The sequence below is a fragment of the Simochromis diagramma genome, unplaced genomic scaffold, assembly GCF_900408965.1.
Source record: "Simochromis diagramma unplaced genomic scaffold, fSimDia1.1 OVJJ01000026.1, whole genome shotgun sequence".
Classification (NCBI taxonomy): Eukaryota; Metazoa; Chordata; class Actinopteri; order Cichliformes; family Cichlidae; genus Simochromis; species Simochromis diagramma.
In genome coordinates, this window is record NW_024386985.1 from 9,326,132 (window position 1) to 9,397,745 (window position 71,614).

Here is a 71,614-nt window from a genome sequence, read left to right on the forward strand (position 1 = left end):
GCAATAAGTAATGCAATTTCATCCCCTGACTTTGGCGTAAGGTTTTGCCTCTTTCTTCTCTTTTTACCTGGTGATTAAGACACGAGTATGAATGTTTGAAGGTTAAAATAATAACTCTCCGCTGTGTAAGTAGTAGAAAATAGGGATATTTGTTTAATATTTGTTTTGTATGCGGTACTGAATCCGATACATATCTGATGTTTTAGAAAGCGACTGCTGTTTGAACGGTCATGTCGCATTAAATCCGTCTTTTACGACACTGACACAAGACAGACGCCAATTATCAGCGCCCGAGAAGACATCGCGAACGCTTTCTGGCCATCCAGTGTAGATGTTAGTGAACCTGTTGGGAAGACAACGTTGGAGAAACGTAAACATTTTATTTGTACTGTATAATCTGCAGATTCTGACAGAAATTTCCAACTATCATTTGAAGAACCGCTCCTCTCTAAAAACAGAAATAAGGATCATTATTAGGCCATTTGTAAATAACACAATAACGTTACAACTTAAAGCAAAATTGGGAAACGTAAAGTCCGAAACAAGTTTTTATATTAAGGGCCATCAGTCAAACAATACTGTTTGATCTGGGTCTAAACAGAGCGCGTTGTGTGTGACGTCTTCTTTTGTGCATGCGGGCCGCTTTGAGGGTTCACATTAGAGCGCGTTTGCTGTCACATTTTATTTGTAGTGTGAACAAGCAGACAAAAAAAATCGGATTTGATCAAAAAAATCGGAATTGAGCATTAAGACCTGCAGTGTGAACGTAGTAAGTGGAGTTCTTGTGAATGAATCAGGGGCAATTTGTGGTTCAGTATCTAAAGGATAATGAATACATCATGCAAACTAGTGTACCTGGGGATTGAACCATCACACCCCTGATTGGTTTATGACTTGATTTCCCTCCTGAAAGTAACGTCCCCATGTTTGTGCCTCTTTAAACAACAATAATACTTTTTGTTGAATAAAGTTTCTTTATTCATTACAACATGTCCATGTCATGTTACTTTTCGTTTTAAAGTAAAACTCCTTGTCGTTCCGGTATTAATACAATACATTCTGTTTTGCTATAAAAGAAAAATATTCAACACCACAGTGTTTTGCAGGTTTCTTTTTCACATAAACATTTAGAGATTACAATACCAGTTATAACTCGAGAGGTTGGCATACTGTAAAAGGAAGAAAAAGATTTTTAAGTACTTAATCGTAAGAAAAACAAGTTCTTAATGTAATGAACAAATGAATTCCAGCAATGTTCCTCACAGTTCCTTCACATCAGTCGGAGAAAGTTCTCACCTCTAGAGTCTTCTGCCAGAAATCAAACACAGTGTTGGCCTCTTAGCTGTCAAGCCGATTAGTTAAATTTGGAGGTTTGAAAGAACGTTTAGAAAAAGATGGCTTTTGCTCGTAAGGTTTCTGCTCCTCCGACATCTCTGGCAGTTTTCTTTACAGTTCCCATTTATTACCACAAAAAGACCAATACAGTGTCTGAGTATTCATAGCACAAAGGGTATAAATGCTCTTCTATGCCTTGGGTATGACTTGTATTTGCTAATGTAAAGGTCATGACAAAGCTGTCCTGCCAGCGCTTGGTTGAAGAGCACATACAGTACCACAAGCCACCAGGTGAAAGAGAGGCCTCTGAAAACAAAGCTCAACGAGATGTAGATCAGCAGCTCAGCAAAGTAATGGGGACAAGAAACCAGCTCAAACCAACCTCCCTTTGGCACTCTGTGAGTCAGCGTTTCCACTGTTCCTGCATGACACGACAAAAAACAAGAAAAAGTGACATCAGCAACTTTCAACATTTACATAGACTGGTTTACCATTTCCAGTGTGTATCAGGTTAAAGCTGTGCTAATTAACTGATCAAATTACTGTCTGTTGTGAAATATCTCACTCACGGCACCAAACTCACAGAGAATTATCTCCCAGCTCTGCAGTTCCACTCAGCTCTCTGCAGTTTTTTAGCCTCCTTTAGCTAATGTTTTTTGAAATATTCATGCTTAAACATGGCCTCGGTTTTCAAAGAGCAAAAATAAAAAAAAAATCAAATAAAAAATGCTGAAAGTGGGTCAATTGGCCATTTTTCAAAAATATATGTTTTGAAAAGTATTTCATACATAAATCTAAAATTTAACAAAAATCATTACATGTATCCTAACTTTGGACCATACGTTCTTTAGGAAAATATAAGCTGGTTGAGCTAAAGGCAATTTGGAGATGGGATGACCCATGTGCTTTATGGTTAACACATAAACAGAAAACAGACAGTTAACTTCAAGCTGTTAGTTTCTTGATCATTAATATGCAAATTCTCAGTGATAGCAATAATTCTGGAGGCAGCAAAGAAAAAACAAAGAAAGAAACAAAGAAACAAAAAAACAAAACAGAGAGACAGAGAGTTTCCTAGGTTTACCTGACTTTCCAGTGCGAAGTCTGGCCAGCAGGACCATAGACTGATGCTGCAGCCACGAGGCCCAAATGAAGAGTAAAAACCCAGCAACAAGCAGCCAGTCCAGCTGAGAGAGGAGGGAGCTTCTCTCTAAAAGAAACGGTGGAAGCATCAGTACCACAAAGCAGATGAACCAGGGAATTATGCACATAGAAGCACACAGAAAGCACCAACTCAAACCTTTTTCCATACGATCACAGCAGAGGATCGTCAACCCTAACATGATGTAATACCCCAGGCCGAACATATATTGTACCAAGTGCATGGCCCCATCAGAGAAAACGCTGACAAACAGGCACTCCAGCAGCCTCCTGAGGGAGTGGACCCACAGCAGCAGCTGCACCAGGACGGTGGAAAGCTGCGGGACTACAGACAACACTAACATCATACACAAAAATGAATTAAACAGAAAAACAACCATTTTTTTCTTTAGCTTACCTTGACTGTCACTGCTGTGTGCACCAGTCAAAATGTCTAAAAAGTCGCTCAACCACAAAGGGTATGACTGATGCTGAAATATAAAGCTGAGGTACAAGAGCAGAAGAAGACCATTCCAGCCAACAGAGACTGCATAGAAGTGCCAAAACCACCTGGAAGGGGAAAAGCATCCCACGTTTAAATATTTAAAAAGTAAATGATTCAAAACCACCTAAATGTTCGGTTAGATATAGTAGGATATAAAATACATTACAGTAAAGTTCTGTCATTCACTGTCACCTTTTTGGGACGTCAAAAACCCGCAGCCAGTCGTCTCGCTTTAAGCTCTGTTTAGTTTTTCCGTAACGAATAAGGTCCTGAAATAAAACGTAAGCGGGACACGTGTCAAATATTCCCGGCAACAGTCGCGACACTTTGTGAGCACAAAAAGCAACGAGGAAGCACAAAGCCAGAGAAGACCACACAACGTTAATCACACTCAACCCTACTGAGCTCCACATCGTTTTGAAGCTGTGCGGGTCTGCAGTTATTGTTTTGTGCAACACGGAAAAGAAGCCGCCGGTAAAAGCTATCGCTAAGGTTCCGGATGAGATGCAATAACGGGGAATAGCAACCGGTTATTTCTTTATAGCACAGTAAATGTATGTATTGATTTAATTAATCAATTTAATTATTTAAACATCTATATGTTTATTTAATTGCAAAGTATTTTTGCATTTATTTTATTCGGCACGCACGGTTTTGAAGTGAGCATTACGAGCCATTTAACGTTCGAACAGCAGAGGGCAGCATTTGAATCTTTACCCATACACCCCCCGAAAATAGAGGTCTAGCCATGTAAACGGAGTGCAAAAATGTTTGTTTGTGTAAGGGGAAGTTTTATTTTGAACAGGAAATGTTTAGTAATGTGCTAAGCAGGTATTTGGATTGGGGCAAAGATTTCATCATTTTATTTGCCCGTGTTTTTGATTGACTGACTGATAAATAAACATCAACGCTAATACAGAAGTTGTATATATAAAAATAAAGAACAAACTCAATTTGAAAAAAACAAACAAAAAACCAACCCTGTAAAATGTGAATAAAAACAGAAAACAATGATTTTCAAATCTTACAAACCCATATTTTATTTACAATAGAAAACAGAAAAGATCAAATGTTTAAACTGAGAAAATTTAAAATTTTAAGAAAAATGTTGCAAAATGTTTGCAACTGATTTTGGTAACTTGCAATATCTCAGTAACATGACTGAGTATAAAAAGAGCACCTCAGAACAGATGGGCAGTGGTTTGCCTTTCTGCAAAAAGCTGAATATGAAAATTGTGGAATATTTTGAGAATAATCTTTTTCAATATAAAATTGTGAAGACTGTGAATATCTCATCACCTACAGTACATAATATCAAACAATTCCCAGAATTTGAAGAAATGTGTTTGCATAAGAGACAAGGCCAAAAATCAATATTCGATGCCTATGATTTTCAGGCCCACAGAAAAATTGAAATTTTCAATTGTTTTAGCCAAACAAATAACACTACGTCCTCCAGACAAAAGAGGAGATGGACAATCTGGCTTGTTATTAGAGCTCAGTTGAAAAGCCTGCATCTCAGATAATATGGTGGTGCACCAATGCCTGGAACTGGCAGCTTGCACATCCAAAAGGGCATCAAAGCTGAAAGGTATATACAGGTTTTAGAAAAACAAATGCTCCCACCTGAATGTTGTGTTTGTTGCATATTTCAGCAAAACAATACTAAAGAGCTTACTGCATCTATTACAGCAACATAGGTTTGTTGTAAAAAATTCTGGGTGTTGAATTGGCCTGACTGCAATTCTGATTTTTCACCAACCGAGAACATTTGAAATATCATGAAACAAAAAATTCTAGATGTTGAGCAGCTAGAATCCTGTATCAAGGTATATATAGCAACATGCCTCCTCAGTTCCCAGACAGACTGTTGTTAAGAGAACAAGCGTTACACGGCACTAAAAATGATCCTGTCCCAAGTTTTTGAGACATGTTGCTACTCTGAAATTCCAAATGAGCTAAAATTTTCTTAAAATGGTACATTTTCTCCAGTTTAAACACTTGATCTCCTTTTCCGTGTTCTATAGCGAATAATATATGCATTGAAGACGTGTGCATTATGTTCTTTTATTTACATTTTACACAGCACACAACAACTTGGAACTGAGTTTGTATAAAATAGATTAAAGCTACAAATCTGGCCAAAATAAGTATAGATTGGTTTTGCTGTTTATATACTATATTGTACCAGGGAAACAAATACATTGGAATTCTAAAAAAACAACAAAAAAAAAAAAAACAGTTTCAAAGATCTTTATTGCACGATTTATAAACAATCCAAAATTAATTTGACAAAACACATGCACAGCAGCCCCTGCTGATAAATATCAGTATATTTTTTTATCTTATTTGTATATGAATATCAGTTAGGGAGTAGTTTGAATGTCATATTGCCAAACTAAGTTAGTTTTGTAAACCTGTTGCCATTTGAGAAACCATGAAGCACTTTTTAACTAGTTCTGTGAAACATTTAGTGGATAAGAAGTATTGCATAAAATCTAATGTGTATAAAGCAGAGGTTCCCAAAGTGAGGGGGCGCAGAGCCATTGCAGGGGGGTCCTGGTATGAAAAGAAGAAAAAAAAAAAAAGAACGCTTGGACACAGCTAACATAATGAACAGGTTTTTGACGGGGCTCCCACACAAAGGCATAGCAGGAGATGAAGCATCGCCAAATATGTTTCCAAACCAGCTTCCTTCCAAGCCAAAGACAAGAAAATCTGGTGAAGCATATCTTCCCTTTGGCTTCACCTGCACAAGTGCCAATGTAGGTCTCTGCGACAGCATTAGTTTCCCCTGCATTGGGAGCACGCGCTGGGCTTTCCAAATCAGGGACAAACAGTATCCCACATTCTTGATTTTTAGTTCACAAACACTTCTTGTAATGACTAACTACTCCCGACATTTTGGAGATGTTAAGTCTTTATACAGTAAAGTTACAGCAGGATACAAATAATATCAGGCTGATCCTGCCACAATTTGTTCCCCCTCTCCAAATCACGGACTAACAGTATCCCACAGTTGTTTATGTTTTTGAACCCATTTTGCACAGAGAGACATTTTTTGAAAAATGTATTGGTAGTAATGTTGAATATTATTACACAGGAAAAAAACACAACTACACGTAAAATAATCACACCGTGATGCCTCTGCCTTTCTAAATGGAGGGACAGTAACTGCGTGTGTGTATGTAAGCGGGTAAAACCTGAAGATAGTAAGATTAACAGTATTTTGTCTCTATCTGCCATTCTGCAATTCATCTCATGTAAACAATAATGTGGCGCACAGCGTGACGTGAAAAAAGGCACATACCAGAACATTTTTCTTCTAAAACAAAGGGGGGGCCAGCAAAAAAAGTTTGGGAACCACTGGTATAAAGTATTACATTTATGCTTTAGGTGGTAGGAGTTCTCACCCAAAGCAGTTTTTTTCCATAAACTGCACAGTTTCATAGCACATGATTTTAAGGGCATGACTGAAGACATTTAACTGACCTTGCAGCTTCAGTTCTTGATGCAGAGCAGGAAAAGTAAGTGTTTGTATGAAAGACTTGCCGAGGTCTTTGAGGCATTAGGCATTAGATTCCAGGATGCCTCTTAGAGGAGCACAGTCTCTTCCTGCCCGAGGAAGTGTGGACAGTTTCCTGCCTCCCTCCCTTCTCTGTCCTCAGTGTCCTTGTCTTTTTTTTTTTCCTGTGCCAAGAGCTGGATCTCCATTAGGCCCCAAAAGATTGCATAAATATCTCGCCAAGCTGGGGTTGCTTTCATAAATACCCTGTGAGCACATTTTGAAAGCATTAAAGGAGGAAGAAAAACTGAAATTTTCCAGTTCAGAGACAAAAGTCAGAAGTCTTGTAATGACAAAGTTTTTCATGTTGTTCTTATGTGGTTGATCTTCACTAATGATTTAGTAATTTTATTGTCTTGTTACAAATATAAAATGATTAAAATAATAAAAGACTAATTTTCTTTACTGTATCTGGACTGATCAAGTTGTGTCACCCCATTCTGAGCCTGGAAAAAAGCCCTCAAAGAAATCCAAAATATCAGACATTGTACAAATGAGCGTGATACAGAAACACATGTAACTGACTATGCTCTTCTCCTTTCTTTATTCCACTCAAGCATATAAAAGAGTATATCGACGTGTGTATGTTAAGTGGTAGGCTTGTACAGGGAATTCTGTCACAGTCTGGCTGCGAAGCAGACTGTGTGGGGTGAGGAGGTGGAACCAAGAGTTTTGTCATGCGAAGAGACAAAACAAAACTTGAGAGTGACAAAAACCAGATGTTTGTTAAGGCTGGCAAAATAGTACAGAACAAAAGGCAAAGCTGAAACTAAACAATAACCTAAACTGGGTGAACTAAGATTAAAACATGAAAAAACCTGGCACATGGGCATAGCAGACAACCTGACCACGACTGAATGAAAACACACAGACTAAATGCACACAGGAGGTGATCAGGGGAAGTGGAAACACATGGGGAAACAGCTGACACAAATGAACATAATGACGGTACAATGGAAGCGTAAAACTAAACACATTGAACATAGGAACACAAGATCTCTTCAAAATAAAACAGGAAACATAATGAGAGGCAGACATGAAACACGAACTTGACAACATAAGCCACGCAGACATGACAAACAAAGGCAGAGGGAGATTTAAACACAGGGGTAGGAGACACAAGGGGAATCTTAAACCATAAACCATAAACATCAAAATAAGCTAAAACTCAAAATGCTGGGCCAAATGACCCAGGATCGTGACAAAGTACATCCTGGCAACAGTTATGAGAAAACTGATCAAAATTTCATTCATCACTAAGTGTGACCATTTCTATAACAAAAAAAGGTTTTTTGATCTGGAGCATCCAGATGTGTCTTAACACAGTGGCACAATCATTCCAGGAGTGGACGTCTCCACAAATTCACCCCAATTCCAGACCATGTGATTCTCGGAGAAACAAAAAACCAAAGGGCTACATCTCAGACTCTGCGGGCTTCACTTAACATTTTAAAGTCAAAGTTCATGGCAGCATAGTTGGAAAAATGCTGAAAAAGTATGGCTTGCTTGGACAGTTTGCCATTGCAGTTCAGGTTAGTTCAGTTACATCTATATAAACCACAAGACTTCTGGAACAGTGTCTTTTGATGAGATGAGACCAACATGAAGACGGACCTGGGCACCTTGCAGTCATTAGGGCAACTGTGAACTCCTGTGTTTACCAAAATATTCTAGAATCAAAATGAAACACTGAAACATGACCTTAAGAGAGCTGTGCAAAAACGAATGCCCACAAACCTGAACTGAAACAACATGTAACAACTGATTTAATCTTTTTTGTGTGTTTATTTTGGTTTAGTGCATAATGTTTGATATATTAATTTAATTAAAATCAAGTAGAATTTCTCGCTTTTTATAGTGACGTTGGAGAGCAGAGACGGGAGAGTGCGAGACATCTGGGAAGCTGGTGGACATATGTGCCAAACCAGGAGAACAGTATAAGAGTGTGAAATCAATAAAAACCATTAAGCAACACGGGAACAGTGTGTCAGGTCACAGTTCTTTCTACAATTACAATTAGAATGGCCAGGACCAGAGGACAGGAAAGAGAAAGACAAAGGAAAGAGAAGTTGGGAAGAGAGTTAACAGAAGGAGAGGGAAAGGAAAATAGAGGAGAAGATGGTCACCTGCTGAAATAAAAACAAGCAAAGAAAACAACATTGTAGGGAAACCAGAGCAACGACCAACATAAGCACAAGTAACAGTAAATAATAAATACTGAATGTTACTGAGCAGCATTCAGTACTAATAATGCATGATAGGTTTAGAGCCAGAAGCCAACCAAGATAATGTGTGTCTGTGAGTACCTGTTGTACACCGGTTTGAACATTTGTGTGTGTGAGCGCGTTTGTATTCATAAGGTTTTTCTATGTGGGTGTCTAATAGTGGATGTGATTATTTCAAGTTAATCCTATTATTAATAGTTCTATAAACTGGTGAATCATTTGGTGAACTTGTCATATCACAGGACTCTTGTGAAAACTTTCTTTTGTAACGTCACCGATGTGATTCAAGTCAGTAATGCCATATGGGAAAATTAAGAATTAATCATAGTGCTCCTTTAGTAGGACTGAGCAGTGTGATACTGTTACAAAATGTAATCATGTACTTTATTGTTGGTAAGAAAGAATACTTTTACTTATCATGTCAAATTGTCCTTTAATTAACCTAACCTGCTAGATGTTTGTAGTCTCCCCGTGCGTTGACATTCTCCCTCTTCTTTTTGTCTCGTTTTGTCTGTTAACCATTTTCTATCATCTTCTATATTGGATACAAAGATTAAAAGTGCCTGTTCCAACCACATTTACAACACCTGTAAAACTATGACAAAAAGTTTTGTTGACAGATGATGTTTTTCAGATTATAAATCTTTGAAAATTAGCATTTACATCACACTGGAAGACCAAAACTGCCCTAGGGAGAATATCTATGTTTGTAGAGCTGCTGAGATACAGCAGTTTAAACTACTTAGTGAACAAAATAACAGGGTATTGTACATGCAGTATAGAAATAGGAAATAATATACAAAAAAGGCCTCATGCCAACAAAAAGTGACTGGTTTGAAAGCCACTTGTTCACAAGTCAACATTTCCTGAAGGTTGGTGCAGTGTGCACACTGAGCGTTGCCTGCTCTTTTATAGATTTTACACATGACCTGTGTGTAATTCTGTCCCTGATGCCATCAGTGTGCAGATTGTTTTCTGCAGCAAGCAACAATGCATAATGAACACACATACGCGCTCGCTCGTTCTCTCTCTCTCTCTCTGCACGTTTGTGCTGTGGACATTTTGTTCGGTATTGAATTGTGGGACACTGACCTTTAAAATCCCTGCTGTGCCTTGAGACCACAGAGCAAAAACTCAAATGCTGCCTAAACAATTTAGAGCTTTTCACTAAAAAAAATAAAAGAAAACACAAAACAACATACGGGATAGAAACAATTACAGCAGTATGTTTTTTGTTCATAGAAGGTTTAAAAAATTTATTTTATTCATTGTTTATTAATGTTGTATTCTATTTTATGAAATTTTAGTGACAGTTTTAGTTGGGATATATATATAATGTGCTATATAAATACATTTGACCTTGACTTTTTTCTTTTTTTAAAAACTGTTTTTTTCCTTCATGTTTATTTTCTTTGTTTTGATGTTTAATTGTTTGAAAGCTTGCAAATTTTATCCTGTTCATGGCACAGACATTATCCTACATACTATACAGTTGAATACCATACATAGGCTCATTTCAAAAGAAAGTATTAGGGCCATATTTATGTTAAATAGTCCAAAGGCATATTCCAATGTAAATGTTTAATTTACAGTCATTCATTTAAAATTTTTGCAATGGTTATTTCAGTACATGATTGTTGTGGAGGTGTGATATAGTTATATTGTGTGTGAACTTATGGAAGTAAACAAACATGGGGACACGGATGACAGGACAAAGAGATGAAACATACATAGATAGACTGGACACAAAGGGGGAACTAACATCATTAAACAAGAAATCAACTAAAATCAACTCAAAGGCACAAGAAGATAACATACTTAAGAAATAAAACATCATTTATCTTCTACTTTCAAAGAAATCAACAAAAAATCCAGAACAAAACTCAAAATACTGGGTCAATGGCCCAGAACCATGACAGCCATACAGAAGCAGCCATGCACCTGTGATATGAGGTTTTGTAATATTTTGTCCAGGAAAGACAAAAACCTGAACACAGGATACAGGTTCAAAGTATAGATTCATTAAACCTTACTAGGTGGTCCTCCTTTTACCTTCAGCACTCCCTTTTTTTTGGGATAGATTCAACAAAGTGCTAGAAACATTCCTTAGAGATTTGGGTCCATACTGACATGATAGCATCACACAGTTCACTGTGATCATAAGGGAATGGACATTGTTACGGCCCCTGGCCTTGGAAGAAGTGAACCAGCCTTCCTTCAAGCAAATTCAACCGTGACAACACCCACAGAGGATTGGCTGTCTGGGAACCCGTGTCAGCCTTCCTGCATGTAAATTCGAATTTGACAATCCTCTCAGACAATTGCCTGCCTGAGGACCTGTGGTTTGCACCTCCAGGGAGAGAGACCAATCTGCAACCAATTGTGCACACCTGTGCCTTCAAAAGGGCTGAAGAACTTTCATTCAGGGGCTGCTGCTTTAAACTGAATGTGCAGTTTGCCCCACATGCTTCTGTCTGTGAGCCTAGCTTGTGAAACCCTGTTTAAGGTGTGGAATTTGTTTGAATAGCGTTTATTTGTGTTACTGCCCATGAGGCTAGCTTTAATTTCTACTTGTACGTGAGCAAGTTATTTTTGTATTGGTTATTTGCCAAGTAATTTGTAGTAAATGTCGCTATCGGTTTTCAGTTCTGAGTTTCTTTCTGTAAATGAAACTTTGTCTTAACTGATCTCCCTCGTGAGGGTCTCGTTTATGCTATCTTCCCTGTCCCCTAGCAAAACCGGGTCATAACAGACATGTTCAGCAACAATTCTCAGGAAGGTTATGGTGCTTAAATGATGTTCAGTAAGTGCTAAGGAGCTCAGAGTGTTTCATGAAAATATCCCCCATGCCATTACATCACTCCAACCAGCCTGAACCATAAATGCATTTAGATCAAATTCTGACCCTACCGTCAAAATATGGCAGCAGAAATCAACCAGGCAACATTTTTCAAATCTCTTGTTGTCCGATTTTGAGCCCTTGTTAGCCCTTCGGTTTCCCGTTTCCTGTCCTAGCTGACAGGACTGCCACACATTGTGGTCTTCTGCTGTTGTGGTCCATCTGATTCAAAATTCAACATATTGTGCATAAAGATATGCTCTTCTGCATACTGAAATACACAGACCAGCCTCTCTTATTCACAAACAACCAAAGTCACTTAAATCAGCTTTCTGTCACATTCTGATGCTCAGTTTGAACTTCAGTAGGCTGTCTTGAACATGTTTAAATGTCTGAGTATTTGGGCTGCTACCATGTGATTGATTAGATATTCACTTGAATGAATGGTTGGACAGCTGTGCCTAATGAAGTCACAGCTGAAAACAGCTGAAAGTCTTATACCATTAAGCTCACATTTTATCCATATATCTCTTTTGTAGATTTTAGTACAACAGTTTAATGGTGGACAAATTAGCAGTCACTACTACTACTACTACTACTACTACTAATTATTATTATTATTATATTGTAATTTTTCAGGAAAATTGCAAAATACAGTAAAATATTTTCTTCCACACAACCACACACACCTCATTCTTTCCTCTCCTTTGCTGAAATGCTTTAAACTATGAAAACATTTCTCTTTGTCTGTGAGTGGGCCAGAGTTCAAAGCAATCACCTCTCTTTGGATTTAGAAAAATAAACAGAGATAGAAAAATGGAAAAATGTTTCTGATTCCAGCTTTTCCAGAAGGGAATTCAGTGTAGACTGTCCTCCAGGAAATGATGGTTACGAGGCAGCTAGGCAGTTTAGTATTCAGAGAGTCCCAGTAGAAGTGACCAGGCCAGGAAACATGTGGATGCAGTGCATAACACACAGCCCTCAATCATCTCCCTCAACCCTCCTGAATCCATGCCAGCATCAAAACACAGCCTCCTCCCTCCTCATCAAATGAAGCACTACATTCATCACACGTTTGAAGTTCTGGAAAAATACAAAAATGGGACACAATCTGATGTTAATCAGTTCCAGGTATTACCTTTCTCCATTTCCTCTTTTCAAGTCAGCAGTCCTAATGTAAATGTCATTTGGGTTTGGTATAAGCTGCGCCCTGCCTTCCTGACATGTTTTTGGCACTGTCCCAGATTATCTGTTTCTTTTTCCAAACCTTAACAGATATTTTTGGGTAGGTAATGGAACCCGATCCACTGATATATTTGACCCTGTAAAAAGGCCCAGTCTGTGTCACTAGTAAAGCTTAATATTTTGATTATTTTACAGCTGTAATTTATTTCCAAGTATTAAAAAGCTACCCGATCAGCATTGGAGGGACATTAGTCATTAGTTAGGTTTAGTCAGTACTGCATTTCACCATTACTGCTCTATTTTCAGCCTGTTCCAGGAACTGCAAACTTACATAAAAAAGTCTAAATATTTTTTTCCTTTTTTTTGTGAATAATCATGATGACTAAAATGCCCGAATTGTAACACAGTTGTTACATTACTTACTTGTCTGTATTCAGTAATCAAGAGATCCTGTAAATTTGCAGGTTATTAAGGTGACATTAATTACAGAATTACATTAATTAATTAACCGGTTAATTAATTGTTCTATGAATATCTTAATATTGTTTTATTTGATTATAAGATATCAATATTTTTTTAATGCATCTTCAAATTCATGATATCAATGCAGTCTTTTGTTACACAGTTAGACAACACCATACTGTATTTGTAAAGAGGGGGACTTTATATAGAAATTACATTAAAATCATATTTAACCAACATCCTTGATATCCATTGTCTTTGTTTTAAGTTCACAACCTGCAGCACACACAAACGACATGTTTAAATATTTTTTTACTTGTCGAAGAATACATTTTTAACTGTATTAAATGGTAAATGGCCTGTATTTATATAGCGCTTTACTAGTCCCTAAGGACCCCAAAGCGCTTTACATATCCAGTCATCCACCCATTCACACACACATTCACACACTGGTGATGGCAGCTACATTGTAGCCACAGCCACCCCGGGGCGCACTGATACAGGCGAGGCTGCCGGACACTGGCGCCACCGGGCCCTCTGACCACCAACAGTAGGCAACGGGTGAAGTGTCTTGCCCAAGGACACAACGACCGAGACTGTCCAAGCCGGGGCTCGAACCGGCAACCTTCCGATTACAATCGGTAATATAGCAATTTCAGCGCATTTATTAATTAAACTCATTGTGCTTTCCACTATTTCTTGTGTTTACAGTCCTCCCACTGAAAACGCTGTGCCCAGATGAAAAGAATCGACTTTCCGGTTATAGACCAAAACTACATGCAGTAAGTTTCTGTCACGTGTTTGGCTGATTGAAGATTTGCTAAGGAACAATTTAAAAGTTTTCCTTAACAAAGTGGCTGTTAAGCATAAGTAGCCAGTTTGTGTTTTTGATTGAGAATCACGCAAAGCAACTCCAGCAGGATACACGTGTGGAGCACTGTGATTGTATGGAAGTGCGTAGGGTCTCTTCGCTGGGAGGTGTACGCCTCTTTACGGCGCTGGCACGGCTGGCAGCCTTAACCCAATTTCCCTCGGGATGAATAAAGTATGATCAACATGAACTTTCATGTGGCGTTGTAACTGTGTGTTCTAGAAGAAGCGTAAAAAAAATAAAGTTATTCTCATTCAACCATAGTCACCTGTTTTTTTTTAAAGTTGGTTGTAGCAATAGTGAATCTACAAGGAAACAAGGATTTAGTTATTATTAGGCCTCATGACTTTGGTTCTGTGACCTATGGCCTGTTACTGTTTTTTTTTTTCCTCATCGGTTTCTATTTTGACAGCACTTGGCATTTATTTAAAACTCTTGCGAAAAGGATCCAAAAGCACATTTCCTTCAGCAGATGGCAATCAAGGCAAAAATGGATCTTGGTGTTGGTTTCATATTGGTGAGACCTGAATGCTAATGTTGCTTTAGGTCACATGGAGGAGAGAATAAGCAACTCTTGGGCTTCTTTCTACTTTTATGCAGGAGGGAAAACAGGCCCTTAACCCTAACTTATGAACACACGTTTTCTTAATGCTTTTGGTAATGGGATTTTCCTTTTAATAAATGTATAATTTTTATGATTATCACTCTAGGAGTCAAAGTTATGGTGTAAACAGTTTTACGACTCCTCAGCAGGGGGTTATGCATCCTGGCTGTCACTAGTTCTTAAGTCTCCCAAGTTTCTCTCAAAGTTCAGTAAGTCCTCCCATCAACTGGGCAACAAGCCCAGAAGTTTATTGCAGGCTGCATTCGCCTTGGTAATTTTACAGAGAGTCAGAGAGAGAGACTCCTCCCCTGCAGGCAGGCTGCTCAGCCGAGGCGCGTCTCTCCATCCTCAACCGCAACAGCTCCATGGGGACACGCACAGTCACACTTTAGCCACTGCTGATCACCATCCACCGCAGGCTGTTTTTATGACTTTCAAACTTTCTCTGGGGTGGAATATGAAACAGCTTTTTTTTTTTTTTAATGGATTGGCAATGAGGCAGTAGGATTATCATTATTTCTACAGTAACGTTATTAATTGGACTTTGATGAGGACTTTTTCCTTGTCTTTTGTCGGATGATGGCGCAGACACTGTCCGTCATTCCACTACTGGGCATTATTCTGGAAATCACTTGTTTTGCTGGTAAGATAATAATATTATCCCCATTTAATCGTCTACCTTAATAACGAATCAACCTGAGAAACATGAAATATATTAGATTATGATCTCTGTCTGATCTTTTTTTTTTTTGTGTTAAATCTGTCAACTCAAAGTCACCCTCCAGTTCTATAAAACCTTTTGCCACTTTTCTAAGACATTTCAAACACTTTGTCCTCAGTTGTTCTATAGCTTTTGTCTTTGCTGATATCACTTTAGAACTGCAGTCCAGTTTGAGGAAACATTTAAGCAAAAACGTTTGAACTGTGGCCTGATTACTTGTTCTTATGTTGTAAAATGTAAATGACAAAAGTACCCAGTTTCTGCTAATGTGCTACGTTGTTCAACAGTTTAAACTTTTTTTTTTCTTCTGAGATCATTAAGGCCCACTTCATCAGCTCAGCTCAACACTTAGTTTTTTTTTTTCCATACAATGTATTATGTCCTTTAGGGCCTCACAGGGAGGTGGTGGGCAGGCTGTATCCTCAGAAACAGGAACCCCACCTAAGGCACACTGTGCTAGACTATTGAGCCTGACCCGGCCCATCTTCTCCTGCTTCCTGTTTTCACACAGCTCCGCCATTTGCTGCAGCAATGGAAAAAGGGCCCTATGTAGCCAGAGACTCAGATACAAAGCACATCTTATAATGGAGACTGTTTTTTTTCCTGTGCTCTACTTTCAGTTTTTACCTTGTGCCGTTTGATTTAATCTTAATCTTATGTGCATTTGTTTAAAACAGCAGGGCCATGATCTCTGAAACCTTCATTTAATCATTGTTTGTAGAGACTTATGTCATCACCCTGATTGTGTTAAAAGTAAGTCATTGCTGTGACCGATTTGTACTGTTAATCTCTCCAGCAGCGGAACTGCGGTTTATATCTGATCCACCGACACTAAATATCTATGGCATCCATAGGATGAACAAATCTGACAACCTTGAACTAACATGCAGGTATGTAAGGCTATGAATACACCTTACAGACGCTAGTGTTGGGGAAACTGGTTTTACAAACTTTCTACTTCACACCAAAAGATTTGACAAACAGCAAAACTACCCTAGAACTTATTCATGCCCCCATCACATGCAACAAACGTGTGCGTGTCATTGTCTCTGTTCAAAAGGTGCCTGCGCAGTATGTGTTCTCAAGAACTCCTTATATAAACAACATGAACATCTGACTGGCGTAATTGTTTTTTACAGGAAGACCAAGTCAATAAATGAATAACTTTCAAGTAAAAACATGGCCATTTGATAACATTTTGTAAAAGTTAGATGTTTTTGGTGTTGGTAGTTTTTGGCAGCTGTTCACTGGCAGACTTGAAAACGAAGACCTGGTTTTAGGCTTATTATTACAGTTAAGGTAAAGTAAGGATTAGACATATACAGATGTGGCCAGGAGTTTACATTCATCCTGGAGATGAAGGTCATGCTACGTTTTGGCTATTAATGATTACACAGCATTCGTTTTTAATGATTAAAACAAAACAAGGATAAGGTGCACAATTTTTCCACTTTATTTAGTCTTTTCTTTAATCCACAGTCAAAAGTAAGAACATGGATGCTAAAATATATACATTGAGTTAAATCCTTTAATAAGAGGTGCTGAAGGTTCTACAATGTCTTTTAACTTTACATGTCCAAGGCCTATTAACTTGTAATCATGATTGACTACAACTGGTAGTTTCGCTAGGCTCGCATAAAAGAGATTTATTTGACAACACTCATTGGACTGACCAATACTCAGACCAATGGGAAAGCCCAAGGAACTTAGGATTTAAGATGGAGAAGTGTAGATTTACACAAGTTTGGAAGGTATCTTGGAGTCATTTCTAAAAATCTGCAGTTTCCAAGATCATCAGTTCCTAAAACTGTATATAAACACAAGTTATTAGGATGTGTCACCACTTTGAGAGGAAATTGGTTAGGATTTTCAAGAACAACCCAGGGAAACCACTAAGGCTCAAACCTGCCATAAAATGGGAACTGCTGGAACAACAGTGTCATTGTCTCCAATGAAGTGAGCTGTACATCAGCCTGGTGGTCGGGTGCTGATCAAGAAAGAAGCCCCTGCTCTTAAATCAATACCTTCAAGCTTGACTGAAATTTGCAGCTGCCCACATGAACAAGCAAGAAGGCTTTTGGAGAAAACTTTTATGGTCAGACAAGCGAAAGATTGAGTAATTTGGCCACAATGACAAGAAGTATTGTTGGAACAGTAAATATGAGACTTTCAAATCTAAGGGCGCTGTACCATCTGTCAAGCAAGTTGGTGGTAGCATCATGCTCTGAGGGTGTTTTGCTGCCAGTGGTACTCTTACATTGTACAAAGTGGATGGAATATTGATGAAACATTATCTCTAAATTGTTCAGCATCACTAATAGTGGACAATGATTCTTGGAACGGGTAAAGTAGGCTAACATTAATCTTCTAGAATGGCCCTCCCAAAGCCCCGACCTCAGCCCTATTAAAGATTTATGAACTATTCTTAAAAGCCAGATCTGTGCAAGGAAACCAACCAGGTTAAATAAAATTTACCAATTCTGCCAGGAAGAGTGGTCAAATATTAACCCAGAATTATGCCAGAAGCTTGTTGATGGACACCAAAAACATTTGGTCCAGGTGCAACTTGCTAAGGGACATTTCCCCAAATATTAGTGGAAATGTATGAATATATATGAGCCTCTATGTATAACTTAGACCCTGTGTGGATTATAAAAATCCCAAGTAAATTCAAACTTTTGTACCCAATCTTGTTTTTAAAGTCATTAAAGGTATACAGTTTCAAGAGTTCATTAAAACCCCCCAAATACCATGGCATTCTTGCCTATTTTGAGTGTATATAAACCTTTGACCATAGCCTATGTTATATAGTGTGATCTTCCCAGAACTATAACTACACTTTTCGCCAATAGAAACCTCAGCAACTGTCTATATATAGCAAAATGTGGACTAAACACAGTATTGATCGCACAAGGATAGTACCGTCACTAAACAAAGTGTAATAGGTTATTACCGTATAGTTGACTAATTTTGCTAATGCAGTAACTAGCGTTCTTCCAGTGTAAACATTCAGCTTTTGCTATTGTCATAGCTCTGAAAGTAAGTGTATAGTTTCAGAGTTGTTTATGACGTCATCTCTCCTTCCCGTGTTTCAGTAAAAGTAAGTATGACTCAAAATTTATTAGCTTCATGCCTACATGAACAGCTCCGTTTCACTCTTAATTGTAGAGCAAACTTTCTCCGCAATCCTCAATATAGCCCTTTAAGTTCCACTTTACTTTTAATCATAGACTGTGGATATAAAACGGACGCAGTTGTAGATTCTCAAATATGAACGTAATGTGAATGCGCCTTAAACTTGCATTCTCTCTGATGGTCAGCAGGGGGCAGCTACATTAGTTGCAAAAACAACCATGCAGCTATATTTAGGAAAATTACAGTCTGCTCACTTGATCTCTCCCCTTAGTAAAAAAGCATGAAGAAAATAAAATGGAACTTTTTATAGGCAGATATTACAACACTGGAACAATAATAGTAATTAGTAAATACTATAATTTAATATACTGTACTTTCTTTTGCTTAAAATTTAATGTAGTGTTAGTAGTCGACTACTTGAGTCAAAATGTAAATAAAAAATTTGCTAAATGGCAAACTACCTCAAAATGCAGATAAACTACTAGATTAGAGAAATGTTGTTTACCGCTCCCCATCACTGGCTAAATTCACCGACTCGGTCATGTAGCATGTGCAGTATAATTCTCTTGTTTCTTCTCCTGCAGAGGTCGGCAGAATTTGAGGTGGACCACACCTGCTATAAGCACTCGTTACTCTATCAGTGACTGCAGCGGATCAGGACTGTTCTGCAAAAGGCTCACAATCACCAATTCAACTGTCAATGAAACTGGACAGTATCAGTGTTTCTACATAGGCCTGAAAGCTGAAGATGGTAAAACCTCAGCAGCAGTTTATGTGTTTGTTCAAGGTATAACTCTATTTAAGTTTATTCTTGTTTTGTTGTTGTTGTTGTTTTATTTATTTTTTTACGTTTATTGCACTGTGTTTTTCAAGCATCCATTTATATAAAGGAAAATATGGGATTTATCAACTTCACACACTGAAATACATCTACTATTGTGATTTGTTTGTTAATTTTTAGATTATAAGGTGCCATTTGTGCCATCTGAAAAGGAATATGAGGTGGTGTTTATCCGTGAAGGGGAGCGAGTGGTAATACCATGCCGGGGCTCGGTGGAGAATCTCAATGTCACACTAAACATCGTAAGAAGCTGTTTCTGGTCTTTGCTTCTTGTCAGTAAAGCAGTTTTATGAAGATGTAGGTTGGTAAACAGTTGTGTTTACCAGATGTGGTGTGAAATTCTTTAAACATTTCTGTTTGGAATCATGAAATTTGTGTGTTTGTCAGAAGTATCCAGTAAAGGAGTTTCATCCGGATGGGAAGGATTCTGTGTGGGATGCCAGGACGGGCTTCACTGTTCCCACTCATCTGATCAGCTACGCTGGTGTTGTGTCCTGCCAAACTCATATTGGAAACGAGACATTTAAGTCCCCGCTTTACATTGTGGCTGTTGTTGGTAAGATGGAAAAAGATACAAAGAGAAGTTATCAGTTGTCAGTTCTATGGCTGTAAAAACACCTATATGTGACTTTTTCGAGCTGAATAACACCGAAACTTACCGGGAATTCTAATTTTGACTTTGTAAGGTGAAAGACTCTCTGCACCAACACTCTGAGCAACAGAGTGTTGGTGCAGAGAGAGTCTGTAGTCTCAGGAGAACAATAGTGTGTCGATTTACTATCTTCCCTCCTTTTTCCGCAGGATACAAGATTTATGACCTCACCCTGACCCCCAACAATGTAAGGCTGTCTGTGGGGGAGCAGCTCATACTGAGATGCACTGCATTCACAGAGCTGAACGTGGGCATCGAATTCAACTGGACGCACTCTGGTGGGGCTCTGGTCAGTACCCCACACTCTTCTGTTCTCATTATCGTTGTAAACCTGTAATGAACTTATGTAACAGTCTTAAAGAAAAGTTACATTGCTCATGTCAAGAAAGTACTAGCTGTGGATTATTTACAAATACAAACTACAGAAAAATAATTATGAGCACCGGTGAAGCCCCTCAGTTTATCCATTGTCTGAAAAAAGAGACATGTCAGACAACTTTCATAGTTTTGGATCCCCCTGAGAAACAAAAAACTTGAATTTATTTTGGGCCTAAGATGCCAGTATCAAAATTATTAGATGATATCTGCTCTCAGAGGCATCGTAAAGATCTAAAGAGTACAAAAATGGTCTGAAATTGATTATTTATAGCAGTCTTAAGCCTGAACTTTTGTCTCACAAGAATTGTTTTTGTATATACACTGATCTCATTATTTGGAGCTTATTTGGAACATAAAATATGTGCATTCTCCATTGTAACAGTATAAACATGACAGAAAATAAGGAAAAGCGTAACAGTCCACCTTTAGGTTGGCCCCTTTGACTTACTGATGAGAAGAGACTGAGATACCAGAAGTGCTGTATCTCTCTTCCTGCTGTCTTTGCACAAATTCATTACTTCCTGCTTTCAGGAATCCATCAGCCTTCATCTTGTACCACCAAAGTGCAAAGGTGACCAGATGTGTTTTTGATGTTCTGACTGCTTACATTACTGGGAACAATAAGCTGTCTGGACTGAGGCAACACTTGATCTTTAATTTCTGTAAAACTAGAAAAAAAAAAACTTCCACATTCTGTTATCACAGCCATTATGAGTGTCACGTGAGTTTAAAAACTGTGTGTTTATACATTATGTCTTCCCTCTGTCAGACTTCGGTCAATGGTTCAAGGCCGCCCCACACAATTCCCCACAAGAAGAAGCTGTGGAACTCTCTGGAGCTGTCAAACACGCTGATCGTGGAGAATGTGACGGTAGCTCACGGAGGAGAATTCATCTGCTCTGCTTCGAGTGGGCAGATGGAGAAAAGCGCTTCAGCATTTCTTACAGTTTATGGTGGGTGCTCTGAAAACAAAACACCTGTTATGTTGGCTGAAAACTTTCAAAAAGTTCCAAGTCGAGCAATAATTCAACATTCACAAAAAATATGTATGTAGTTGTTAAGCTCGAAGACAGCTGAAGATTGTACTGTGTTAAATATTCAGAGTAGGTTTTAACTGAAACAAATTATTTAGTTTATGTTATTTGATTACTGGCGTTTTATGCATTAGAAAAAAATATCCTACAGTATGCTGTATGCTGACATAACACTTAAGCAATATCAAAGATGCTTCTATATTGTTGCTGCAGAGCCTTCTGGTTGAGCCAAGTTCAGCCTTTACTAGTTTGTGATGTTTCCAGTTAGGATGCTTTCTGTTCCTACTTGGTAAAACATAACATTAAGTTATTCATGGGAATTTAACATCATTGGTTTCCTGAGGAACTACAGATGTTACTGAGATGGTGTTGACTGTAGTACTTTGGATTGGGAACCTAAATTGTTAGCTAAGACGGATGCCACATCTTTAATTTTTGTCTCTGTTAGAGTGGCTTTGCCTGATTTACAGTTCAAAGTATTCCTTATAGACAAGTTGTTTTAGCTCCTCTATCTTTTGACTGCCCTTTGCAAACACAATGTTTGAGCAGCAGGTGGGTTGGGCTTTGTGCTTGGAGAGATGTGTCTGAGATGTCTCTCCTCACTGACATCAAACAGATCCTAATAATTAAAACCCTAATTCAGCCCTCTTTGAAACCCCTGAATTTCTGCTAATATTTTTTTTAACATTAATAATATTTTTCATCTTTATAAACTTGTTTGTGTTATTTTCTCAGATTTTAAAAAAAATACTTTTCCTTTCATTTTCTCATCTTTTTTGCACAAATTTAATCTCTCACAACATGCTGTTTATTATTTGTGCATTTATCTTGATGACAGTGATACAGGACAATTAATTTTAAGTATCACACCGATGCAGTTGAATTGTAATATTATTATTAGTAATAATAATACTTGTTCTTGTTCTTATTCCTATTATTGCAATCAGTTATGCTTTTAAGCCATCTAATAAATTTTAATACCACTTTCAAGGATTTGGAAATTGTCTAAATTGAAAATCTCTAACTTCCCTTTCCTAAAATTACATTTGTTCAGCATCAGGAGAAAATTACACGTGAAGTTTGAGATAGATTTTCCTAGAAACAATTGCAAAATCATAGAATCAATGAATCATTTTGTATGGTTTTGTATGGTCTCAGATAGTTTTGGGGGTTTTGCTTCATTTGAAGCCAAAATAATAATTGTAAGAAAGTCATTGAAAAATTGATCTTTTCTCTATTTTTGTGATTTTTTTGTATTTTCAGAAAAACCTTTTATTGATATGGAAGAGCCCTGGACAAAGGTGTGGGAGGTAAATGTGGGAGAACCATCTACATACATCCCCGTGAAGTACTCAGCTTACCCTGAACCCATCATTAAATGGTGTGTTCACAGCAATATTTGCTTTATGCATAGCAGTTTCCATGCATTAAAGCTACAGTTTCAGAACTGGATGGATTTTGTAACTTTACTCTTACTTTGTGTTCCCAGGTTTAAAAATGACCTCCCATTGAATGACTACAGAATAAAACAGAAGAGTGATGCCCTCGTCATACGTGAAGTTAAAGAAACAGACGCTGGCATTTACACAGTTATCCTGACCAATAAAATTACAAAAGAGGAACAGAGGCGCTCTTTCCAGCTGCTGGTCAATGGTGTGTTTTTTTTCCCTCTTCTTTTCCTTTTACATTCATTTTCGGCTGCCTGTTGTGGATATGACTCTACTTCTTCCTTTGCAGTTCCTCCTTGTATCATAGAGAAGGAGATGGCAGTGGACATTGATGTGTACCTGTACGGCAGCAGCACGACTCTGAGCTGCACCGCTCGTGGATTTCCCGTACCTACACACATCCAGTGGGAGTGGATGTCCAAAGAGGACTGCCCAGAGGCTTTCATGCAAGTCAACTCTTCAGTGTGAGTGTAAAAGAGAAACAAAGAGGCTATTTTCACACATAAATGTTAAAGTTGGGACTTTTTCACAAGTGGCACAGTTAGACAGGTTCAGGGCAGAAAGATACATTCGGTTCGGGGCTTTTTTTTGTGTATGCATGGAGTAGTCACATGACTTTGAGTCACTCATTGTCAACAGGTTGTTGATATAGAAGAGGAATAGCTGCTTTCGTGATGTTGACCAAAACAAGAGGGGAGACAATGAGAGCACACTGTGACCTGATGCAAATCAGCGGATGTGATTCATTCTCTTCACAATGTCCATTTTTAGAACCATGTCAGTTATTCAGACTTAGAATGTGCTCACTAATTTTGGACGACTTGTACTGACCTAGTGTTTGTGCTCACTCGATCAGCTGTTTAAGATAACAGCCCTGCCGATGCAATATTCAGCCGGTTACACAACAACCTCACGAAAGACTCCTGTTGTGATTTCACAGTGTTGATAGAAAGGAGGATGGTGTGTGTGTGTGTGAGGGACCAGACAACACCAGCAGCAGATTCCTTATCATCTTTCTACACATCTGAGCACTTCCTCTGTCCTGCACTACGTTTCCTGTTGTTCCTGTCATGTTCTTTTTCAAAAAAGAGGTTCTTCCTGCTAAAGCTAAACCTCTTCTTATTACTTACTTACTTTCTTTCCCTGTTTACTAAATTTTATGGTGTTTCTCGCTGTATTTGGGTGTATTAGCAGTTAAAAATGAGAATAAAAATTAAACTAGTAGGATTGGTAAATAGAAAAAAAGTGGGAAAACAAGTACTTAGCCGTCATTCTGAAAGACCTGCCAGCTTCTTTTCATCTTCTTTTTGTGTACCATTTGTCAGTGCTAATTTGGTGTATCAGAGTGAAAGAGGAAACCGCTGTGCAGCTGTTTACACAGCTGGTGTTTTTGCATTTAATAAAAATTTAAAAAAAGATCAGAGCTGGATATTTGTGTTTTATGATTCTTCTGTTCACTTTTGTCCATCAGGTCAAGACTTGTTAGGTCTGAATCACAGCTGAAGGAGTGCACAAATTGGAGAGATGTCAGCAACAGAACTGGTCACAACCACGTACAACCAATTAGAACTGACACTGATCAAGCTCAAAAGGTAACAAAAAGTCTGTGATTACACCATATTTTCCCTTTTGCTCCAAGAATTTTACGATATCTGAACGATACGGTATTTGGAGTTTAGCTAAATAATAGTAACTAACAGATGAAATGTATTTCTCTAGAAAATCACGAGCTCTTTAAAGATTCAGAAAGCTGAGGCTCACGCCCTCTACAGATGCACGGCTGCGAACAAAGTAGGCAAGGATTCACGTGTCATCTTTTTCCATGTAACACGTAAGTTCCATCCTTTTTTTCTCCTCTTAAAAAGCATCTTGTTGTAATCGTTTTGTGTCTGATGGTGTGACTTCTGTCATCATTATAAACAGCCTTTTCAGTATTCTTCTTTTTCTTATATCCTTACTCATTCTTTACCCATGTGTTTCCATCCCTAGGTGGCCTCGAGGTGACTATGTCTCCCTCTAACAGGCCTTTGGAGGAGGATCACGTCATTCTGCGGTGTAAGGCAGACTCGCTGATCTACGGCAACCTCACCTGGTTTCGTGTGACCAACGTTTCCAAGTCAGAGCAGGGAACATTGGCGCAGCCTTGTCGCTCACTGACTCTGCAGCCTACTCCACTGTCGCATGCTGTCCTGACCCCCCAGCCTGGCACCAACGTGACTCTGGAGCTGTCACTTCGCAATGCGTCCCATCAGGACGAGGGCCTGTACGCCTGTCAGGTGGTAAACATCATCACTGGGGAGAAAACCTGCCTGCTACACAGTGTTTCTCTCAGAGGTGAGATGTACTCACAGCATTTTCTTTTTGTAAGGAATAGGTCAGGGTTTGTTAAGTGAATCATACATTTGTTTCAAAATAATCTTTATAATTTTGACGTTTAGACCTCGAGGCTCCAAGGATCCTTAATAACTTCACTGACCAAAAGGTTAGAGTAAGTTCGACAGTCACTCTCCGCTGTATGGCTGCTGGGACGCCAAACCCGACTGTTGCCTGGACCAAAAACAACCACACTGTTGTGGAGAGCTCAGGTGAGACATTCGCAGCGTTTCACTGAAAACTGATTTACTTCATGAGTTACAAGAGCTGCAAAACAAAACATTTGGTTGCCTTTCAGGTGTTACTCTGAATCAGCAGAACCGTAGTCTGACAATTCAGCGTGTGACGAAGGAGGACAGTGGTCTGTACACCTGCACTGTATGTAACAGCCTTGGGTGTGACACAGCACAGGCCTCTTTGAGTACTGAAGGTCAGTCACTAAGTAAGATGATGCCTTTTATTGTAACTCATGTCTGCTTCTTGCAGATGCTTTTTAAAGTGTTTTTTTCTCTCATTGGGGTTGTGTTTTGTCTTGTTTTTTGTCCATCTGCAGATGTTTTTTTTTAAATCTTTGTGGTTATTTCTTGCAGTTTCTCTGCATGTTGCATGTCATTGTCATTGACTCAGGGTCTCTCTGACCTTCTGGGCCCTTGGGCCTGTCCCGGGTGTCTTGTGTTGTTTGTAATACATTCTCAGCTTAAAATCAGGAATATCTTATTGTCTGTGTGAAAGGTTTTGGCCTAAACCCTTTGGCAATTCCACCAATACTAAAAAGACTGTATGGTTATATCTGGCTTCAAGGTTTCACAAATTCACATCGCACATAGTTTTACTTTTTATATGTCAAAGATCTAAATAAAAATAGCCTTGCTTCCTCATGACAGGAAGCTACCCCAGTTAACGCACATCCTCCTGGGAGTATCTAAATCTAAAACAATTAAGAGACGGCAGGACAAAGGGAAAGGCCAGCCCTGCCTGAGCTCCAGCCTCTGCTCTCTTGTCCACAGTCTTTTTGTACCAAACACAGGGACACAGTGAAAAACAAACAAATGAACTGACTAGACGCAGAGCCTACGTGACCGTCTCCCCGCCAGCAGAATGTGCACCCAGTTACAGTAGCTCACAATTCTGCTCAGGCGCCAGCTCTGTTAAAAGAGGGGGTAGAGGGACAGACCTTCTCACAACAAAAGCCCTGTGTATGAGGGTGGGGGGAGGCAAGCAATTGCACGTTACTTTAATAAAATTTTTTGATTTTTGCATATTACAAAACAGTAATACTCACACATTTGACCAGCTTTTAACTAAAAAAAGGAATACCTAACCAGTAAAAATGGAGAGCTTCTATTACAAATATAGCGTAATGATGTAAATGGCCAACAAATAATATAGCCAGAGAGTAAGTGAAACTAGCACAGGTGTCTGTGGGGGTCCGTGTTAACGAAAAATTTGTGATCAGAAATCTGACTGTCCATCATGTCTGTCATATTCACAAAGGGATGAGAAAAATCCCTGCAAACAACCCTTCAGTGTAACCTTCCCATTTTCTGACCCCATCTGCCCCCCAAATAATTCAAGCTCAATAGCAGTGGAATGAAAGGGCCCATTACAGCACGCAGCGACACACTACAATGGCTCTGATAGACCTTTTCCAAGTTGTCTTTGGCAGTAGTTATTCATTCTGACTCCTGACCATTTGTTATGACTAGATAAAATATCAGTTTGCTTACAGTCCAGATTCCAACAGTCTCCTTTCTCCAACCTAAACACAGACATACACATGTGAACAGGCCAAAAACAATGATAAACCTGTCTGAACTTTAGGAAATGCTGCCAAGGCACCTCACTGAAATTATAACCAGCATTCCACTGCGACTGTTTTTTCCTCAAACACGGGCCTCAAATTTGTCATGCATGCAGTAAAATCTGTTCTGTGATACCATTACACATTTTATGTCATGTACCTTTAAATTCTTATTTTAAAAGTATTCTTTGTGTATATCTAAGGTGCAGAAGAGAAGACTAATGTGGAGCTGATTGTTCCTATTGGGTCAGTGGTCATCGCTATGTTTTTCTGGTTACTGATCGTCTTCGTCATCCGCGGGAGAAAGAGAGTAAGAACTTCCTCATCCTCTTTTTCCTGTACTTTTCCTTCCTCGGATTTCCCCTCCAGTTACGCACATGGATGATGTCCATTAAAAAAAATTACAAACACGGTAAAACTGACGAGTACAATGACATGCTCTGTAAGGCATTTACGGCTGATTGGAAGTGACTGCTCTGGCCCTCAGTAGCTGCTCTCTTTTGTATCCAGGAACAACAGGGAGTCTCTCTGCTCCCCTAAGTCACGTAGGCCCACCACACTGAGTAGGCCCCTTTTATTGAATGGCCACGGGAGTCACTGGAAAACTGTTGTACACTTTGATTGCGGTGAAAGGGAATAACTGAGAGAAATGGCAGCTCATTAATTTACATGTTACATCTCTGCTTGTCTTTAAAATTTGCCACTGCGTCACTGTTTCAGCCAAATGGAGTGGATCTGAAGACCGGCTACCTCTCCATGATCCTTGACTCAGAGGATATGCCAATGGATGAGCAGTGTGAGAGGCTCACCTACGATGCTAGCAAATGGGAATTCCCCCGGGACAGGCTGAAACTTGGTGAGACATGATTATCATTCAAACAATCTTTGAGAAGACTTGTTAAAACAAACATCTGCGCTGCTACCAACCAGTGCCTACCTTATGAAAGAGTTTATAAAGTTTATAAAACATTACATGAAGTTACAGCCCACATTTGATTTAAACTTTCAGTGTTTTGATCACTGGCCAGCCAGAGGCAAAAATAGGCAATCATGAGATTCTAAATATTGTTTTTAAGCCCATAGACCAAAATGTAGATATGGCCCCAGTGACAATACTCACAGATGACATTCCCTCATAAAATTCTAGGTAAACACTGATGTTAACAAGCCAGTCAATCAAGACTTGCACCATATACATCAAATACAACAGAAAGTTCAAGATCAGTGCTGTGATTTGAAACACTTGTTTTTGATACTTCCTGTCACAATGGCTGATAAGATGCTTGAGATGGTCAAAGCAGACACATTGACACCCCCCCAAACCCCCACAAACAAACAAAAAACAAAACAAAACCTGATGAATTTTTGTCTGTTGCCATTTTGGCATTTTGAAACTGTGCCAATATTTGGATAGGAGAATGATATTAAATGGCTAATGCTAGCACTACCTACTTCTGAGTTCTGAGCTGCTATTTGAACTGGGCTGATAAGTCTAGCTGATGAAAGTGAAGTGGTAATAAGTTCCAAAGAAAAACTGCATCACATCTGAAGGTTCTGGTAGCCATCGTGTTAAGTTTGAAACGAGGAGCAGTCAATAGAGCTGCTGAGTGTAGGGCAACACAGGGAAAGGGTATAAGGATGAAGGAGGTATGATAGATATGGGGTACCATGTAGCTGAAAGCTTTAAAGTGAGAAGAAGAATCTTTAATGGATATGTTAGCAAATGGGGAGCTAATGAAGGTGTGATATTGTCAGTAGACTCTTGCTGTAGAATTCTGTATCATTTGGAGTATCTCAGAGACCTTTACACTTACCTACAAGTGTAGAAAGATCAGGGAACAGCTCAGCTAACATAAATGGCCCTATAGCATAGTGGGTTACACATTTGCCTAACATGTGAAAAGTCCCTTTAGTGTTGTGTCACGAAGGCCATCTGAGCTATCTGCTGTGGTGACCCTTTGTGAATAAGGGAGCAGCTGAAAGAGGCTTCTCCTTCATGTTCAGCATGCTAACAACCATCATACCTGCCAGAAGCTTTTTTTTTACCACCTTAGTTTGGCATTTTAAAATTTCTAGCACTGTCCTCACTAGTTACAATATTTCAATTAAAAACTAGTTGTTTTAAAATCATAAGTACTAAAAGTATTTTTTTTTAGGGATTTTGGTCATGACAAACATTTTACTTTAAAGGTGACCCACTGGGACGAGGGGCATTTGGCCAGGTGGTAGAAGCAGCTGCTTTCGGCATTGAGAAAGCGACCACATGCACCACAGTTGCAGTCAAGATGCTTAAGGGTTTGTATTTTGTCCTCCTTTTATTACACACAGCGAGCAAACACAATAAAAACCTTCAAACACGCAGAACTAATGTTATCTCTATGTGCAGAGGGAGCCACAGCAAGTGAGTACCGCGCCTTGATGTCAGAGCTGAAAATTCTCATCCACATTGGACATTATCTTAATGTGGTCAACCTGCTGGGAGCCTGCACGAAACCTGGGGGTCAGTCAAACCAAGTGCATTATTTACTTTAGCTGACTAAGCATGTCCTGTATATGCAACTTTTCTTCACATGAATTTGAATCTTATAATCTTTATAAATCAACATCAGTGTGCCATCTGTTGTCCTTTAATGTGTTAATGTTCATTCTTCCTCTGATAATTAAACTTCTTTCTCTTCCTTCTGCTTGCAGGACCGCTGATGGTTATTGTTGAATACTGTAAACATGGAAATCTATCCAGCTACCTTAAGAGCAAGCGCGGAGAGTACAGCCCCTACAAGGTAAATTATGTGTAACCCACATGCACCCAGTAAACCACAGTCAGTCCACTGATGTGGTTTACAATCCAGATGGTTGCACACAATCAAATAGACTGACCGATCATTAAGTAGTAGTGCAGTTCTGTACTGTCCACAGATTGTATCTAACATGAACCATATTGCAGGCAATACAAACAATTCCTGCATGAAATGTTGGGATTTTTTCATTAGTTTAACTGTTCTGTGCTGAACAGAGGAAGCGAGTAAATAGCCAGAGGTGGGTGTCTGCAGAGGAGGATGTGACTGAAGGGGATCTGGGTCTGGGGAAGATTGCCCAGCTGGACATCTGCACAGGAACAGCGGTCTGTTCTACCACTTCAGACAGGGCTTCAGGCAGCAACATGGACATTCAGAAAGGTTCTGAAGACAACTTAGAATAACATTACTGTGGTGCCACTCAGGCTTCGTATTTATTCCTGTGAAATCTCGTTATTACAGAGAGTTCAGATGATGACCATCTAACCATGGAAGACCTGATAAGCTACAGTTTCCAGGTGGCCAAAGGAATGGAGTTTCTGTCTTCTCGCAAGGTGAAATCACAAGTGTCTGAATTTTTTGGTGCACAAATCTGCATTGAAATTGGAGATATTACTTAATTCTTCCATGCTTTGAATGTAAATGTCTCTGTTTGGTCGATAGTGCATTCACAGAGATCTGGCGGCCAGAAACATCCTTCTTTCAGAAAACAATGTGGTGAAGATTTGTGACTTTGGTCTCGCTAGAGATGTCTACAAAGACCCGGACTATGTCCGCAAAGGAGACGTGAGTCCTCTTAACCGATACTCCACCAGTGTGTCCCTTCATTAGAAGCACTAATCTAATAGCGCTTGGGCCGCCCTCATGCTGTAAATCAGTTCTGACCCATTGAAGCTGAGACTCAAGTTATCCTGTCACACCATTCACCAACACATTACCTGAAGTTCATTTTAGTCAATGTTAGTGCCAAATAGGATCCTGTCTTGGCTTCTTCAAAAAGCTCATCCTGTTGCTTTCTCCTCCCTAGTTAAATGATCCTTGTGCACCCAGGTGTTCATATGATTGAAAAGACAGTGAAAGTCACCAAAGCTATCTGCCATTCTTCCATAGTCAGCTTCTGATGCTCTTGTGCCCATTGTAGGTAGACCTGGGTCAGCATGGGCGTTCTGACCTGTCTGATATCTTTGTATCATGTTCACCTGCTATCCACTATATCCATGCACATTAACAGATACCACTGTATTAGGATAGTAAACGTTATTCACTTTACTACACACTCATTTACACAAATAAAGCATAAGAAGGAATAATTTGCTGTTTTATTGTTACCACAGGCACGTCTCCCTCTAAAGTGGATGGCTCCTGAGACCATATTTGACCGCGTATACACCACGCAAAGTGATGTTTGGTCCTTTGGCGTCCTTCTCTGGGAGATCTTTTCCTTGGGTAAGGATTAAGTTTAGAAGTAATCACATAACACTGCTTAATGACCACTTTATATCTGCAATGAAACTTCTGTAATGTCTTCTTCAGGGGCTTCTCCTTATCCGGGTGTTTGCATTGATGAATCATTCTGCAGGAGGCTTAAGGAAGGTACCAGGATGAGACCACCCGAATATGCCACCACTGAGATGTAAGTAGACAGTGACGGTTGAGCGATTTACAAAAATGTAACTTGAATCATTTGCTCTTATTGCGATCCTCATTATCCATATTCACAGATACCAGACCATGTTGGACTGCTGGCTGAATCGTCCCACAGACAGGCCAACATTTACCGAACTGGTTGAACACCTGGGAAACCTGCTACAGGCTAGTGCCCAGCAGGTCAGTTCAGGCCTAAACAAAAAGGCAGCAGTGTTCATAAGTAATAGGATATTTAAAATTCATTTGTGCCTCAGCAACACTTTAAAATATTGTCAGCTACAAAGAAGCTTCCTTAGTTTCATCTCTTTCTCTGTGCTATTGTTACATCTGTGCAGCGTACCCTGAATGCCTTTTATGGGAGCTTTGGCAAGTTTTTTAGGTGAAACAAAATCAAAAAGCAAATGACAGCAAATATGAAAATATTTGCTGTCATTTGAAATGGATTTATAATGTGGCTTATGTATTAGATTTTTAAAGTTTATATCTCTAATTGTTTATGTATAATTATTTAATTCAGTGTGTATTTGAGCCAGTAACGTACCCTGTATCTCCAGGATGGGAAGGACTATATACCTTTGACAGTAGGTGAAGCAGAAGAATGCCAAGCAGCCCCTGACCCCAGGAGACCGTATAGCAGGCCCCAAAGTGGCGAAATTCTTGAAGCCCGGCTTAACTATGACAACCCATCATCCCTTGGGTCAGCGTCATGCTCTTACCTCCTTCTGTCCACTGCTTCTCTCATTTTGTTAATGCTAGAGCACTCAGTTGTGGTTTTATTGACACATCCTCTTTGTACAGGTTGTCCCAACAGAATGAGAGGTGCAGTCGTCCCCTCAGTGTGAAGACATTTGAAGACGTCCCTGTGGCGCACAGCAGTGTCATGGTTAGTGTAAAACTACACATTTAACAACCACCTCATTCATAAAACAAGAGCACAGTTTATCTACTTAGTACAAAAAGTCTTCAAAAAGTCTACAAAGAGCAATCAGCACCTTTAGAAGGAACAAGATTTTATGTGTCCTGAGTTGTAGCTCTCCTTTGAAATGTTGAATTGTTGAAACGCTCAGAAGCATTTCCAGTTTTACTGGACTTTACACTTTTGTGTTGTCTTGTGTTTAAAGGTTTTCTTAGAGTTTAGTTAAAACAACAGGATCACTGATATGGGAAATAAAGATTATTTGTTAGCCAGAGAGGACACTTAATGGATGTGACATTTTAGCAAAATCCCTGACTGACATTTTGGAGAATACAAGAATGCAAAAAATCTTTTGAACTAGGACAATAACTTTCAGACGAACAACAAAAAAAAAAAATCTAATTTGTATTAAGCAAAACTTTTTGTGTAATAGAGAAAAAACCCCTCAAATATCTATTAACGAATTTTCTTAATTGCTTAATATTTTTTACAAATACAGCTAATTGATAATTAAATAATCATTCAATTCCCATTTCATAAAAAAACAAAGTGGGCACTAACAAATGTGATTGAAAGTTAATACCTTCCCGCCATGCAGCAACCACTTAAGTTCATTTAAGTGCTGTCCTCTTGGCAGGAGGGTCACACAGACAGTGGCATGGACTTCTCACCAGAGGAGATGAAAGGTCTGAATCAACATCTAACAACCACACCCAACTTAAGGTGGGGACTAAGCCTTTGCATGCTTTCTTTGAGTGGTTTATTTCATATTGTTTTTTTACCCTGTGAATCTGTTTTAAATGTGTCCTCGTCTTGCTTTGACTCTTTAGCCAACTGTTGCGGTGCAAGAGTAAAGAGTCTCTGGGTTCGGAGTCATCCAATCAGACGAGTGGATATCAGTCAGGGTACCACTCTGACGACGCAGACACCCCAATATATGCCAACGAGGAAATCATCATGAAGCACAAAATGCTGAAGAAGCCTCCTCTTCCCAAGACGCCGGACAAATTCAACATGGAGATCCGCTACAGCACGCCACCAGTCTGACCCCATTTTTTCCCCGCAGTCTTTTCACTGTACAGTATTCATTTACTCTCTGCGGGTATTTCACACAAGGAACGATACAAGTAATAGAACTTCACGTGTTCACTGTGGAGCTGAGATATTTTCACAAGCGATAATGTAATTATTCAGCAGAGAAAAATGAAGGTTGTATGATAAGTTTGTAAGTGCAGCTCTCTTTGGACAGCCGGAGAAATGCTATCGTGTTTACTCAGCGAGTAAAAAAAAAAATGTCTAAGGTGCCCAAATGTGAAGGAATGCCTACTTCCTGAGGCACAATCCACCCACTTCCTTTACTACAGGAAATGGCATCTGGAATTTTTAGATAATTGAACCAGCAAATATTTTCTTTCACTCTTTTATCCTTTTTTATTGGTGGCACATTGAATGGCTGATAAGGAGGCAGTTCTCTGATATCGATATTTTTAGAGTATTATTTGTACAGTTTCTTTATTCATATTACTTGCATTATTTTATTGAAAAGACATTAGTAAAATGGCATTAAATGTAAGTAGTTTCATAAAATAAAAATAATCATAGATGAAAGCTCTTCTCATGTGTTGTTATTTGTTTTCTTTAAATCACTTATCACTTATTGTTCATCCCAGTATGATAATTCGTGAGTGTGTTTGTCCGTTTCTTTGTGTCATACATGTCATTTCCTTTCTGCGTCAAAGCAAACAATGTTTTCCCAGCCTTGGTCATTTATTGTTCATGTGTGTGGGTGTCCTATCGGAACAATGCCCTTCTGCCTTGGTTATTTTCTTTGGTGTATTCAGGTCTCGGTGCCCATAATAACAACCAAGGTCACTGTGGCCACAAACACATTTAAAGTGCATATTATTAAAGCAGGTTTGCAGGCTAATGGCAACGGTTGTATTCCACACTTTATTCTGAATGTTATCATCTTCCTGGGTTGTTATATGTATTTTTAAATAGCTAATGTTTTTAAGCCTTGTTGCTGCAGTTACTGAGGTGGGGTTTAAAAAGCTGAGTGGGTGATGAATGAATGGGATGCATGACAACAAAACATATTTTGTCTACAATCAAGGACAACAAGCCCAGCTAATTATAGCATAGACTGGAGGAAACGACACTGTCTCCATGGAGTTGTTTCCAAACTTTAACGCGGTTATATTGTAGTTAAATTTAGAATGTCCTCCCAAGTGCTGCCAGAGGAGGCCAGAGGATAGTCCAATGCAGATTTACTGAAAACGACAAATTAGAATTTTTAAACCTAATTTGTGTAATGCATATTCTAACTGAGATCTGATCAAAGGCACCAATAAAGCAAACCTTATTCATATTAAAGAAAAGTATTGACTGTATAGGAATTAAGCACAAGTTGCATTAACCTCATTCTATTAACTATAAGTGAGCAACAGCGCCCTCTGTTGTGGAAATGATATAGCTACACCCCCCCCTCAAAAAAAATACAGTAGATTAGATACACCACCAATTAATTATATGAAAAAGAACGTTGCTGGAACATTTAAAAGACTGAACAAGATTTATATCTGCAACAAATAAATGACAGCTGTCCACTGCAGGAATTTGGAGCAGTTTCCTCAGGAATGGATAAGCAGGCCAAAGACAGAGCTCTGCACGGGCAGGAAATACCTTGGCATCCACAAACAGACTGCTTGTGAACATCACCTCGTGTTACACCCCCAACAAACCAGACTGCCAGCTCACCAAATGTACCCAGACATAAAAGAAAACACATGCAGACAGACATCCTTCCCCAGCATTAATGCTTGAATTATGCTTCTGATGTAATAAAGTTACAGGAAGAGTGCAGATGTGAAATGGCTAAAGATGGTATTCTGAAACATAGACAGAGTCTGAAAGGTGTAGCCAATGTGGAAGTGCTATAAACCTGCATTCTTTTATGGCCAACAGAAAGATGTGGGAGGAATGATCTCTGACTTCTATAAACATTCTTCTAGGGAGTTTATCATTTTAAACACTAGTTTCAAGAGTTCTTTGCAATATGATATTCATTTGATCAAAACAAAAAAAGAAAAACTTTATAAAAAAAATTTAAAGTAGCTTGTCTGATGGCCCTCCACTCCTCAGTGGTTCTTTGCGCTTCTCTCATCTGTCCTCTTTTTGCTTTCTCTCTCTCAGTATGTTTGTGTGAGTGTGTTTGAGTGTGTGTATCTAACCACACCCTTTTCTTGCAGGGGCAGAATAGCTTTTGGTTTCCTGCCATTTGTTTCTACATACCTGAGGCTAATAAGCTCTCCTGTTTGTCATCAGGTGATTGTCTCACCACTATTTTGATTGAGGAACGCCTTCTGTTGTTGACTGAGTTTTAAGCTATGTTAGTAAAACTGGCTCCTCATGTGGTAAGTGTGATCTGGTTTTGCACCTTGCCTGCAACTTACCAGTTTTCTCCTCTGCATAGAACACCTGGTTTTGCCCTTGTGAGAGAGAATATTCTGGTAAAGTATCTGCGGAGGAGATTTCTGACTTGGACCTGAAGCCAAGTGGAGCCTGGACCTTTACTGTTGGAATCACCTCTCAATGTTGTAAATTAAGTCGCTGAAACTGATCTCTCAGAGTCCTGTGTTTGGGTCCAGTCTGCACATTAGTTATGACAGAGTGTGCTTACCATTGGACTGACAAGTTTCTAGGCATGTATGCAGTGTTGCACATCGTGGACACACAGGCATCTTGTTTTAATAATGATGATTTTAGGTGTGTTACGTGTCTGCAGGCTGCATGTTTTCTTTCCCTCTCCTTTTGTTTGCCGTTCCCTTAAGTCGCAGACTGCAGGCTGATGTCAATCTGGGGACGTCCAACTAATTAGAGGAGGAAGGCCCTGATTGGACAATCCAGGAGTGCACACCTTGATAAGGAGACTCACCTGTGGCTGGGTGTGGCTCTCTTCCCTCCTTTGAATTGTTTGGTACATGTGTGATGTTTCTCTGCTGTCCTTCTTTTGTTTGATGATTGTGGTGGGAGTAAAGTGGACTAGGTAAGTTTGGGGACCCCATACACTTACTCACGTAGAGTCTTTTTGTTAGAAACACTAGGTAAGTAGGTTGGTGCCACCCATGTAATTTTGAGCTTGTTTTGAGTTGAGGTTTAGGGTCTTTCCCTCTTGTTTTTGCTTTTCTAGGATAATAGCTCAGCTAAGTTTTGTTTTTGTTTTTTTGGCACAACCCAACTGTCCCTTTCTCCCCCACATTTGTTGTTTGAATCTGGGTTATTCAATCTGTGAGAGCGCTGCCATTAAACCTTTTTCATAACACCTGTGCCGAGTTTCCGGAGTTGTTGTGTTATCCCCTCCTGCCCTCGAGGAGACGTAACAAGGTGGTTTAAAAATGATCTAAAAAAAAATAAACCTTTTCCAATGGTAGACAGCTTGGAAACTATAAAAGTCCAGATTCTATTTCATTTTAAAAAGGACAAAAAGCATTCGTAGAATTAAATTTGATATACAGTACATGAAATCTGAGCTCTTGTGCTAGTAGCAGAATTCTTCTCATATGTCTGTTGGGGTACATCTATTATACTGTTGTGCTATAAATATAGCAAACAAAAGTTATCACCACTTAAACTATAAAACAAGAATTCTCATTCAAGGACTTTGATCTATCATTTACACCACTGAGGGGCAGTAATGTTCTAACATCCAGTCTAAGATCACAAAGAGCCAAAGGGCTCTTGATAGGTGACTGTGCACCTCAATTTTGGAACCCCAAGGTCCTGATGGTATGCAACATCAAGCACGAGCATGAAAACAAAAGAGGGTAGCAGCACCATTCTGGATCATACAGGCGATCTACCTTGCTCTTTCACTCATCTAATCATATTTGAAAAGATTAGCTGAAACATTTGTGCACACACACAAAGTCTGGAGTTGACAGAATGCCTTGTTAAACTGTCAGACCTGGGTTAGTGCGTCACTCACAGATAACAAACTGTGAGGTCTTATGACCAGGATGTCATTAGTCTGTCAGTGTCTAAATGCCTGCATAGATCGAAAAAAGAGTGAGTCAGAGAACTTTTAACAAAGAGGCTTAGGTGCACGCACCGCCTCACTTGCAACCCCCATCAACCTATCTATCTCTGTCTATATATGTGCATACACACTTATTTACCGTTTCACTCATGCTTGTTTGACTGACACCTTTATCTGAAATTCCTGTCATTTGCCCTAAGCGTTCAGAGGCTGGCTGTCAAGATTGCTTTCCATGATACACAAGTATTTAGAAGCAAATTAACTCCTGTGGCATTTATCAGAAGAGGCAACCTGGAAGCAAAATGTTATGATGAAATTTTCTAAGAAAAAACATGGGAAATGGATGCCAAGGGAATATGATTGAATTACAACATAATTAACAAATTAAATCAGCCACAGCAAAGAAAATATCATTTACTGAGTGTGCAGGGAGACCATGGGATTTAAGCTACACTGTCGACTGTGCCTAGAAGGAGAGCTGGGGTCTGACAGGAGTGGGAGGTGATATGGAGTACTGTTGGAGCCTCTGGGCTTGGATTGGAAGCAATGTTTCTATCAGTCTGTCAGTCTGACCTGCCAGCCTGTGGGATATGCTGCTCAGTCATAAGGAAGATCTCCCTCCAATATGCAATATGTGTGACTGACTGAGACCTGCCAACTAAGCTGCTGATGCAGTGCTGACTTAAGTCATACCTGTGGTTTGCAAACTTTCCAATGTAATCAAATGCATTTCCATTGCAGGGATAATTATTATTAAATGGTGAAAAAACCGCTTTACTTTTATTCATTCATTGTTGATTTAATGTTTATTTATTTAACTGATGTGCCACCCATCCACTAGTCAAACCCAAGATTCCTCTTTAACGAAAAGGCGATGTCAGAATTAAGGACAGGTACTAGCACACACACTGACTATAATTTGCCAACACATGTTTGAGCTCAAGTCACAACATAATCCTCAACTGCCAGAAATCCAGACCCACCAGGTATAAATGTAAATGAGTGGTGTGATTGTAAAGACTGATTTTATTCTCGTAAACACTATGCTAGTGTTTACGAGAATAAACGCTAGTATAGTGTTTACGAGATTAAATATCATGGGTGATATCAGGAACTGTTTACAAAAGCAGAAACATACTTGTATGGCTTTGATGTGTCAATTATTCACGACACGCCACAACGTTGCAGGAAACTGTCGGACATTTGTGAGCAGAGACCTGTATTAAATGGTGCTTGGAATCATACATATTAACAAGCTGGAAATTGAATCAGATTAATATCCCCGACAGCAATATGAAAAACTGTCATAAATTACATTACAGAAGCTTTCAGAAAGAGATAACATCTATAATTTGAATACAATAAGATTAAAGTATTTTTTTAAGCAAGAGGTTCTTTTGTCTGGGAGAAAACATGGATGTAATAAAGTTGTTTTATCACGTCAGATGGCTTGGGATAACGACATTTCAGAGACACATCACATGAATAATGCATGCTGAAGAAACAGGCAAGATGATATTTGAATGTACGTTTATTTAATGACACCAAGCCTCAGATTTCCCATGGTACTTTTTAGTCACATCGCTTTGTTTTCAAAAGGGAGCATGAATAAAATGGCCCAGCTCCAGCCCAACATTGTTAGTGCAATACTGCTATCTGCAGCTGGTATCAGGTTATAAACTGAATGATTCCTTCACAACTGTGCTGTATATTCACAACAATTGATTGCACAATTATCCATTATGTATTGAGCAGAGCAGGATGTGCTGCCACACTGTTATTGTGTGTCTTCCTACAAGGGGGTTGAAATCTGCAAAGCCAGATAAGAGTGCCGGCCGGACTGTCCATTCACAAATTTCTCATGAGGTCACTCAACTGTTGGATATTAAAAGCCAGTGGGGTGGCTGTGGTAGTGCTGGTAGAGGAGGGACAGTAAAACAGTAATAACCCAGAGGATGTTTTTCTCACTGTCATGATAACACTGCTAGTTCCTTCCTTAGAAAAAGGAATGTCCAGGTACTGTAAATACACTTCATATCAAGGAAAAGAAGACTATCGGTGTCACAATTACCTCTTTAGGTTTGTGAGTGTGCGCACGTGTCTTTGGTGAGTAATCGCTGAGAAGTGTTTTTGTGCCGGTCAAACACAGCTGTACAGGAAGGAGACCCTCTTAGGTTATCACTGCTCTCACTGGACGCTCACGTCATTGCCCAGCTCCGCTGCAGATGTGTTTTTCTGTGCCCCAGGAGGGAAAACACAGCAGGAAAACTATAGCGGTGACAGGGACATTGCACAGAACGACAGTTGCACAATTCCTAAACACAAAGTGATAGTCAAAAGATCATAATTCATAACTGTTGCATTCCATTCCTGTTAAACTGTATGTTCATGCATAGCCATCAGAAATATTTGGTCTTTCGCAAGAGATAAGCAGTACTGTCAAAACACTGTTTGATGTGGGGACCACATGCCTGTAGCTGCTGTATTTATGCTAATTCCAAACCAGCAAAGCATGACTTTGTAAAGAAGAATTTTGCAACAAATTTCCTAAATGTGAATGTTCTTGTTTTGCTATTCAAAGTGACTTTTTTATGAAGTGAAACAAGATGAAACTATCAACATCATTATGGTAACAATTGTGTGTTTTTTTTAAAATGCAAGTGTTGTGGGTTACATAGAGGGTGATGATGAGTTTAATAGCCCAATTACTGGAGAAATCCCATAATTGGAGAGCAGATTGTGCTTTTTATGCTGCACTACTTCCCTTCTTCCCTTTCCACATTTTTTTAATCTTCACAAGATTGATTTTGTATCTGGTATTTGCTAATAGTGCGTTTTATCATCTAATCTTGAATTATTTTTAATGCCACACAGATACCTGGCAATGTTAATCTGTTCTTTATTTTGAAATGCACAGCCCCTGCTAACATTTTCTTTCACCAAACGAAAATGAGAAAAATCCTGCACTTGGTTGTTGCAACGACAGATGTTCAAAAGCTAAACAGCAGAGCATGACATTTAACAGGTGATTTGGTGTTTTGCAATATTGTACTGGGGAAAAGGTGTTGACTTACTTTAGCCCCCCCCCCCCACACACACGTCTCACAAGAAAAAGCAACAAACCCTCAAACATCTTAAATTAGCACTATAGTCTGAAAATGCAGAGTGTTGGGTATATTTTTAATTCAAACTGAGTACATTAATGGAGTTAATTTAATCTAAACATAAAATACAGATTTTGTTACCATGCAGGTTATTGGTTGAAGAGTAAGTTCTTTGGTTGACTAATAAGCCAGAAAGCTTTACTTTGGTAAGAAACACTTGTATTTGTTTACTTAATTCATGTGAATATACCTCCTGCCTCAATAGACAACATGCATTAGGAGGCAGTCTTATTGTTTCAAAGTAGGCTTTCTCATCCTGAACCTCTGGGGCCAATGTGGTATCCATATGTGCAAATCTATCATGTTTACCAATAACTCATTCCTGCACAGGAATGACATATATAGTCATATGTGAACTGGCCTGTTAGTGCACTGACACTCTGATAGTCTCCACATGTTTTAACTTATTCTGTATTTCTTGAGATTGTGAGGTTTTGATCAGATTCTTCACTGCTTGTCCATCACTTTTCCTGTTTTTCCAGCCTTGGTAAAAGAAATAGGGCAGGTAGCAGGAGCCACGGAAGAGTGGGAGACACTCTGTCAAGGATGGCACAAGATTAATTTCCTAATCTGCTACAAGCATTTTCTTGTCCTCTCTTGTTCGTTTTCCCCGTTTTCACTTGGCACCAATATTTATGTATGCTCTAAAGTATTCTCCATTCACTTCTTCGTTGTTATAATTGAATATGATCTTTATCTCTGTGGGACCTAAAATACTGGTAAGTACCTCTATGTTTACGTGCCTGAAAAGACCCGTGTGAAAGAAAGATCTCTATGATTATATGTGTCCATTCACTAGTGTAATGGAAAACATGTTGACATACATGCAGTTTAGTTCAAGTATGAATTTTCTATCCAGTAACTTGAACTCCTTTATTTTCTGCAGTTGTGATAGAATGAACATGAAAGAAAGGGACTTGGAGCAAAAGTATATACAAGAGTCACCAGCCAATGCATTGTTATGAGCATAAATAGGATCGATGAACTACAGCACTTGGACAGAGGATCTCACTCACTGGCAGATCAGAGTTTTAAAAACTTTAAATCAGGAAAAAGAAAAGAAGACAATTGTTAATGTTGTACACCAACCCCAACTTGACTCAAACCAGATGACTCAACAATGTGCTTATTGGCTCTGAAATTTTACTTTATTACTACGACAGTTTCCTCGCATTGTAACAACTTAAAAGCATTCCTGTGGTTGGCTCAGCTGACAATTTGACATGTTTAATCAGGAAAGGCACAGGTGTCAGCAATCATACTGATGATGACTGATCTGCATTTGAGTTCCCTGTGCATTGTGCCAAATTACCTACTAGCTAGCCATATTAAAGCACCTAATAAAGTAGACTGGGCTTTAATTGTGTTAGTTAAGATATGCTTTTATAAGTCCAAGTGTTTGCTTGTATTTGTAAGTTGCTAAGAAGAAGATCTTAATTTAGTTTATTTAGTTAACTTAGCCAGGTGTCATACAACTACAGTGGTCCACACATTCAGCAGGTCACTTATGGCACTTACAAGAAAGTGGTCTAAAGTTAATGGAGTAGTTGAACATATTTTTTTTGAACTTGTCTGAGGAGGGTGGAATGACATTAAGTTAAACATCACACACAAACTCATCAATGTAGGATTGGAGGATGCGTGCATGCGTGTGCATGGATATTTATTTAGTCGTAAACAGCTCAGATTGGAGGGGAAGGAAGACCGATATCCTAACACTGAAAATAAAGAAAGCAGAAACAGGATGTTTGGTGTGCACAAGGGGAGATAACGCCATTGTGTCCAGCATGGTCAGTATGACAGCTGCAAATGCTGTGCCTCCAGTCAAGTCATTTAATCCATCTAATTTTATTTGTGATAAAGAATTTTATTGGTAATAATAATATTGATAATAAAAATTGTTATTATTATAATGCAATTCCTCCAATTTTTGAACTGTCAAACAACAGATTAATTTCATCATGTCATCCATGCATCTCTTAACCACTAATCCAGTTAAGGGGCTTTGAGGCGGCTGGCGCCTATCCCAAATATCATGGTCATGGAGTGAGATTTGTTAATCATTACTTTCCAAAATCTTATTTTATTGAATTTGTCTTGCATAAACAATGTCTGATTAAAAAAAACATTCAATAAAGTCTTTTTTTCTTTTTAGGTCAGTTACCTCCAAACCACTTGTGGAGTGTCAGTCAGATTTAATCATGGATTCCTGAAATGACATTGAATGTCATCTGGACAGTCGGCCTTCTAGGAATCCAATAATGTTCAGTTATAATAATTCTATAGATGATCCAAAAACCCAATTCACTAATGCATTCAAAAACATCACAGTTTAACATGTCTGGCAAAGAGTAAAAGGAGAGACCAGGTTAAATACTGATTATATGATGAGACACAGGTGAGAACAGCTGAAAACAATGAAAATCAGGTGAAAAAATGAGAGAGGGGCAGACAGGAAATAAGACACAGGTGGAAAATATCAGCGGGAGGAAAAAAGACAGGGTGTAAAAGCATAAGAGAAGAACAAAGAAAATAATTTACCTGAATATACCATGGGGGCGACAGCACAAACACATAGACAAGACAGGGGATGGAAAAGACAGAGGACATCTGAAATAACAAAATCAAAACAGGAACCAAAGCTCAATAACATCATAAAAGCAGAACAATAACAAAGGGAGTCCTTCGCACAGACAAGGGTTGGAGGGGTGAGGCTGCAGTTAATGTGGTCTCGAGTCACATCCAGGTTTTTCCTTCCCACTGTCGCCAAAGTGCTTGCTCATAGGGGGTCATATGATTGTTGGGCTTTTCTCTGTATCTACTGTACAATTTAAAGCACCTTGACGCGACTTTTGTTGTGATTTGGCGCTATATAAATAAAATCGAATTGAATTTTTAAAGTATGAAGGTGATGTTTTTCATTGAAAAATAAGAGCAATTATAATTAGAAGAATAATTAGAATGATGACCTATCATGCTTATTTCTTGCTCCACATATGTGTTGTTGGACTCTAGATTAGCTTAGAGTCCAAGCTAACCTGTCTGCCCCTCCCTCATTAGCTTAGTATGATTCATATTCAAACAGTTCCTGACAATGAAGGGCAGAGCAGTCTGATGACGCAGCTTTTTGCTGAAACCATTATCTGAAACTTTAGCACTAAGCGTCTGTAACCCCTGTAACTAATACACATGTAACAACTAGTCATTATATATATTTCACCACGCTTGCACATCACTTCTATGTAGAAATAAGTTTTCAACAGTGACTATTCATCTTTATTTATTTAGCAGAGCAGTCTTCACATGAATCAAAGCTACAATAAATGACATGTTTATGTCATTCTGGAACGCTAACCTTGTTATTTGTTGTCTGTAGTGCAGAATAGATTGAATTTTAACCTGTCATGACAAAAGTTGGTACTTGTCAGCATTCTCTTCTTAGATACCACTTGAGAATGGAAAACAGCCTCAGGTCTTCTTTTAATCTAAGCAAATATCTAGATATGCCTCACTTAAATGTTCTTCAGAGGTAAAAAAAAAATAAATAGATTTGTCATCTTTGACATAAAACAAGCATGACATCACATACACAACATAATTTAAACTGTAGCAAACTACACCGCTTTAAGGTGTCAGTATCATTACTGTGCCAAGTTTTTTCCTCAGGATATTTTTCAGTCAACTTGCCTGAGAACTGGAGCCTCTCCCTGTCATTGGGCTAGAGGCAGCACGCATCCTGGACAGTTAGCCATCTAATCACAGGGCTAACACAGAGAGAATGAAAAGAACATTCATACCTACAACCAATTTAAAATCACCACGTAACCTAAAAAGCACGTGCTTGGACTGTGGGAAGAAGCCAGAGCACCTGGAAGGAATGTACACTCCACACAGAAAGTCGTGAGCCCGGTTTCAGACACACACAGCTCTTCTTGCTGTGAGGCGGCAATGCTAACCATTGTACTGTTGCACTATTTTTATCATTATTATTACTCTTTTGTCACATTATAGTGTTGCCATTTGCTTTTAACAACTATGCTGTCAGTACAGCCTTGCATAAACTAAACTAAAAAGATGATTCTTTGCCCTCGTAAAGATGAAACAATAATTTTGAGTAAAATGCAACTGAAATATATAAAATCAAAGGTTTATTTATGCAACTGATTAATCATTACGGTAAAGTACTTGCTATAAACGGAATGTACGCCAATCAAATGAATTTCATTTGATCAGAATCTGTTAAATTTAAACGTTTACAAAAATAACAGAAACATATAAGAACAGCAGTGAACAAATAAATGATAAGGAAACATTTAGGATAATGAAATTAATTAAAGTATTTTTTGAGTGTGGAGAAAAACAAGGTCTCGTTTTACAAATGCAGTCTGTGTTTGTGTGTTCCTTCAGGTACTAGGTACTAGTGAAACAGTGAAATACAAATCAGGAAGTGATGTTCAAGTGATTCATGTTTGAAACAGAATATTGTTCAGACATACAAGACACTGCACAGTGGTTTGTGCTGGGGTTTTCCAGCCCTGGAAGGCGTATATTCTGCAGTTAGGATTGCAAGGTAACAAATAATAGTCTGTCAACCTTCGACAAATACTTTCAGAAGTTTACTGTACAGCAGAGTCAGGTTTGGGTCAGGGAGCTGCTCACGTCTCATCTAATTGATGGCATTCTCACTCCAGTTTATTTCCTTTGGTCATGCGTGCTCCCACAGCTTTCCTCTCACATTTAGACCATATGTGAAGGGGATTAGAGGCTCTGACAAGCTGGGCCCTGCAACTGTGAAAAGTCATTTCACAGTCCTGTGCGTTCATAGCCTGACCTGAGGAACTACATATTACATGCTTTACAATAATTCTCAGTAAACAAGAATATTGCTTCAAAAGTAGAATACATGCTTTACGTAATCAAGTATAAGTATCAGTAACACCAGCTTTTACAGATAGAGTAACCCTAACCCTTTACCCCTGGTTTAGAGATAATTTAAATTATTATTATTATTAGTAGTAGTACTAATAATACTAAAATAGCTTTGATGAAATGTATTTATTTGCTTGGTCTCTTATTCCCAAACTGTGTTTGGCGTTACTTACAAAGAGAGAGTATCTGAGCTGCTCTAGAAGAATTTATCTTTAAGCTTCATAGAGAAATTTCATGTAATATATCTGCCATCTAATTATAAAATAGGCCATTAAACTTTCTAGGAGAGAGAACAATTAAACATAAAATATTATCACTGTGAGTTTACTGTGACCACAGTGGAATCAAGACAAGTCAATGTTAGACAAAACAGTGGATCGAGCAAAGTTAAAGTTTAAATGGCATGTTTGGCAAACTGAACTCCGGGTGAACGTCATGAGCTGTGTGCAGTTTTCAATGAAACTGGAGATTAAAATGAAATGAACACCTTGCTTTAGTCAGCCTTGAAACACAAACTAAATGTTTAATGAGCAGACAGGTGATACCTGCACATACCAGTGGAATGTTCCAATGAACAAAAAGGCTTAAAAACATGTCACAGAAGAAAACACCGAACATCGAAAATGCATTTCCTGATAAGATAAACTGATAACCTCTATAGGTATAATTATTTCAAATTCATGAAACTATGAGGCCTGTTGACAATTTATAGGTTGAATGTGAGGGAACCAGATGTTTCCATGACTCACACTGGAGAGTGAGAACTGTTTTGCAGAAACGTTGGCTCACTTTTATAGAGATGTTGCCTGGGTCCAGGAAAACGATGTTTAACGAAGCGACAATTCTGTTTGATATCAGGCACAGAAATGTTAGCTAGCATAGTTGCTATGCTGTGCCGTGAGCTGGCACCAACAATGTGGCATCAGGTTAATGAATACCTGAACTGCACAAGGATGTTGACTTCTCTCACTTGACCTTTGAGAAAGATAAACACACTGCAGGAGAGTTTTTCAACTACCCCTCTTTATAACGCTGATTATAAATTTCCAGTTCGCCTTTTGGATTCATTTTAGCCTTTTATAAGTAAACAGAAGTAAAAGGAGGACCTGAACAAAAAACAAACAAACAAACAAACAAAAAGGAAAAACCCATGACAAATACAGATGTTTCCACTCAGGTGCACTGCACACTGTAATGTAATGTCCGTAGTTAACTGCGTTTTTGACTCTAACTTAATTTCTATTACATTTTTAAATATATAGATTGTGCTTCAAGTATTGTATTTGTACTTGTACTTCAAAATTGAATTGAAGTACTTATGTTGAGTTACTGAGTTGTACTATCTGCCCCCATACTGAAGAGTATAGCTGTGCATTCTTCTGCAATGGTAATTGTAAAGATTCATGGTCCTGTTAATGTTCAAATCCTTTATATAGTATTGTTGTCAACTTATGTTATGTTCAGATTTAGATTCTTGTGAATTGCTTTGTGGTTTCCATGGTATGTGTAGTCCAGAACAGTGTAAAGCTTTAGCTGGAAGTGAAGAGCTACAACCACTATGTGGTTATTTTTAATATATAAGCCTTTACAAATTTTTTAATACATTGTCATTTAAAAAACAGCCTCATTAAATTCTAATTTTTAACATATCAGGACATAATAAAAATAATTAAAATATTCTGAAAATGAGGTGAAAACAACCTCAGATGGACTACAACACATGACATATTACACTGTATCATTGTTTATTCCACAAATATTAAGCCAAAATGCAGAAGTACTTTATGAAAAACTAGGTACACTCTTGTGCTTCCATAGGAAATAAAAGGGTACAGAAGTTAATCAGTTGCATTTGGTTATCATGAGCAAGGTGTGAGCACCTCCATAAAAGCAGAAGTTTTGACTGATCTGGAACATGCAGGTGTGCTTTAACAAAATGCCACAGAGGAAAGATACCCATTAATCTGAGGAAGGTTATAAGGCCATTTCTCAACAATTTGAAGTCCATTATTCTGCAGGGAGAAAGATTATTAAGTGGGGAACATTCAAAACTGCTGCCAATCCTTCTAAGAGTGGATGTCCCCAGAAAATTCAGCCCAAGTTCAAAGAAACAACAACAATCCCAGTGCTACATGCCAGACTGTACAGGCCTCAGTGAGCATGTTAAATGTCAACTAAAAAAAAACTGAACAAGTATGGCTTGCTTGGCAGGGTTCTCTTCTCGTAAATGCTAAACTGCATCTAAACAAACTGCGAGACGTACAGAACAATGGCCTTTAGACAGTTGAGACCAGCATTCATGAAGAAAAGAAAACAATCTAAGTTTTCCACAGACTTTCTGCAGTTTGATTTTCTTTGTGCTAAATAAACAATGACATGATGTAAAAACAATTGGCTCAAAGGTTAGAATCTGAAGTTACCATCCACCAAATTCGTGAACTTACTTTACTGTATGCCTGCTAGATATCAGGATTTAACCTCTGTGAGCATGGTAATCTACTGACATATGCTTTTAATTTGTAGAAACACTGAATATAAGTACAGCTTCAGTCCTGTTTAAACCAAGCAATGTGTATAGGTTTTAGTTTTTTTCTGCAGTAGTGATTTATGTTTGTGGTTCTGTTAAAAGCACATCCCATCGTGTCATAAATTAGTGTCATAAATCTCTTATGAAATCCAATGGTAGGATCCAAAGCAGGATGTGAAATTTTGTGAGGTTTGTCAGGTTATATAAGTGAAAACTATACTTTGATTGAATGACACAAAGAAAAAGCAAGTATTTCCTTTTGTAATTAAGTAGAAAGATATGCTCTCGTATATAGTAAACAAGATCTACCATGACCATCACATCATGGCCCCGGGAAGACAACAGTGTGGCATTAAATCTCCTATAAAACCACAAAGTGTATTTTTTGGAGGAATTAAGCAAATAAAGCATAACATGTTCATTAGTGAGGTCTTCTGACTTTATAAGGTAGAATAGATCTCCTCATGTTTACACACTGAATCAATTTAATTAAGTAATTGTACATCTGTTATAAGAAAAACTCTATAAAATACTGCAAATTAAACAAAGTCGCCCTTGAAGTTTGCTCACTGTTTTTGTATTTACAATAGAGTGATGGAAGCCATCTGCTGGGGCCCTGAGCCCTTCTGCCTGAGAGTTGCCTGTTAATGACCTGATACACAGTTATAGGAACAGAAGGTTCACTCTTAACACATGAGGAAGTGCAGTGTACCTTAGATAAAAATTTTTTTTACCATACCCACACACCCACACCCACACACACATGCATACACACGCTCCTCCTCACCCACCCAAATCTGCCCACTCCCTCTGCGGTCTGTGTATCTCAGAGCTTCTGGCAGGCAGGCCACAGGAGCACCCCTCTTCAGCCCTGACAGGGTGCACAGAGGGGTGCATGTTTCCTGAGCAGCTTGAGCAAATATGGGAAGTGGTGGTGACCCAAAAAATTACCCATATGCTACGCTCCTTTCCATTTTCCACCCGACACATCCGTTAACTGCTAAATATGTGCAATAAAAACAATTTGGAGGCTTCTAGTGTTATTGAATTTGTGCAATTTAGTTTGAGAGGTATCTTTTTCTGAGAAAGACCTTTTTGTCATGTTATTACTAATGAAGTAGTAAGCTCCTCACTCAAGTCATGGGGGTCTTGTGGGTATGGGAATGTGTTTTGGTGTACATCAAGACAACCCTTTTTTTTCTGAGTAAAGACTCGATGTTATCTCTGTTACATATTCGCTCGCTGGAGAAAGACAGAGCTCGCGCATCACATGGTAATGCATGAAGCATCACATGATGCTGAGTAAAGACACTGTGGTCAAGGAGGTCATTTAATAGAGGCCCTGGAGGGATATTGCTGAATGTTTCTTTCTGGAAATACAATTATGATTAGTCAACTTCACAGATACTGGAGGCAATTGTGTTACCGGGTATTGCAACAATATTTTACTTTCTGGAAATCTGAAAAAGAACAGACTGTTATCATTGTTTATCTCCTGAGAAAAGGTCATTGAGTCTTTGTAATGGCCACAATCCACTAGTTTTTCTGTTTCCTTCTTACCATAAGCTTAGAAACACACAGGAGGTTTTCATATTAAACCGCCAGATTTACCATGAACAGCGTCCAAAGGAAAGTGACATGCTTATCAAATTTACAGCCACAGCAAGAAACCGCAATGCGTTGAGCAATTGCAAACACAAACTATTGACAGGGATGTTTTTGCACACAACACATGAGTTACCAAGACATGCGTTGATGTTTTTATTTCTATTTCTTTCTACTTTATGATGAAAGATATCATTTGTGTCAGGTTTGTCTGAGCAAAACAGAGGATTATTAAAACATTTTTTGATACTGATTTTTGTTTAGGAAGAAAAGCTGCATTCAATGTCATTGTAAGGGATTATTAAAGTATTCCGATTCTGATTGATTCTGATTCTGATTAATAATGGTGTGATATGCTTTGGCAAACGTTTTTGCTGTCGTAGTAATAGTTTTCAAAAGAGTGCAAACCTGTTAATCCTAGAAGAAATGCGTAAGCCTAGAAGTCAGTATATCTATACACTTGCATAAGTTATGCAAAGAGAAAACCGGTTTTGTGACTGTTGTTTCCATTAAAATGCAAAACACTAGCCAATCCTGAGGGTAAGATAAATGTACTGTGGGATTAGTTATATGTGTGAATTTAAAATGTCTTGTTTTATGCTGTGGGAAATCTGCTAAAGATCTATATTTCTACCAGTGTCCTAATTACAGATTCATCTTAACCTTTCTTTCTAAAACTTCCTAAAGTCTGACTAACAAACATCTTTGCCTCAATGATGGGATTTCCTGGCAGTCTCTTATCAGCTAGATCCTGAAACAATGGACTCTGCCCCCGCAACTTTCTGCACCGGGTCTGTCTGAGGGGCTGCTTCAAGTGCTGCTGTCCTCCTCGTGGCTTTCCCCTCATGAACAGATGTCCTTTTCTGGGTTCAAGCCAAAGGATTTAAAATACAGCAGGAAGAATGGCAAAAAAATATCAGATATTGTATCATCTGTAACTTTATTTGGCAAAACTGAGATCCAGTTAACCTCAATTTTCTGGTAATGTAGAGCTTATCAAAATCACTTGTGACAGCGGCCTGAGGGCAAAAACCTGCAGTGAAGATTCATCCCCACCCAGGTGGCAGAGAAACATATAAGGACATGTGTTCCTCAGCCTAGAAACCTAAGGATTTCCTTTATACTAAGCCATCATGTGTTCTCTTTATTCTAATGACTTAGTATAAAGAGAGTTAAAATTGCCAGAGCTATACAGTAAGTTGAATTGTGGGAGCAAAGATGTAAAATAAGGACCAAAAGGTTTGATTGGGAATTCAATATACACAAATTTTATTTACACTGACACGTGTAATAACAACACATCAAATTTACAGAATAACTCTAAAGCTTTTAATAAATATTCAGCAAAATGCAACCAAAAGCTCTTAAATGAGAGGGGGGAAATGCAGTTACAACTGATCTCTCTATTATTCTGAGACATCTTCTTCCTGGTTGTAGAATTGTATTGACTTTGTGATGATCACACATGACCATAAGGAGCAGTTCAGCTTTGGCAGTTACTAAGTGAACTGGCAAAACTGGCTGAGATAATGAATTAGCTAAAATTAGCCAGAGTGAAAAGTTGCAGTGGCAACACAGACAGAAGCAATTTCTCAAGTTGAATCTACAGTAGGAAGTTTGTGCGCACATAAAACACACCATAATAAAATTCTGTACCATATCCTCAATAAGATAAACATCTTCAAAAGCAATGTTACTTTAAAATATATGCACATTTATATTTACAAAAAGACAGAGCAGTAAGACTGTGGGGTTTTTGAAGCCTAAATGACTTGATGACTCTTTAGTAGTGGCACCTCTTGACAGTAATCATACAGACACATGCAGACACACACACACACGCACGCACACACACACACACACAAACACAAACACTCATACACACACACAAGCATAGAACAAAGCACACATGTTCATACACTCAAACAGGACACTTTCTGGGTGCTCCTCATAACATCCACCACAAGGAAGAGGGGGTTTCATAAAGGTCTGGACTGATACAGACTACTGGCTGAGAGGTGCTGAAAGTCCCGCTTCTGGTGGAGGAAACAGCTGGATACAAAGAAGAGAGGTACTGCTGGGAAACCAGCTACTGGCCGGAGAACAATGAGATGACCGACACGCTGAATTCTGTACCCAGTGTCAATATCTGAAGTTAGAGCCTGGAAGACCCTGTGTTTTCCTCTTGCTTGTCACCTCAGGGAATACTGCAATCCACTTAATGGCATTTCATATGACTTTAACCACTGTACTGCAATACAGAAGTACAGCGTTAGCATGGGGTGAAAACAACTGCCTTTCTGTTTCCTTGTCCTTTGTGAAGGGATAGAAGGTGAAATACAGAGAAAACACAGCGCAGAAATGGCAGTACCTGTCTCATGCTTGTAAACAAATATCATACACTGGATGTGGCAGGAGAGGAACTATATCAACCTTAACAGCTATTTACACCCTTAACAGGAGAACTCCAGCAATGCATCTGTCAAAAATGACCTGCTTGTCTAAGAAAACTAAAATGAAGACTTAAAGGCTTCAGGAATCGTCTCTGTTGTAAAGAATGATCTAACATCTCATCGTAAAGCATTATTACCTATACCTATATACAGTTAAGCAGTTAAAAGTCGAATAAATGAAAAGCTAGCGTACCATCTCTCTGAAGACAACTGTGTGTAAAGAATAAGTGCCCCCCCAAGTCATGGTAATGTGGTAATATGGTTCAGCAAAGACAGGTGTTTAGTGTCTAGGAAATGACCTCCAGCATACAAAAAAGCAGAAATATGTTCTAACTAACATGAAGCACTTACGGACTCTAAGCATGGCATAACATGCTGTCTAATAGCTTATACACCAGAATCTTATCATCTCATTTTCAATTGGCCCCTGAAAAGTAGCTCCTTCATGTAAAATAGATCTAAACAGATGGGTATAATACTGATGATAACAGAACAGGATATCAAAAAAAAGTAAAAGCTGCATTAGTTAGTATGTGGAATGATGTGAAGTTCAAGTGCCTTGAGTGCTTTTTTCCTCCAACAGCTGCAACAGCAAACCACAGTAAAAATAAAAATGCTACATACATTTTCATGAAAGGAAACAACAAACAATAACAAAACACATAAATGCAAAAAGTATATATATATGTATATCTTAGTGCTGTCAGTGTTAATCTCGTTAAAATGACATTAACGGCATAACTGCATTAATTAAATCTCCGTTAGCGAGTTAGCGCAGATCGGCCCATGCGTGGGTCTGGACAGCACTAACGCGTTAACAAGCAAACCACGCTAACGAGCTAACTGCGCTAAAGCATTGATGCTGCGCAGCCCCACGCTAACTCGCTAACGGAGATTTGTCACGTTAATGCGGGTTATGCCGTTAATGCAAGGTTAATGCTGACAGCACTACTATATATATATATATATATATATATATATATATATCGGAGAGAGAAAAGAGACACTCCCCCCACGCCCCGGAAAACACGCAAGAAACAAAAAGAGGTAAAAAAATAAAAACACCAAAACAACCTGTATGAAATGTGTAAGGAAAAAATTAACTGGAAAAACAAAACAAAACTGATTACAGTGTAATATGGTTTTACATAATGACAGTTTTAGAGTAACGCTTGATGTCCCTCAATTCTCCCTGGTGCCTTAACAGTTCCTTCCTGGAAGCAGGGGAGCATTAGTCCAACTGTTCTCCCCGTAGTCGTCAACAACAGTGGCAAAGATAAATGCCTTCCTTCTGCAACACAGGACAAAAAAATGCTGCTGGTACCAGGTTGAGGAGCAGGTGTAGTGGTTGGGTGTTTTGTGGCGGATCATTACAGGCACTTTATGAGGCAGCCAGACAGGTCGGGTGGGTTCTTATACCCACTCGGCTGAGAGGATTGTTCCCTCCAGGAAGACCTCGTGTTGGACTAGTAAGGGCTGAGTTGGAGTGTTGTTACTGCCGGCTGAGTTGAGATGGTGAGACGCTGGGCTCTGAGAACTCTGCTCCTCCCTTGCTCTAGGCATCATAGGAAGCATGGAGCTGAAGTTCAGATAAATCTAAAGATAAGATGAAAGAGCGAAACAAAAATCTGTGAGGGTTGATACTGTTACTGGCGTGTTTAACTTTAAACATATCAGTGATCAGTGTTGTCTCATCTACACAATTACTCTGTCTTTTAGCTGTGTTGTTTTCCTATTCATTCTTTCTTATTTTTCTTTTTTCTTTTTTTTTTCTCAAGATCAAAACCAGGTTTTAGGCAGAGCCTAAACAACCATCAACAGCATTGTAATAAAATTCTACAGCTCTGTTATCTTGACAATTTTCATACGGGATGCACAATTACTCATCATATAATGCCTCTGCAGGAGACTTCACAACACATCTCTAACATATCGTGTCCTTTTCAAGCATTCTTGCTATTTCTAGGATGGCTGTAGCTCAGGTGGCAGAGCAGGTCAGCCACTAACCAGAAAGTCAGTGGTTTGATCCCAGGCCCTCCCAAATATCTTGGGCAAGATACTAACCCAATGTTTGCCTACTGATGGTGATCAGAGAGCCCGGTGGCGCCAGTGTCCGGCAGCCTCGCCCCAGGGCAGCTGTGGCTACAATGTAGCTTGCCATCACCAGCGTGTGAATGGGTGGATGACTGAATGTAGTGTAAAGCGCTATACAAATACAGGCCATTTACCATTTCTAACTTGCTCGGTCTCATGTTTTTTGTCAGTGATTGCTGCTTGTGCTGTTACTCTCTCTTAGACATTAGGCTCCACATGTATACATGTGCAAGGCCTGGGTCCATCCAAAATTAAGCCATACTCCTAAATATAAATTATTTTCAAATGTAATAACAATCCTATTTTGGCTAAAGTGGTCCTGTCACACAAAAGATAATACGGTATGAATCACTGCTTTTATTATATTTAATATGATTCCAAAAATGAAATGATATCTTGTTATTTCTAGGCTTGTCTAACAATAATTTCCTGTCCTTTAATAAACCCTACCAACTGGAACAAAAGTCTATCTAAGCTAAACTCACGGTCTGTGAGGTATTCTGGGTACATTATTTTCCAGGAATGTTGCCTTGGATAATAAAAGAAAACAACACTCAAATGTTGAAACCTACACGCTTAGTGGCATCTGACAGCTGCTGTTCAATCGTTTCCACGACCTTCCTGAACGGGGGTCTGTTGAAGGGGTCAGCATCCCAGCAGCACCTCATAATCTCATACCTGCACAGCAGTAATCAAACATACAATTATTACATCCTGTTTCTTTTGTGTATATTGTTTTCTGTTCTCACTTCCATCTGAAAGTTTTAACACATCCTCATTTTTAGTTTTTCTTGTGAAAAGCCAAGCACAACAGGAAGACAGAAAGCTGCTATTGATATCCTGCTCATTACACTCTTTCCTAGTCACGCCACCTCCATCTGTCTCACTAAATCTCTCCTTTTGATGATCCACATTTCAATTCAACAAAAACTCACATTTCACTGGGCGCAAACTCTGGGGCATCCATTCTGTATCCTTCTTTTATTAGTTTGTAGAACTTGGCGTCCACCTGCATACCAGGGTACGGACTGTTTCCTATGTTCAGCCGAGATATTTAGTTACATTACACACTTATGAAAACACACAGATAGCCAGACAAACACACGTAAAGTGGATGGAGAGACATACCCAGTGAGAAGATTTCCCAAAGCAAGATGCCATATGACCACACGTCACTCTCGAATGTGTAAACACACTCAAAGATACTTTCTGGAGACATCCATTTCACTGGCAGACGAGCCTGAAAGGTAAAGTGAGTAAATGGCAACTTGCAATAAATTACATTGTGACATGAAACCTTTTCCTGGAAATGTTTTTTTTATGTGGCTGGGGACAGGAAATGTGCAACAGAGGGTTGATAAATGAATAGCCTAGACAAAGTATGCAGAAGGTATTTGCCTGGGGTCCCAAAGAACACCCAGAGCTTGGCACAAATTTGTGAGGCTCATACCTCACAAATTTGACAATCAGTTTATTGGCTGTCATGCATAGAGAAATAAATTTGGGATAGAGGTCAGTCAGAAATAAGACTACTTGCATAAGAGATGTAAGTGTTAAAGTTCTTTCTTTTTAATAAAGTACTGTGTTTGCAGCTGTCTAGCACCTGAGGGATACAGAACAACTGAGGCCACTGTTGAAACAAGGAAAAAATGTAATATGCTAAAAGAAAACTTTATCACAAAGAGATTCTTCTATAAAATGTAAATTAAATACAGTACAGGTTCTCCATAGACAGATAAGATCAGGTACCTACACTGGTTTGGGAAAAATACATGTAAGCTACTGTGTTCACAAAAGCTCGTCTTATAAACAGGTACGTTAGATAACTCCTGAATTTACATATCAGGAAGTGTGGCAAGGCAAATGAACCTCTGGATTTACAATTTGAGAACCACACAAACAAAAGCTTCCAGTTTTCCGGATTTGTCTGTACCATGTTCCTGCGAATCCATTACAAGAGTAGAGTTCATACTAGCAAGCTGGCTAAAATCAACAAACAAACAAACAAGCAAAAATCTTGTTCAAATAATCACTTATAAAGTCCAAATCTTTCCTTGTGACACTGTTGATGATTTTGATTCTTGTGAAATCTTAAATTTAGACTTTCCTGCTAGTTATTTTCTAGCACGTGAAAGTTTTGCTAGTGAATTCAAATGAAGCATCATTTAAACTAAATCTCACTTTCTAGTGAACTAGAATAGGTCATAAGGAAGGAATTCATTTTTATAGTAGGTCTGAATGGTGATGAATTAAGCGGATGACCTCCAAACCTATCAAACAGTCTTATCCTACTCCAAACTAATGATACTAAAGATTTATCACGCCTCTAATATTATATCCCTGTGTGTCCTGCAGCTAGTGCAGACTTACATTGCCTTTGACGACATAATTAGAATCTGTGGTGATGTCTCGGGCGAGGCCAAAATCACAGATTTTGGCCACTCTTCCTTCAGTCAGTAGGATATTTCTGGCAGCCAGGTCTCTGTGAATACACTGAAAAACAAATGCATCATTACTTATACAATCCAGTGATACATGATACATGTTACATACATTAACAGTTAATCACATAGTCATGAATGAGGTGCTTTTTTTGAATGCTCTTTGCTACTGAGCTTCCGCACTTGGGTCTGTAACATACAACCACTGACACTGATACATGAGAACACTGGCCTCAGTATCATTGCCTCCACAACCAATGAATTTTTCAGCAGCTTGCTTCAACATCCATTTTGGATCTGTTTACTAGCTGTGGAAACATGATCCATGCGCCGCGTTAAAAAGGTCAGATTATCAGGCATCAGAGTTTTATCCACAAATCTAATTTGGTAGTCCATGTAAAGAAAATGCATTTTATACATGGTAGAAAATAAATAGTGAAACAAATGTGGACTGCCGTTTGTGTCCAGCCTAATATTGTCATGACTGGACATCAAAACCTGCAGCACAGTTATGAGGAAAATGGACAAGAAATACTGATCTTATGCAAGCAATATAACCCTATAGCATTAGCTCAAAAGGACAGAATGTGGGGTGGTAATGATAATGTTAAAGGTGTACAGAAATTTAAGAGTAAAAACCTCCCTAGAATGTTCTGGAAGGACACCAAATTTTTTCACTGTGAGTGAAAAAATCAGAACATATGTATTTTGCTGCTTTATATGGACTGCCATTAAAAAATGACATTCAAGTGGTTGCTCACATTTTTCGAGGCTAAGAACTCCATGCCTTTGGCAACTTGGTATGAGAAACTGAGGAGATCTTCGGTGTCCAGAGACAAACCGTCATCAGCAAACATCTCATTCTCCGTGTCTGCTTCAACGTAAGGACCACCTGAGAAGACAAACAAAATGAAGATGATTTTTCCAATGTGATGATGTAACCACCTTGGCGTGCTAATAAAGATAGGAGAAATTTGATGAATGGCTGGCCGGCTTGCCTTTGCGTAGCGAGTTTCTCTTCTCAGAGGATGAGCTGACCGGTGCGTTGCCAGCAACAGAAGGCTTCATGGTCATGTAGCTGTTCAAGCTGTCACTGTGAAGAGGAAAGGAGCAGTCTGGTCTCAGCTGAATACAGCCACACATAAGCATGCTGCTGTCCAAATAACTTCCTCCTACGCACGTTCTGGATAGTAAATACTAGTTCTGTCTTTTCCACAGGACAATAAATCACTTTTTAAAGATAAAAAAGAACCTGACCCATCTGTGACTCTCTGCTGCATGACGTTGCGGTTGTAGTAATCGTCCTCAAGCTTAAAGCAGATGCACAAGTCTCTCTTTCTGCGTAGAAAGTTGAGCAGATCTCCAAAACAGCAGTACTCTGTGATCACCAGGGTAGGACCTGCAGGACAGTGAAAATAAATCTCCTCAAAAGTTGCAGCAATTTATGAAGTTTACAACTTTATTCCAGTCATAAACAATAACGCAAGCGAAAATGGTTGCCTCACCTCCAACTGTGCAGGCTCCCAGTAGGTTGACAATATTAATGTGGTTTCCCAAGTAACTGAGGACTTTCAGCTCTGACATTAGTGCTTCTTTCTCTGTGGCATGAGCGCTAGCTGTGGAAAGAAAAATATGCAATGCACTCATTATTCACTGAAATATTAAGGGTACACTGTAGCCAAACTCATGTTAAGCAGTGCTTGCGTATCGTGATCTGGTATTTGCTAGCTTAAAATACATAATTGTTGAGAGCTAAATGAAATAAAAGAGCTCTGTTGAAATGTTTTAATATAGCTATATAGCATAGCGTGCAAACCACCAAAAAATATCCACGTAATGACTCTGTTTACAGGCATCTGCAGGCAAATTATGTTTTCATCAGAATTTCTGGACAGCGTGAAGCTACTGTGCACATTTCTCACATAGTCAAAACAGCTACACAGTGCTAATCCCACTTCATTTGCATGTGTGTTGACAGCACTTACATTTGAGCATTTTCACAGCCACAGTCATGACTGAATCTGCTTTGGAGAGTCCATATGCAGTGGCTTCCACCACTTTTCCAAATGCACCAGATCCCAGAGTCTTCCCTAAAAAATGGAGACAGAAACAAAACTGTTAATCCCCATCCTGTTTTTTCTCCAACAAACAAGTTCCATGGTAGTGTTCCTAGGACACCAGTTTTAACCCCCAGGCTGTGTACCTAGGCACCAGGACATGCAGGATCCTGTTTAAGGTTTGTTGAAAACACCCAGAATATGTCAACAATATTGTGTTTGCAGTGAGGGAGTGGGGTTTCATCATTAATGAACTGTGGAACTGGTTAGTAAATAAAGACCACAGACATGGCTAAGCCCCTAATGCTGTGTCCATACACAGAAACCAGAGTGGCTGTCAATCAATGGGAACTAGCCTGAGGGTAGCAACGATGATGTCATACCCACTGGACTGTTAGGCTTTATTACAGATACAAGCCCCCATTTATCTTCATATCATCCTGCTCCCTACTTACACCTAAGACATGGCACCCAGAACATAAATTTTAGGGCTGCAGTGTGTCAGAAATTATGGATTAATGTAATTACGGGAGGCTAGATACAGAACACAGTACAGATTTTGGTAAATAGGTTCCGGATGCTCACCAAAGCGCAAGTTGTTTCGCGGAAACTCCCACTGGTCATCGTACGGTAGCTGGGTGGGGTCAATGTCCACATAGTCATTTCCGATAACTTTCCACTGAATCTGATATTTGGGTTTCTAGTGTGAACAATAAGACACGGAGATATCAAAATACAATTCATGCATTAATTACACGTGGCATCTCTCTGGTCTTTCTATTCACTTGTTTATAAATGTAATCAAAGAGGGTGGGGCATGCAGGAAGAGTACAGTGCTTTCTTACCTGCATGTACTTGTAGAACAGCATGATAAGGATGAGGCAGAGGATGCCTGCTGCTGAAATGGAGCCAATTAGCAGAGGGGTGAACAGGTCATGTGGAACTCTTTTCTCTGCAGAGAGACAGAAACAGTAATGTTTGATAGAGCCAATCGGGGAATCTTTTCAAGGTTTGTCATGTTTACATTCTAAACGACATTGACAAGGAGGCATTAAGGTAAGACAGAGAAGTCTAAGTCACAGTGAAGCCCACTTTGATCAAATAACCACAAACTAATCCAATTATACAAGTATACATACTGTGGAGTTCTGTGCTTTTATTCTTTGTTTAAAAAATTATGCACTTTGTTTTACTAATTGCTTAAATTCCCCTTGTTTTTAGTTTGTTTTTTTTAAGCCACAATGTTGTCCTTATTTTTTACAGCTGTGCTGGGAATAATTAGAAGTAATCAGTGTTCTGTTCCTTTGTGTCTGGCTCATTGTGATGCCTTATTGTTTTGCTCCTCTGTACAGTGGGGTGTAATAAGCTCTTTAGCGATAAGAAGCTTTCTCTCCACTTCAAATCTGAGAATGCAGAGTCTGCAGGAACTAATCCCCTGTAAACCTGTCAGTGGTTTCTAAAGCTCTGCGTGTTCTCTGCTGCAGCTCACTGACACCTCCGAGCCTCCCACAGCCCCACAATGCCCGGCATCGCCAGGACTCCTACTGTGCTCCACAGTCTCAGCGCCTCCGTCTGGTCCGCTGTTACTCTGTAAAGCAGAAAAATCCTGGGCACACACTCCCAAAGGCCTGTCCTGTCTGGCCACAAACACTCGTCTTCCTCATAATGCTCGCCCACATACCCGCTGGAGCCACAGTTAGCCCCTGTGTCTTGCATAAACCCAGTCCTCCAGGCTCATTTGGGGACAACTCAGCTCAGACTCAGACTACTTTGAGGACACTGCAGAACAGATGGGGAGGCCGTTACAAAAAAGTGGTTTTGGGGTCATGAAGTAAACAATGGACTAACCAAATGCTATCTGAGCCAATCATGTCGGTGGTATCTTTTCACCAATGTTTACCTAACAGATCATAGACGAACAACATCTAGTAGTAGGACTTCATTTATGGGTTAATCCCTGCCAAAGTCATGTTTTCAGTAAATATTTTGCTGAGGAATTATCCTTCCCCTCAGTGGCGTTCACTGAGGGGAAGACCTGCTTAGATAACTTAGTGCATGGAGTCACAGACAGAGTTTGCCAGATCAGTAATTTTTTTGTGTTCCAAAAAGTAAATAAATTCTTACACCTATGTCCTCTATTGTTGTCCTATAATATTACGAAGAAAGCATGGAGAGGAATGCATCACTTCAGCAGCAAAACATGTGAACTGACAGACGTCAACGCCTCCTTTAATTCCACAACCCCTATTTAGACTACCTGTGCTGCTTATGTATGACTGGATGTATATCCGTGAATTCAACTCACCACTAATAGAGTAAAGTATGTAGGCTTGCTCTCCCTCCACTGTAGCCACACATTCCAGAGTATTGAACCGTGCTCTGCTGATGTTCACCCGACTCTCCACCTCTGTCTTCCCGAACATGGGACTGAACAGTGTGATGGTGATGACATTGAGCTCCTCCTGGGTGGAATTTACCTGCTGGGAGCACCTGAAGGCAGAAGATTATATACTGTTGACAAAAGAGTTGATGGGATCATCTAGATTTCCAACGGTTGTCTGTTGTCTGGAATCTCTTCTGTATGTCTCTGAAAGATTACTTTCCTGAGGCTATAAAACCCTTTCAAATAACCTAACTTTACAATATGCAGAACCACAGAAGCATGCATTTCTATTTTAGTACAACAGCAGCTGTTAGTTTCACCTTTTGTGATGTCTTTTTGTGCTCATGAACCAAAGATGAAATATTTGTAATTAACCTTTGACGGTACTGTACTAATAAGAGTAGCAGTTATTTAAGTGCTCTCTGGTGATAGGCTGACTTAGATCAGGTTACTTTCTACTTGGATATAAATGCCTTACATGCCTTTAATGATTGTGCATGTAGTGAGCGTTAAGTGGATTTGACTACAATTTTTTTTAAAAAAATGACTGGCTAAAGTTTGGATTATCAGCAGTGATTCATTGACCCAGCTGCTTTGGATTGGTATTGCTACAGCAACCCAGGGCTCCTCCTTCAGCACACTTTATGTTTGACACAAGATGAACCCTGTCCACTTGTAGTACCAACCAATCACAAATCAATACTTCTCAATCCCCTGTCACATGGGAGGGTCATCTTATCACAGTCAACCAATCACAGGTCAGCCCAGTCAAATCCCTCAATCTCACATTCCACCATCATCATCATTCCTGACTCTTTCCAATGTGTCTTTAGTGTGACCTTTAGGACCCTTGACATGCACTTCATTTCAGTCATGTTAAAGGTTGAATATGGAGATAAAACTCCAAATAAATAAATGGTTAGTGTTGTGTGCAAACACAGTGCTAAAATACGCAGTAAACCAAGAAGAATTCTCCGAAATGCAAAATGAAAATGTTGTATTTAGAAAGATTTTCTGGAAAGTATTTTGTTAAATTCACAGATGCATGCATGCCTCATTGCCTTGCTAAAGCCATGAGACTTTTTTTTTGCAGACATAAATCTAATAATTGGATAACATTAGAGAATTTTGTTTGTTGGATACAAATTACAGAGCTGCTATTGATTTTGGTTTGGCAGGTTTTCCTTTGTTTAGTCAGTTTATGAGACAGATGACCGATCTGGCTAATATGAGTTTCCAACCAGTATAATTACTTTAGGCTGGAGTTCTAAAGTGCAGCACATACCATTGCACTCTGCCTCTGCTAATTATTATTTTACTTTCAGCTGTGTTACAAATTGAGCAGTTATTTTGTATTTATCACAATGAAAATGTGTAGTTTTCCCTTGAGGGACCACATCCATTTTTTCATTTTTGCAAACTGAAATGTTTAAAGCCTTACGAAATCACATCAGTCAGCATAATAACTGAAACTCTCTAGCTATATTATTTTTGGGAAAAAATGTTGCTCAACACTTAATCAGGGGCTTTGAAGGCCATTGTTTGGTCATATATGTTTGCAGTGCCCCAGCAGCTGTCATTGCTAAACTTGGTGCAGGAATGTATGACATGACATTTCAAGATGCAGCCCCGTCCACAAAAACATTGAGAAAAGCAAGACAAACAGAAACATCTTACGAGAAGTCACAACCCTTTAAAAAAATATTTTGACATGTTGGTAACAGTAAGTAGTAGTCAGTAAATAGAAAGGATTTTAGAGCTTTAAAAATCTCACCTGCCATATGGATGCTCACAGTAGTACCAGGTGATCTGGGGAGCAGGGAACCCCTCAGCCACACAGCGCACCTGTCCATTCACTGGGCTGTCAATCGATACAATTTCTGGTTTACCTGATAAACACAAGTTAATGTCACAATGTGTTAGGTATGTAACAACGAACCAGAGGAAAAATATTGGTTTAAGCATTAGCAAGGTATATTTGCAAGGCGTGGTGAGGGTGGAGAGCTGGACTTCATTCCACACAAAGTAAGTGTAAAATACACTATGGGTGGGTCATGAAATTCATCTCATGGCTTAAGGGAATATGAAACCTTTCAAAAAAAAATGTGAAAACAACTTACTGATCACAAAGACGGTGAATGTCTGATTTGCTGAAGCATCACCATTGGAGGCTTGAAAGGTGTAAACTCCACCCTCTAACATTTTCAGCCGCACTAGCCTCAGCTCACTGATGTAACTAAACATAAAATAATTATTTTATTAGTGCATTTGTTGATTTTTAAGCTTCAAATATCACAGTATTTCATTCAAGCTCTAATTGTTCCAAAACAGGAAAGAGCTGATTCTCATTTAGCCACCCTGTGAGAGAGAACATAAAATGTTCAGATATTTGCATTTTATATTGTAACCATCTTTTCTTTGTTTTCTGCTCTTTCATGTGCATCTGCAGTATGCATGTGAAAAATATTATTAGACAAGTATTAAGTCTTTTCAGTCTTTATTTGCATCTATTCACTGTTGTGGCCACTGTAGTAATAAACCCCCAAAAGTTGATTCTGTTCATCTGGTGAAGTTTTTTCTAGTTATCGGTATCAATTGTATCAATGGATATTTACGAGTTATATTAAAGTCAGGCTTAAAGGTTGCATCAGGGTTTTATTAGGAACAAGTCTCAGCAAACATCTTGAAACTAGTCTGGGCGTCTTCTTCCTGTTGTAATGAAGCATTACCCAAATGAAGTTCAATTCTAATGATCATTGAGACATAAAAAAGTGTAGTAATAAAAACATATCTTCTTTGCCAAAAATAAGTATTTTAAAAGCTGTTCACCCTACAGGATATACTCTTATTATCTTTTTTGCTGTTGCAGAATTTTTCAACATATTTCACAATGCCATATCTCCTGACAGTAATATTGAGGGTGGGAGGCACGCAGGATTACATCAGAATACACATTTCTATCTGCAGCATGTAGGTTACACTCCAGATATATCATGGTTTTATTTCTCAAGACAGTCATTCACAGTCTGACAGCTCCTGTTTCACAATAAACCCCAGGGCACTGTTTCAACTGTATATTTAAAGGGACTATGACCTGCAGCTAAACCAGAGATTCACCTAAAATAAACCTGGCTGAATGTGATGTTTCCATCTTTCCAACACTTAAATAAAACAAAGCAAGTGTGTGCTTGTGTGCTGTCACACCTGTATTCATCACTGTGTGTGGTGATCACATGGTCAGTTGTGTTTCTCAGCTCGTGGCCTTTAAAGCTCCAGGAGATGTGTGGCTTTGGATAAGCCACTATTCGAACTTTCAGGGACAAACTCTCGCCGGAGCGGACATGAAAGATGCTGCTGTTTGTGGGCATTAAGTCGATGAATCCTCTTTCTGAAAAATAAGAAAATTAAATTGTTGTCAAATTTGTAGATTAATGCACCAAAGTCTGAATTATCTAACTAGTGCTGTTCTCATCCAACACATGCACTCCAAAGGGTTAGGATAAAATTAAATACTGAAAATAGATCTCATCAGGAGTTGGGAGAAAATGTACCACTATATACTGTATGCTCTGACTGATTTGGTCTGTCATTTGGGGCATGATGTTACTTACGTATATTATTATTATCACATGCCAGATAATCAGTGACTGTTTCAGGAATATTAAGTTATTTTGTTGTCACCATAAAATGTGACTCTAAGTGGTGATGGTCCATGAGAGTTCATGATATACACAATACTAGTGCCAGATGCATTAACGTCTTTAAAGAAAGTGGAAGTGATAGTACAGAATGAATGCTATTTTGTTCCCTTAACTTCTTGTACAGTGGGTTACATGTAGTTCAGTCTAGTTAATGTCTAATAATCACAGTGAAATATATCTTCTCATTTAACTGTTATGCTCTTCCTTTTTGTTTTAGTCATATCTGTTCTGCTGCAATGGTGGATGCTTATATAAAACACTGGTAAAGTTTCAAACAAGGTATGTTTAAGTATTATCAATGAGCAAAAAGCTCAACATTAGTCAGTTTTGTTCTTATTCTTGACTCTATATGGTAAATGGGCTGTATTTGTTTTTGCTGCCCTGGAGCGCAGTGACAGAGGCAAGGCTGCCAGACACTGGCGCCACCAGGCCCTCTGACCACCACCAGTAGGCAACGGGTGAAGTGTCTTGCCCAAGGACACAACGACAGAGACTGTCGGAGCCGGGGCTCGAACCAGCAACCTTCTGATGACAAGACAAACTGCCAACTCTTGAGCCACGATCGCCCCATGACATTAATGAGAGAGAACATGCTTAATATGGTCATATAAGGTGTTCAGCTTTGGATGTGAGTGTAGAAACACCTACCTGATGTTCACATATTTTGTTTGTGAGAGGCAATCAGAAGAAAACGATTTTTTAAAAGCATGAATCATACAAAGCTTCATTGGTGGAATCAAAAAATACTGATACCGTTGGAAATCAGTGTATTGGGTTCCCTTTAACTCATTTAAAACACTGAAAATTTAATGATGCAGCAAATGTTTGAGGAGAATAATTCACAAAAACTCAAAAACAAGAATCCAAATGTGTTTTTATATCCATCTGTGAGTGGCAACAAAATTGTTGAGATTGGACAGTTGAATTCCATAACAATTAAGTTCATGTCCAGCTTTAAATGCAAAAAACAAAATTACATCACTTACTCACCATATACATCGAGCCACACCGACTTGCTGCTGACCCCTTTTCCATTCCTAACTTCACATATGTAACTCCCAGCATCCTGTGGCCGTACTGCATCGATTTGCAGCGTCGTTCTGTGGCTATTGGCAAATTTTTCCATCAGGGATTCTGAAGAACTGCCAACCTTTGCTGGTTGCTGTGGATACCAGACGGCACCCTGTCAACGCCCAGAGATCTCTAGAGATTAACCCTGTCTGCATGTCTATGCTCACCAAGCACAAACTACCACATGCACACAACCACCTGCATGCAAGCACACACACCTATGGTAGCCCACAAGGTACACTGCAAGGCATACCTGAAGCTTAGACATTGTGGACTTTTTAAAGACAGGCAACAGGAAGACGCAAGGACGAGGCTGTGCTACCAGTGAAAGATTCGCCAATATTATAAGGGACTTGAATTAATTTCCTTTGAATTATTTTCATTTTGGAGCACCGAATTGTAGCAGCTCATTTGGAATGGCAACAAATGCAGAATTTTAAGGCAACTCAAAAAGGGAAGCAGTTAAATCTTTCACTGACGGCAAAGCACACAGCAAAGACAAAGGCAGAAGGTTCTCACCGAGCCAGGTGGGGTGACCCACGTGATGTTGATTTCTCTATTGGCATTACTGGTGTTGCAGGTGAGGGAGAATCTCTCACCTCGGGTCAGAATCACTCTTGTGGATGGTTGGAGCTCAACTACAGGAGGCGCAGTGGGTACTGCAATAAAACAAACCGCATGTGATGTCATTCCTTTGGTTGATTTTAGCCAAATCGAAAAATGTACATATGCTGCACACCCACACTATTTTACCTGGTACAACACTCAGGAAGAATTGGCCTGATCTGACATCCTTTCCATGGAGTCTTCCTGCACACACATAGCAACCTTCGTAGGCCTTTTGTGTGTTGTGCATGTAAATGCCATGCTCCAGGCTGACGGAGAACTGGAGACCAGGGGGCAGAGTTTTACTGGAGCATGTTTCCAGGTGCATATTCTCCAGATCTGGATCAGTTGCCAGGCAAGGGAAGGAAGCATTTTCTCCCTCACGAGTAACATATCTATACACCTTTAGTTTTCTGAAGGGATTTCCAGGATCTGGCAAAAAAATAAATAAATAAAAGAAATTGCAAAGGTAGCATGAAAGCAGGGTAACAGTATATGGGTATTTGAACTTTTTATTACAATAATGGGGATGTAATGCTGGATATCCAGTTCCTTTATATACGAGGAACAATGTACTTTGCTGTGACAGTCTTTTCTGTTTCACATTATTAAAGCTATGTTCCTAATAATCTCCAAATTCAACCATGAAACAGCTCTGATACAAATAAAATAAGTCCTCTTTTGATTTCAGTGGACCCGCTGAGTACTGTGAGATGCTGACTCGATTGATTGGTTTGCTCTGATAGATTCTGCAGATGCTTTATCAGACTGGGACTGAGGACTTTCTAGGCTGGGTCAATGGCTTTGCATCTCCAACTAATTTCTGCAGTTAATTGTCTTGCTGGGGAAGGCTCATCTCAGATGTTTGAGGTAATTGATAATATAAACTAGAAACTGTTGCTACTTAACTCAGACTTAACTTTGTGCTGTTTGTGCCCTGTGAAATCTGGGATCTGTAGTCTTAAGTCACACTGCTATTACCATGGGAACCATAATTGTTGCCAAAACAACCAACAACCAGGACTAACATGTGAAAGATTATCAATCTGTAGATATTCCTTTTGAATAAGTTCCTTAACGAGAAAACAGGATGATCTTCCAACACGATTTAAATGATTACCAAACAAATTACTTCTCAATATTTCTAAATATCATCTGCTAAGCACTTCCTGCTTGTTGCCTCAAAGGTAGATGAACGGATTGTGGAGTGAATGATCAGCACATGATAGAAGCCAGCAGTGATGGCTTTGGGCCAAGGGGATATTGGGTCATGTAGAAGAAGAAATACAGTAAAACTCAGTCATACACTCAATAAATAGCTCTGGTAGCTACTGTACCTGTCCAGGGCAAAGTCACAAACACCTTCTTCTGCTAATACACCCACACACATAGATTTTGTCTACTTTTCCCTGCAGCCTGCGTACACGCTCCTTTCTCTTTCTCTCTCACAAAATTACCACACAGTCTCGAAAGGGTTTAATCACCAAGAAACATTTAGGTACCTTTCACATAGACGTAGATGGAGGCTTGTTCCTTGGAACCCTCCTCCTGGCAGATATAGCGACCCATGTGAGTAGGCAGAGCCTTCTTAATTGAATATGTCAACATCCCATCGATGTCGTTTGCTGCCAGCAGCTTTGACCTCTCCCGCTTCCACTGTATCCTGTTTTCACCCTGGCAATGTAGTTTGAAGGGTTCGTTGAGCTGGATGACGATGTGGGGTCTGGCAGGGGTGATAGTGGGCTTTGTATCACCTTGAATGGGAAAAAGAATGTATTTAAATGAATGCCACGGGTATGAAAATGCAAGAAAGTGCAAAATCAAGGCTATATTTCTTAAGCCTTCATTTGAACTTAAGGCCCTACAGTTTATCCATTTGGAGATTTGTTTTGTTTTTACTTGACCTAAGCTATTGTACAGCAGTAAAATGTTTTCAGCACTGTGAAATCAAGCTGTTTCCACTTATATGGCCCCACAAGCCTCCCATGCATCATGAAAGCTTAGGGATAAAATCTCTGATGTAAAGTTAAACATAAGGGTAGCCCACATCAAATTTCTAAACAAAAGATTTATACTGGCCATCATTCACAAATTGACCAACAGTGACACGAACTTTATGTGTAAAACTTCTTCAGTATATTTATTTGCTCTCAACATTTATGACTTGTGACTTCTTGAAACAACATGAATTGTACTCATGGCTTCTGTACTCAGGATGTAGCTCCACAAAACCAGATGTTTTGCCAAAAAGTTGCTTGTCAATCAATGTCTGATTGTTATTGAAAGATGCTAGGAGACCAAAAAGAAAGATTTTCACAAGAAAAAATGAAATCAATCAATTTATTGATTAACTTAAAAAAACAAAAACAAAAAGCAATTATGCACCCCTTAAATTAATAATAGGGTTCTCTGATGGATCCAGACCCTCAAGCTGGAAATGACTTTGCAAAACATTTATCTGCATCAGCGGTGTAAGTAAAACAGCTTCAGAATATGTAAACTGTTCTATGATAGTTAAAAGAAATGCTTTTCGACTGGCATTATAAAGCAGACTGGTGGTGAAAAATGTGCCATATGAGAAAACACTCAATACTTAATATGTGCTTTTTACCAGTCATGGTATAAAATAAAACAAATGCCTGTAGCATGGTCTGTATTTAAAGGGGTGGGGGTGTAACCCAGAGTCTTAATCTGCTGCACCAACTGAAAACAGGTGGGGAAAGACTGAGTTGCTCGAGTAATGTTTTTGTTCCCTGAGAAAACATCACTGTCTTTATTGAAGCCACTTGTGATAAACACTATAGGACTGTGGTTGCAGCAGCAGTACAACAGGAATGAACAACAAGGTTTTTATGTGAATAGATGTGCTCTTTCCATCCTTTTAATTCATACTTGGATAAAATATATAAATGAATAAACACTGTTCAGAGAGCCAGTCTGGCACTAACAAGTCATGAAGAAAGACACTATTGTAAGAAGGATGTGTAGCAAGAAAACATTTATCTTAAATGATGAAATAACATAACATAATTTCAGGAATAGCAGGGTATCAGTATACAAATACACCCTGTTAAGAGACTGTAAATAATACCAACATTGCCCTGAGTTTGGGATATTAAAACGTGAACATTTGGATATCAGTATAAAAGAAGGAGATTAATTTGCATGCGATGTATATTAAGCCTAACTGAATCTTCATAGCGTTTATTTAGTTGATCTGATTTATTATATCCACCAAATGCAGAACAAACATGGTAAAACTTAATTAGGTCCACACTGTGCGTAAGCGGGCTAAAGGCAAACTTCATGGCGTGCCGTATTGCGTCATATGCCAGGTAAGCTTGTGCGCGCTCGCTGGAAATGTGGCAGTTATTCGAAGCCCCTGGTGAAAATGTCGTGAACATCAACCGTCCCCTATGGGCGCATTATATGCTGCCAAGCTGTCGGTCAGATGGAAGTCCACCTGATGCCGCCCTGAGCTGGAAGAAGCTCCGTAGACGCACCATGTGCACAAAGGAGCGCAAAGTTAAACAGCAACACTCGCGGTTCACCGCTTTTATAAACATGCATGGCCAATGGCCATGCATGCATGTCGGTTTTTCATAAATTTCCATAGAGATAGCTCTGGGAAAATCCCAAACTCTGTTTCCTAACAAGATTAAAAAAAAACAACAACCCAAATCTAATTTAAAAAATGACAGGCTGCACATCAACCCACTTAAAGCGACCAAAAAATTGAATCGTGAAATTAAAAAAACTGACACTGAGTATTTTTAAAAGGCAGTAAATATATCATTAGCTGTTTATAGACGATTGACCTATTCGGCTGGACTCTGAAGATGATGCCAAGTCGTAACAGTTGCAATGTGTTTTTGATATTCATCCTCAGATCAAAACACAACCAACCAACCCGGAGCGCAGGCGAAACGTTTTACATTGCTCAGTGTTAAAAGTCACACATGTGACAATATTTATCTTAAAAAAAAGTGAGAAATTACATGTGAATGCAGTCCTGCTTTCGACAGACGTTTTGCATACTTCCTGTGAATCAAGAGACGCCAATAAATTTTCATACTGACGGTTATGTGCAGCTCCAGGAAAAAAACCCAAAAAACGGCTTCATCGTGCACAAAATGATCAAGAAGTCTCTTTGAAGCTCACTCTTGCACATTGTTCAACACTTTATCGTTTTGATTACTTTTTTTTAAAAATAGCGCCCTGTTTTCCCAGTATAACATAAAATATTAAAGTAGCTCCAGCGCCCAGATCGTCCGCATTAGTATCCACTTTCCTCATTAGGTTTCTTTGACTTCGGGTTGTCTTATTCAGCACCCTTCAGATCTGACTACTTCATAGAACAAAGAGAAGTACGGAAAAATCGCGATGGGAGGCAAGTGCAGCGGTACGGTTCGTTATACGTAGATTATCTTTATCACACTGGGCTGCAAAATAGCAAGCATTAAAACAGAAACCCTTTCTTTGTTCAAAATTGAAAAGCAACAGTTGTCTGCGTAAACTGGCGCGTCAAGTGTAAAGGCTCAGTCTTACCTGGATGGAAGGTTAGCTGTAAAAACACAGAGAGAAGTATCCAGTGGTATTCCATAGTTATCATTCCATGGGTCTACCTGTGAAGGTGAGCCAATGCCTTTATATGAGTAAGGTAGCTCTTGTCTGCTCGCCTAGCGCGTCGGAGTTGTGGGCAGTTGACCGTGGGCTCTGATAGAGGCGCACTTAGAAGTCTTTAAAGGCACAGATGCTCAGTTCATCTCGCAACAGCAGCAGCCGTCGCCAATCTGCAAACATACTGTTCTCCTGGGGAGCGCCAGAGGGGACGGAGCAGGCCGACCAGGTATCTCTGACTGGCTGTGGCGTCAACAACATGTTTATAGGAGCCAGTGGTGGAGCCTATTACTCACACGATACAGTGAAAGAGGGAGGTGTTTGTGACCTGCAGTGTGCTTCCCAGCACACACACACACACACACACACACACACACCTACACACACACACACACACACCTACACACACACACACACACACACACACACACACACACACACACACACACACACACA

General features: G+C 39.2%; 3 protein-coding genes and 1 long non-coding RNA gene across 7 annotated transcripts in view; 2 read left to right on the forward strand and 2 right to left on the reverse strand.

Moving 5' to 3' along the window:
- Positions 1-704: 704 nt before the first annotated feature.
- Positions 705-3,437, reverse strand: srd5a3 (steroid 5 alpha-reductase 3). The gene is made up of 5 exons (XM_040040580.1): positions 3,173-3,437; positions 2,894-3,045; positions 2,636-2,821; positions 2,420-2,545; positions 705-1,756 (listed from the first exon to the last, which is right to left on the reverse strand). Exons 1-5 carry the CDS (start codon positions 3,391-3,393, stop codon positions 1,497-1,499), a joined length of 945 nt encoding a protein of 314 aa, XP_039896514.1. The 5' UTR covers positions 3,394-3,437; the 3' UTR covers positions 705-1,496.
- Positions 3,438-15,032: 11,595 nt separating this feature from the next.
- On the forward strand, positions 15,033-34,080 carry kdr (kinase insert domain receptor (a type III receptor tyrosine kinase)). 3 transcript variants are annotated; one of them, XM_040040575.1, is made up of 30 exons: positions 15,033-15,374; positions 16,249-16,342; positions 19,172-19,374; positions 19,549-19,670; positions 19,819-19,984; positions 20,230-20,369; positions 21,228-21,411; positions 22,756-22,873; positions 22,982-23,145; positions 23,230-23,404; positions 24,412-24,532; positions 24,660-24,771; positions 24,930-25,274; positions 25,379-25,525; positions 25,612-25,743; positions 27,318-27,424; positions 27,835-27,970; positions 29,305-29,409; positions 29,501-29,614; positions 29,806-29,894; positions 30,128-30,290; positions 30,372-30,463; positions 30,573-30,695; positions 31,244-31,355; positions 31,443-31,542; positions 31,631-31,736; positions 32,111-32,253; positions 32,355-32,439; positions 33,110-33,195; positions 33,303-34,080. In XM_040040575.1, exons 1-30 carry the CDS (start codon positions 15,308-15,310, stop codon positions 33,517-33,519), a joined length of 4,068 nt encoding a protein of 1,355 aa, XP_039896509.1. In that variant the 5' UTR covers positions 15,033-15,307; the 3' UTR covers positions 33,520-34,080. The 3 variants fall into 3 exon arrangements, with proteins under 3 accessions (XP_039896509.1, XP_039896510.1, XP_039896508.1); XM_040040576.1 differs by having other exon boundaries at positions 16,252-16,342; positions 19,816-19,984; XM_040040574.1 differs by having other exon boundaries at positions 15,034-15,374; positions 19,816-19,984.
- Positions 34,081-50,977: 16,897 nt separating this feature from the next.
- Positions 50,978-71,416, reverse strand: kita (KIT proto-oncogene, receptor tyrosine kinase a). 2 transcript variants are annotated; one of them, XM_040040159.1, is made up of 21 exons: positions 71,087-71,416; positions 68,041-68,292; positions 66,686-66,970; positions 66,452-66,591; positions 65,852-66,023; positions 64,365-64,548; positions 63,281-63,396; positions 62,935-63,049; positions 61,083-61,267; positions 59,623-59,729; positions 59,363-59,477; positions 58,706-58,810; positions 58,226-58,336; positions 57,978-58,119; positions 57,719-57,813; positions 57,482-57,612; positions 56,650-56,772; positions 55,408-55,519; positions 55,215-55,314; positions 54,852-54,957; positions 50,978-53,781 (listed from the first exon to the last, which is right to left on the reverse strand). In XM_040040159.1, exons 1-21 carry the CDS (start codon positions 71,148-71,150, stop codon positions 53,599-53,601), a joined length of 2,943 nt encoding a protein of 980 aa, XP_039896093.1. In that variant the 5' UTR covers positions 71,151-71,416; the 3' UTR covers positions 50,978-53,598. The 2 variants fall into 2 exon arrangements, with proteins under 2 accessions (XP_039896093.1, XP_039896092.1); XM_040040158.1 differs by having other exon boundaries at positions 65,852-66,044.
- LOC120738736 overlaps positions 57,714-71,614 on the forward strand; it is a 21,650-nt gene continuing 7,749 nt past the window's right edge. Inside the window, exon 1 of the long non-coding RNA XR_005697046.1 lies at positions 57,714-57,833. This is a non-coding gene — a long non-coding RNA (uncharacterized LOC120738736). The remainder of the gene's footprint in view (positions 57,834-71,614) is intronic.

Excerpts from the sequence above, each read along its gene's own strand:
- kdr (XM_040040574.1), top strand. The coding sequence starts at position 15,308 with ATGATGGCGCAGACACTGTCCGTCATTCCACTACTGGGCATTATTCTG. Across the intron at positions 30,291-30,371 it reads CAACATGGACATTCAGAAAG|AGAGTTCAGATGATGACCAT; the intron begins GTTCTGAAGACA and ends TCGTTATTACAG. Across the intron at positions 32,440-33,109 it reads TGGCGCACAGCAGTGTCATG|GAGGGTCACACAGACAGTGG; the intron begins GTTAGTGTAAAA and ends TCCTCTTGGCAG.
- kita (XM_040040158.1), bottom strand. The coding sequence starts at position 71,150 with ATGATAACTATGGAATACCACTGGATACTTCTCTCTGTGTTTTTACAG. Across the intron at positions 58,811-59,362 it reads GCGAAACAACTTGCGCTTTG|GGAAGACTCTGGGATCTGGT; the intron begins GTGAGCATCCGG and ends TCCATTTTTTAG. Across the intron at positions 55,520-56,649 it reads ATTATGTCGTCAAAGGCAAT|GCTCGTCTGCCAGTGAAATG; the intron begins GTAAGTCTGCAC and ends TTTACCTTTCAG.
- srd5a3 (XM_040040580.1), bottom strand. The coding sequence starts at position 3,393 with ATGTGGAGCTCAGTAGGGTTGAGTGTGATTAACGTTGTGTGGTCTTCT. Across the intron at positions 2,546-2,635 it reads CTGTGATCGTATGGAAAAAG|AGAGAAGCTCCCTCCTCTCT; the intron begins GTTTGAGTTGGT and ends CGTTTCTTTTAG. Across the intron at positions 1,757-2,419 it reads ACTTCGCACTGGAAAGTCAG|GAACAGTGGAAACGCTGACT; the intron begins GTAAACCTAGGA and ends CGTGTCATGCAG.